Source organism: Mustela nigripes, chromosome 7, assembly GCF_022355385.1.
Source record: "Mustela nigripes isolate SB6536 chromosome 7, MUSNIG.SB6536, whole genome shotgun sequence".
Classification (NCBI taxonomy): Eukaryota; Metazoa; Chordata; class Mammalia; order Carnivora; family Mustelidae; genus Mustela; species Mustela nigripes.
In genome coordinates this window covers 125,818,774-125,869,578 of record NC_081563.1, presented here as the reverse complement: position 1 = coordinate 125,869,578, position 50,805 = coordinate 125,818,774, and the positions used below count along the sequence as shown (strand labels likewise).

Genomic DNA, 50,805 nt, shown 5'->3' with positions numbered 1-50,805 from the left:
TCCAATTCTTTCCTGTTACAAGGAGAACAGATTCTTATTGAACTTATGCAAATGACTGATTGCCATGGAAGAAAGAATACTTAACTGAGACCTTTTGGTTTCAGAGGGTTCAGATAGAGAGAAAAGGTGAATGCTTTGAGCACTTTTACAAATGAGCACTTTTACATCTCTATAAGTTACAGATAACTAGGAGGGAGTATCCCTAGTCTGGAAGAGCAAACGTTAGAGAGAACCAGCAATGTTTAAAGTAAGACAAAACATTAAGAGACACAACACTATAATCTTTTGGTTCATTTAGTCCCATGTTACTAAATCTGGTGAATGCAGCTTTAGTCAGTTTTGGAAATTCTTACCCATTTCAGTTTTAGGATTTTCAAGTATATCAAATACCTGTATTTGTCCTGAAAGTCCTTTATATGAATCTCCTTGAAGATAAAACTCATTAAAATAAGAGAATTAAAACAATTATAAATGACAAAAACTCGGAATGGATATGGTTAGAGCTGAAGAGACGGGAGTTTACAATTTAGCTGCAAGGAAATCAGGTTACTTCTGTGACACATAACATTTCCATAATTACAATATCAAGCGATGATCTCTCAAAACATTAAAACTTTAGGAAGTGTGTAGAATCTCTAGAAGAGTTATAGCATTTTCCCAATTGTAACCCAAGGCTTATCATTGGTTCAGTAGTACTTCATGAGCAACTTCGCATACCAAGGAAAAGCCTGAGTCAAAGAGATTTACAACTTAAATCTTGTCAAGATTTGCTAAAATCTTATAAAGTTTTAAATCACATGCCTAAATATAATTAGGGATGTTAAACACCTGATAAAACAAAACATAGGAACTGAATTTTCTGGGCAGGCAAAGAGAAAACCATTTACATTTTCTTAGCAGCAGATCAATTAATCTAAGAAAAACTTTGTCCTTTGGACAGAGAATTTCAGTCTTGTACCAATGTACCTTTAAAACCCATTCATTTAGTCCATTTCAGTCCGTCCTGACCATAGCTAAAATTCCTTTTCTGAAGATTTCCCTTCACAAACCTTCTACAACTTTTCTTTGCATTCAGGTTTTGTCCCAAGCCATTTCCTTCTAAACAACCATCTCATTTAGGACAAAATTACCTTCCGTTACCTTCAACAAAATGTATTCCCATTCCTTAAATCTTTCTTACATATCTCCTACTTTCCTACATACAGAGTTATTTCCCTTATTTCCATCAGTCTTAGTTACACGAAGCAGAACTTTGTATTCTTAGAAACACCTTTAGTTATTAACCAATGGTGAACTGTTACAACAGAATTCTTCAGGTGGCAAATTTATGAATCAGTTAAGTGGAAAACAAGTTTACCAACAGATTTAAATACTCTTAGTTTCTTTGCAGTTAAGAAATCAAAAGCACAAACCTCTATCCAGTAATTAATGACTTAGCATTTTATCCTGTTTGGTTAAGACCTAGATGTCCACAATTTAATTCCAATTGTCATCCAAGCAAAACTTTAAAACTTTCAGGTTACCAAAGACTTTGAAAGCTACTTCAGCAATTACCCATTAAAACTTTGAGACAGAAAATTAACCATCAGTTTACTCATTTCTTTGCTAACAAATTTTAATAAATAACACAAGTTTATTTGACCTTCAGTAAACTTCGAAGTTTCACATTTACTACTGTTAACTTAAAAGACACGCCTTATCTTAATTAAACCAACAAACTTAACTTCGTTCCAATACTGATTTACGTTCCACCTGGACCCACTCCACTTTGAATGTTTACCTGAGACACAAATGGGAAGATCTGGAGTCGGGGGGGTGTTAGGTCCAGGGGATGCTCTTCTTGTTCCTTGACAGTGGAGAGAGGAGCCATGGTGCATGATCTAGAGGCTAGTCATGCAGGCTGCATGCACGTTGGTGCAGAAACAGGAGAAGAGGGAAACAGAAGAAACAAAGTGCTGCCAGGAGGCAGAGAAAGGATTCCCGGTTTTAGAGCTCATAAGCCCCAACAGAGGAGCAGATGCCATGCTTTCCCACCAGCAAGCGGGGGAGGGGTTAAGCAGTCCAAGTCGGGCCAGAGAAGATAGGGAAACTTCCCCGAAACAAAGGGAGTTTCGGCAGCTGCTTGGGAATATTCCTTATGGTCTCTGTCTCGAGTTAGACTAACCCCAGTTGGCTCCAGGTATAGCCATTAACACGGGAAGTGAGTGAGGGAGAAGCCCCCACATCTATTAGGAGAAACAGAGAGAAATAAAGTCAGAGTCCCCTTTGCTAGGGATGGCCCAGCAACCTGGGTTTACTAGAAGAAGGCTTATTTATGTAATTACCATCCAATATGTCAGGAGAAAGTTTACTAGCTGACTCATTTGGGTACAGGAGCTCAGTCCTTTCCTAAGTTTTGTAATCCAAATTACTTCCAGTGGGTAAAAAGGCACCCCAAGGTAGAGTCCTCGGGAGCTAAAGAAGCCTACAGGCCATGCTTCCAGAAAAGTAAAGAAGGTCCATTACCAAATCCCCCGACTCCTGGGTGGCGTCCCACACAGGGTATGTCAGAGGTTTTAGGTGTCAAAAGTGACTGGAGGCATCCCTCAAGATATCACTATTGATCACTGCCTTCCCAGGGAAGGCATCTCTGCCATAAAAGGCCTTGGAGGGGTGCCGGCGTCCCTCCTCTTCCCCATCACATCCTAGGCTACAGATGGGTGCCTGGTGAATGGACTAGGAAACTGTGCCACCCTACACTCGAAAGGTTGTGCTGTCCTGCCATTTTAACCCATGGAAATACTAGAAAAGTTTGGCAAAGGGAAATCACCCAATTTTATAGCTTTAAGCAGTTTGCAGAAGACACTGACAGGAAACAGTAAAGACTGAAATCCATCATGGTCTATGCGGCATTCCAACACATGTGGTCCTTACAGCCAACTTCCCTAGGAAACGGTCCCGGGTTGCGTTTTAATTCAATCAGGTACTGGTTCCGGCTGGCTCCCAGTGGAGGTCTCTCAGCCAGAAGTGGCTAGACCAGGGATGTGGAGGGGATCATATTAGATCAATCAGGAGGAAACCTCACACGGGAGTCAAGATTGTCAGCCGTCCTGGTGACTTAGGTGGCTGTCCCGTGCCCAAGAAAGACAACTTTCTATAAGAACAGGAATAAAGAGAGGCCATCAAGTTTCTGGGTCTTATTGCCATTCCGGCCAAGGTACTAAATTACAGCCAAAAGGCAGACGCTCTCCTCCCCGTGGAGTAGCCACGGGTTAGAGGATTACAGCCTGAGCAATTGACATGCAAGTGTTCCAATAAGACCATACTCCTTGAAAAGCCCTGAAATGAGATGAAAGGAAACGGAGAGAAAGTACTCACCAATTTTGCACCAAAGCTCAGAGTCTAAATGTAAAGACTCACAGCCCCACGTTGGGCACCATATGATGAAGTTCTGGAACCTTGGTGAGGTTCGGTGGGCTGAGGTCCGGAGCCGATGACCAAGAAAGAATTCTTGAGACATTTTTGGTGCAAAATGGCAGTTTATTAAAGCACGGGGACAGGACCCGTGAGCAGGAAGAGCTGCTGCTGCCCCGGGTTGTGAGGGTAGGCATGTTATTATATACCTTGCGGTTGGGGGAAGGTGAGGAGAAGGGATGGGAGATTTCAACAGAGTTTTCACATGTTAAGGAGGGCCTACAAGGTGCCGGAGGGGAGGCCTTGCCCTTATGGCTTGATCAATGTCATCTTTAGGTCAGGCACTAACATCAAGATAGTTGGGAGGTTCTTGGTGGGGTGTTATGATCCTGCTGTCATTTACAGTCCCTTCTCCCTCAGCCTCCTCCAGTTTATGGTGGGGAGGGAGACATTAGGGCTTCAGGAACCGAGAGTTATTTGCCTCTGGAAATTTGTGCTATTGATAAGGTAACCTCCCTGTTTAGATCTCTAGGACATCTGTAGAGCAAGGGAGATTGCTGTTCTGCAGGACTGCGATCCCTGCAAGTTAACTATTTGTCGTTTTATGGCAGTCAGGGGTGCCTGAGGAATGCCACACATATTACGGAGGGGAGCGGGTGGAGAGGGGGTGCAAGGCGCCAGCTTTTGCTCTGTCCTCAGCCAGCCTCCTGCTCCCTCATCTAGAAGATGGAGCTCAGGACAGGGAGTGGAGCCTGCTTGAGATTCTCTCCGTCCGTCTCTCTCTCTGCCCCTCCCACCCTCTCTTCCCCCTCTCGGTCTCCCTCTCTCTTTCTAAATAAATAAATAACCAACCACCCTCACATTAGGACAAAATTACTTTCTTTTCCCTTAATAAAAATGTATTTCTTTTCTTTTCTTTTCTTTTTTTTTTTTTACCAAAAATACACATCTTACTTTCTCACATAGTTGTTTCCTTTATTAGAATTTTTACCTCTTAGACAACTTAATTTCTACTGAAAGCTGATAAGTAAGCAATTGTGACCTGTTACACCAGCATTCTCAAGACTGGCAAATTGATAAATGTATTTCATAATTTTTAGATGCATACTTTTTCATAGTATAGTATAGTCTTTTAATAAAGCGTGCTTACTAACAGACCCAAATTTATCTGTAGTATCTCTGCAATAAGGAAGCCAAAATTCAGTACGTTCAGTAACTAATGTTGCAGTATTTTATCTTATTTGGAAATGATCTAGATCTTTAATGAATTTAACTTAACTTACACTTAACCTAACTCAGCAAAACTTAAAGGTGTTAGGTTACCAAAAAGGTTAGGGAGTCTTTTTAAAGTTTATCTAAAAATTGTTTTATTTTATTTATGCCTGTTTAATTTACTCATCATTAACAGTTATGCTTAGATTACCCATAAGAACTTTGTAAGACATCAAAGTTAGTCATTCGCCCAAGGTATTAAATTTTTTTTTCTTTTGTAACAGAGATCATATCAGCTTATTTAACTGAAGTAAACCCTGGCAGAATAAAAGTTTTAGTTTTAATACTGATAACTCTGAAGACTATTTTTTTAAGTTTATTTATTTTTTTAATAATCTGTACACCCAGTGTGGGGCTCGAACTCAGGACTCTGGGATGAAGCACACTCTACAGACTGAGTCAGCCAGATGCCCCAAGACATGTCTATTTTCCATAAACAAACAATCGAACGTTTTCCTAGATTAAATGAACTTGAAAAAAAAATGGGGGTTAGTTTCTATCTTTCTGAGAGTTTTAGAAGGCCCAATCCTTACAAGTGCTTACGTTCAAACCTACTAAACAGGGCTCTAATGCAAATTAATGTTAGCCGTGTCACCCAGAAGTAGACCAGGATCTCACATTTACAACAGACGCATAAACACACAGATGTAAAGATCTTATAGTTACTAAGATTCATGAAAAAGAGCTTTGAAATTAGTATTTGTCCCTGGGATTCATCTTAAGGAAGCTACAGAAGAGTTTGGGCACAAGAACCGTTCAAGCGGTTTGTATTTCAAAAAGGCCTGTGCCCACCCCTCCCCGCTTCTTTTCCTCAGTCTCCGCTGACTGTGGGCTGCGCTCACTTTTCAAGGACAAGATAAGATGGATGACTTCAAGGATCCGAGAAAGAATGCAAGTGTTTCTAAGGGCTTTGGTTTCCTAAAGCCAGTAATTTACAAGCTGTTTAACGTACATAGGGAAAGTTGAGGAATTGGTAAAGGGAGAGGAACACTTTAAACTTGCCTCCAGAACTGCATTTCCCATCTTGTCAAGATTTGCAAAATGTGGAAAATTGCTTTCCAATTTCTCAAAGAATCGCTTTGTACCTTCAGTGTTCTCCCAGACTGATCCACCTCTCCAAGCCCCTTATCCTCAGCTTGCTTCTGTCCGTTTGAGTAGGTAGTGGTCATTATAAGTATCTCCGGCAGTGTTGATCATTGTTGAGTAACTCCCCTTGGTCCCCAAAGAGGGTGCAAGGAATATCACCTTCCCCAAAACCCAAATCACTGCCAGTGAGAGCCAAAAGGAAGAATCAGCCACCTGTATGCCCAGGCAGGCAGAAAGCCCAGCCCAGTGCCAAGGACACCATGCAAGAGGACAGTGGTTATCTCTGGCAGAGAAAGGATCAATCACCAGTGGGTCCAGATTAGGACAACATGAGATTGTGTTTTCCTCTCTCCATAGGACACAACAGACAGAGATTCAGAAGAGATTATTCTGTTTAGAATTTTCACCCTTTGGGGGTTTTCCTCTGGTTTTCCCAAGATCCACCCCCCACTCCAGACTCTGGTTTCCCTTTGGCCATTTAAGGAAATAATGTAGCAATTTACCAGAGAATCCCTTCAGTTCTGACAACTCTACAGGTGGGTGGGGGGATAAGAAAGTGGCGGAGGCAGGGATGGTGTCACAGTGGTGGTTCATTGCAAGTCCATTAACTGTAGACTTTTCCTTAGCATAGGTAGTCATTTCAGAGTGGAAAAACCATTCAGAGAGGGGATTGGTAGAATGAGCATTCAAAGGAGGACGGGTGGGGTAGAGGGGGTGCCTGGGTGGCTCAGTCATTAAGGTTTGCCTTTGGCTCAGGTCATGATCCCTGCCTGGGATCAAACCCTGCTTGGGACTCCCTGCTCAGCAGGAAGCCGGCTTCTTTCTCTCCCACTCCCCTGCTTGGGTTCCCTCTCTCACAGTCTTTCTCTTGGTCAAATAAATAAAATGTTAAAAAACAAAAACAAAAACCAAGGAGGACCGAGGGGAACAGGGAGTTACATCAGTCTGACAGACTTTTGTCTTGGGTACTTCTTCCATCTTTACTTCTTTATTAGCCTTTTGCAATGAAACTCCTTTGGAATTGTGAAAGCTTTTGGAGACTTCTGCTTGCCAATTAAAATGGGGTTCCGATTTTAACTTGGGAACCCTTGCTTTCAAGGGCACTTCTTAAATGATCTTACCTAATTGGACATTCTCCATTATGGCCATTGTATTTCTGGGTTGTGGTGTAATTCCCCGAGGACAGGCAGCAGTCTAGTAGGAACCTGACCCCAAGTGAACCAAACCCACATTTCTGCCCGGCCGTATCTAGCTGCAAATAAGGTGCAATTCACATATTTTCTGGCTTTATTTTGGGGCCCCCAACCGGATGGCTACCAAGCCAAATTCCCTTAGGATACAAATAAGCTTTGTAAGATTTTTGCCATTTTTGCTGGATGTCTGTAACTTCCACGGTATAGTTCTTAGACATAAAATAAGCAGGTGTGCTGGAAGATGGCACACTTGACTCTAGAATTTAAGGATCCCATTAGCTAAGACTTTGAGTTTCTCGGAACTGAACTAATACCTAAAAAGGATATGCAGAAGGGTTGTGGATTGTGTGTGCTTTACAATGTACCTCGTTGCCCAGAAATTTTCTTGAGATTGGCGGGTAACCTAGTGGCCACCGAACCCATTCTGTGACCAGCTTACTCCACCATGAAGTCTTCTTGAAGTGGCAAGCCCTCTAATACCCCTTAAATGCTCAATCGGTACTCACCAATTTCTTTTTTCCCCTTTTTTCTTTCTCTTTTCTTCTTTTAGGGCTCTTTGATTTCTGAGATACCCTTTAACAAGAGCCTTTATCTACACAAAACAAGACCAACAAATGTGTACCTGAATATACGAGCAGTAACTAAGAGGTGTTCCTGCCTCCAGGCCTACAAGAAGGCTACTTGTCATTTCTACCAGTCTCACCTGCTCCAAGGATTCGCATGTTGGCCCCCCTTTCATACACTCCACCCATTCTCCACTTGCAACTACATATGGGGGCTCCAGTGGACACCCCCTACCAAGCTTTCAGCCAACAGCCAGCCTCAGATGCCAGGGAACCACTGTGGACTTCTGTCCCAGTCAAGCCTTCCCAGACAGCAGCCTCGGCCACCATCTGACCTCATAAAGAACCCAAGCAAGAACCACTCAGCTGATCCAAGTCAACCTGCATGACCATGAGAAATAATTATAAATTGTTTTAAGCTGCTAAGTTTGGGGGATGTTCCTGACATACCAGTAGGTGATCAGAATAGTGGTAGGCCAGATGAATAGGATATCTGCTCTCATGGAGGCTACTCTCTAGTGGGGAAAAAAAAAAAAAGCAAATAAATTAGTGAATAGAAAATACCCTTCCGATGTGGATCAATGCTATGAAGAGCATAAAGGGAGGTCATGTGTCTATAAGTTGGGGTTGGGGGAAACCAGGGACCGGCTCTCTGACAGGTGATATTTGAAGTGATATCAGAAAGATGTGTGCGATCTATCCATACGATCTTCTGGGGGCCAAGTGTTGAGGAAAAGAAAGAAAAAACTAAAGGTTAAACTCCTGACATAGTCATCTTCGTGTGGAAGACCGTCCTCTTTCGCAGATCTAGATCTTTTCAGAAGTGGTGGAAATGGGCCCCTGGGGTACTTTTGATCTAGACTGATACTCAACACAGCCCAGATAAAATGCAGAATATTATATTGTTGTACTTTATAAATGATGGTTAAATGGAAGGATTCAAGCCATTTTTATAGTTGTGATGCACGATATAAATTCAGGACTCTCTCAAAGTATTCCTTCAGTAAAATACGTATCGTTGACTGTCTGTAATGCACAGAAACTAAGTTATTTGTCACTGGGCGGATTTGAATGCTTAGAGCTGAAATTCAACATTCATATCATACCAGCTCGCTCTCACCAAGGCTGTGTTCCCCCTTGTGGAGTGAGCCACACGCTGGGAACGTGAACATCAGAACCGCTCCCCAGTCCGCCTTACCCTTCACCTGTTCACGGATATTTATTTACCAATGATTTTCTAAGGAGTTATGGAATAGGAAAACGAAGCGTTTGTTCATCATTTACTAAGGGATTGTAAACTCGAGTTTTTCAACAACATAAAATGCCATTGTTAAAAAAAAAAAAAAAAAAAAAACTAAAGCAAGTCCAAAGGCCCTAAGGCAGGAACAAGCCTGACAATTGCCAAGAATAGTAAAACACTAGCACAGCTGGTTGAAAGTCAGAGTTGGAAGAGGCGAAATCCAAGAACTTGGCAGGGACAGGATCGTGCAGGGTCTGCAATATGGGATCCCTTCTCAGCGCGCTGGAAGTCATCGGCTAGTCTCAGCGGGGAGGTAGGGGCGTGAAATCATCTGATTTATTATTCTGGAAAATCACTCCAGCTGCTCTAAAAGAATGGATTGTAAGAGGGCAGCCATGAAAACTGGAGATAGAGTGAAGAGACTTTTTTGCAGCTGACCTAGCAAAGGATCAATGGTAGCAGTCCCTTATATTAGGCAAAAGATCATGAATCACTTGGTGTTGCTCCGTCCATCACATCCAGAAGACTGGGCTGACTTAGTAGGCTTGTCACCCAAAGGAAGATAAAGTCCCAGAGAGGGGCTGTGTGGTTACTGACTCATCATGAAGTTTCTACCTTTTGTTCTGGAAGTTTCTACTGAAACACTAGCTCTTGGAGCTCTGAGCCACCGTGGGTGAGGTTTGACTAGCCTGCTGCCGCCATGCTGTAAGGACCCCCAGGGCACATGGAGAGGCCACAGTGTAGGCAGTCTGGGCCACAGTCCCAACTAACCCAGCCTTTGAGTAATCCCAGCCCAGACAGGAGACTGAAGAAGCCACTAGATGATTCCAACCACAGATGGAGTCCCCTTCAACTGTCTGAGTTTTCCCAGCTGAGGACGGAGGCTTTATGGAACAGAGACAAACCGTTCCAAAACCCTGACCCATGGAATCCATGAGCATAGTAAAGTGACTGCCATTTTACACTAGCTGGAGCGGCGGCCGGGGGGGGGGGGGGGGCAGGGTTTTTTTTATAATCCTGTTGGCCTCTTGAGTGAACTTCGTAGAATGAGAATAGGTTCTCTATCAATTACTGACGTGCCCACAGGAACATTCTGCAGCAGACGTGAAGAAGATACCCCAGCCAGTCGTCCCATTATTTGCAAATGGCGCCTCCTTCCCATCCTACCAGAGTAGTTAAGAGTCAACCATTTGGAGTCCAGAAGATCTGGTTTGAAGCCCAAATCTACCACTTCCTAGTTCTGCGACCTTGGGCGACTGACTTAACCTGTGGGTCTTCAGTTCCTTCATTTCCAGGGTGAAATCATACTTGTAACCTCATAAGGGCAACACGGAGTAAGAGAGTTTTTCACAAAGCCATCAAGAGAGTGCCAATGTGCGGGCAATTAGTTGTTGTTATAATGCCCTGTGGGGGCCCTACGGCCTGATGCACCTGGCCCTGCATCGTCCCAGTGGCCTCCAATGATGTCACCTCCCTTCAGGCTCAGGCAGCCTCGCCTTCTGGACCGAAGATGCTCTGGGCATGTGCTCTACACCAGGTCAAGACACCTAAAGATCGTTTGCCTTTGCAGCATTCACTTTGTGAAGTAGAAAGAGAGGAAGAAGGAAACCCTTTCTCCTTCCGCTCAACTTCCTTTTCTGGGGTTTATCTGACCTTATGCTCTGTGCATTCTTGGGAGGTGGGCAGGGCAATTTTCTCTCTCCCTCTGCACCGGGGAAAGAACTGAAGATAAACAGGCATGTTGTGTTCAGGCAGTCTGTCGGGTCCTGGGGTGGGGGGCAGCCTGCACACACAGCCAGTACCCCAGGAATTGGTGTGGAAGGCTTCCCAGGGTTGTCTCTCCCCCACGAGAGATCTATCAGTAAAGCCCGGCGACAGTCCTTACTACCTCCATCCCTGTCCCCATCTAGCCACCAGGTTCTAAGATGCCCAGGTCCTTCCTCTGGCCTTCAGAGAAAGCTCCAGACTCTTAGCTTGGCTTGCAAGGCTCTTGGGGTCTGGTCCCTGATTTTACACTCACGACTGTCTCACCCTCTCCTCCCACTCATTCTGAGTGTCTTCTTTTCCTTAAGCCGTCTCTAGCTCTCCCACCTACTTACAGCACTCCTCCCCTCCTTCCTCTGAGTAACTTGCTCACCCCTTGGGTCTCAGCTGCAAATTCACCTCCCTAGGGCATCCCTCCCATCTATCACCGCTGCCACCTCCACCCTTGGCCGGGACCCTTGCTAACTTTCCCATCACACCTTGCACTTCCCCTTCACGTAGGGTCACCACATGCATTGTTAAGCCCTTGTTCAATGTCTCATGGCATTTCCTGCTAGAAGGTGAAGTCCATGAGAGCAGAGATTGTGTCTGTCCTGCGTACAGATGCACAATAAGTATTTGATACTAATTATTTCTATTATTTATGATCTGTGAACTTGCTTCTGATACAAAAAAAAAAAAAATTTTTTTTAAAAAGCTAATACCGAAAGAAGTGAGTCTTCCTTGTTATAGGGGAGGAGTGTGCGGGGATTCTGGGGAAGGTGACACTTCCCCTGCTGCCACCAGGGGGCAGGCAGAGCTTTCCTAAAAGGGAGGTTCCCACTGGCTGAAGAAGAGGGGTCCTTGATCTCAAAGAAAACCATCCCTGTCACCCACCACTTGTGCACACTTTTGAGACAAGGAGGGGCAGGACTGGGAATGGACCAAGGTGAGGCTTTGCTCTCAGAAAAGCAAGAGGACTTTAAGTTACTCCTGAGGAAGACTGGGACCCATTTAGAAGAGAGATTGTGACACTCCTTGGGCAGTGGAGGGACTTTCCAGGGACGGACTTCCCGGAGGTGACAACTACACCAAAAAAATGCTGTTTGTTCCTTTCTTTAATGCAGTTGACAGCACATTTTTAAAAAAGCACCCCGGAGCCAAGGAAACAAAGAATCTACGTGCTTTTAGAAAAGTTGCTTTGGTCTCTGGTGTTCAAAGCACTTCCGCACCATAATGGCTGTCGTCGTCAAAACTCCCCACACTTGGGAATTTCTTCAAGCAGATATCATCTCCCTATTTTACCCAGAAACCAACTGTGGCTCCGAGAGGTAACATGACTTGTGTCAGATCACAGAGCAACATCCAGAGCTGCCTCTCATTACTACTAAATCTGTTTTTATTACACTGTTCTAAACCAATAATTAAATAATATATTTATCAAGAGTATTACTATTGCTAACCCTCCTACACTGTTGGTGGGAATGCAAGCTGGTGCAACCACCCTGGAAAACAGCACGGAGGTTCCTCAAAATGTTGAAAATAGAACTACCCTATGACCCAATAATTACACTACTGGGTATTTACCCTAAAGATATAAATGTAGTGATCTGAAGGGGCATGTGCACCCGAATCATTATAGCAGCAATGTCTACAATAGCCAAACTATGGAAAGAGCCTAGATGTCCATCAACAGATGAACGGATCAAGAAGATGTGGTATATATACACAATGGAATACTATGCAGCCATCAAAATAAATGAAATCTTGCCATTTGCGACGACGTGGATGGAACTAGAGGGTATCATGCTTAGTGAAATAAGTCAAGCAGAGAAAGACAACTATCATATGATCTCCCTGATATGAGGAAGTGGAGATGCAACATGGGGGGTTAAGGGGGTAGGAGAAGAATAAATGAAACAAGATGGGATTGGGAGGGAGACAAACCATAAGTGACTCTTAATCTCACAAAAGAAACTGAGGGTTTCTGGGGGGAGGGGGAAGGGAGAGGGTGGTGGGGTTATGGACATTGGTGAGTGCTGTGAGGTGAGTAAACCTGGCAATTCACAGACCTGTACCCCTGGGGATAAAAATATATTATATGTTTATAAAAAATAAAAAAAAATTTATAAAAGTATTACTATTGCTATTGCTGTTTTCAGAGCTGTCATTTGCTGAGGGAGTCTCTCTGCCGGCCACTTGAACAAAGCATTTTACAAATGTCATATCATTTTCATCCTCAACGTAATGCTAGGAGATTGTTATGAGACAGAGAAAAGCAGCCCCGGGCTTCTGGGAGCTGACCCGGCACGCACGGTGGGTCTTTGATGTTCTCCTGCTGAACATAAACAATTTCACAGAACATCAGCTTCAGACAAGGCCATCCTGTGCTTGTGGTGGATCAAGACAAAAACATGACCCTCTGTTGAGCTTGTTTGAACCCAGACAAAACATGAGTATTGCCCAAGCCGCACAAATGAGCCAGCATCTCCTATCTTGGCCAATCTGAGGGACTGCTGACTCTTTACCCATTACAGCTTTAGCCCCTACATGGGGTTCCTTTCTTGTGGTTGAGATTAAGATACCCAATCAGAGAATTGCCCCATTTCCAGAGGGCATCTGATACAGAACAAAGCCAGCTTCCTTAAACCTGTCCCCAAATCACCCCATCAAGCCCAAATCCCCTAAGTCCTTTCTAACATCTTCTTAATGAGAAGCATGTGGTTCCCCAAGGTGTAGGTTCTCCCCTGCTGCAATGAGTAATAATAAATCCAACTCATTCAGGTAGAAACAGGAATGTTTCTGGTGGTATTTGGCTGGAGTTTTTAACAGGTATTTATTACCCTTATTTTATAAATAAATAAAGTGATACTCGGAAAGGTTGAGAAATTTGCCCGACAACAAGGCCACGTGTGACAGAACCAGCTGTGTCTATGTTCTCTTTTGTTTAACAATTCGTGCTATTTGAGTCCAGTCTGTGCCTCCATTTCCTCATCTGTAGTGAGTCAGTTAGAGTGCTCTCCCAAGGTCCCTCCAGCTCACATCTTCCCAGATAAAGAGTGTGAAAGCTTTGTCAAGGTCATCTGCTTGGGAGAGCTGGGAATTCTGGCTGGGGGGGTCTCCCTTTGGCTGCAGAACACCTGGATTCTCAACGAGTCATTCCCACAATGCCTTGTACCTGGGAAGATGTAATGATGAACTGAAGAGTGGTGCATCCTGGGAAATATATCATGAACTTGGACTCCTGCCCATTACTTACCTCCTACCCGCCTCCCTCCAGCGATCCTCTTTCAGTTGTTCCTATTTTCACATTACCTGATTGCTCCTCTCTTGCCCAACTGGGGGTAGCAAGTCAGGAGCGTGGTTCAGGACCTCTTACCTTACAGACCATTCTCCTGTTCTTACATTAACCTCTCTCTCCCAACATAATAAAGGGGCATCCTAGAAGTCTCTGCATAAATTGTAGGGAGCTGAAAAAGAGGAATTCCTCCTACTTTGAGTCCCGAGAATCTGAAAGCTGATGGAGGGGACTTAGCAAAATGTTGCCCAAGAACCTAAAAAATACTTTATGGGAGATGGGAGTACTTCCTTGATGGCCATCTCCTAGTTTCTGTATAATTGTCTTAGGAGGAGGACAGCAGACTTGGTCAGTGAGTTTCTTGGGAGTAGACTCGGGACCAATGAGGAAGGGCAGGGCTGAGGTGATGGAGACACTTTGGGATTCAAAGAGAAAAAGAGAGTGTTGTAAAGATGGGTGTCTCCAGCAAAGGACAATACAATTTAGTCAATATTAATCCTAGCTAGTGTTTCAATTGCACAAATTACGTGCCAGTTTCTTTGGTCTAAGGGCTCAGCATGTTTTAAGTCATTTAGCCTCATAGTGACCCCATGTAGGGAGAGGACAGGTACAAAGCGGTTAAATAACGTGTTCAAAGCCACATATAGTGTAGCAGAAGATACATACCCTACCCTTACCTCTGGGAGCTGCCACGTTCTGTGCTACTGGCTGACTTCCAAGGACCAGTTTCTGTACCTCTTTGCCTAAGGGTTTTCTTGGAAGCCACACAAAGAAAACCTGTGCACAAAGCAAGCCAGAAGTCTTCAACCAATGAGTAACAGGGGATTGGTGGGTAAACACCTTTCCCTTTCTTTGTGGGGGGGAGATCACTGCAGGGAAGGTATTCTCCCCACCTCTGCGTGGGATTAAGTGCCAGCCACCGGCCAAGCCAAGATTGTGGCTTTGATAACTCAGTGTTTATTGGCTACTTTTCCTTCCCCTTCTCACGCATCTCCACCTTACCCAATGAGCTGCTTGCCCTCTGCTTCTTAGGAACCCAAATTAAGACAGACCCAGGTATTTGGCTTCTTGCAGTCTTTCTGGAGAGGCTGGGCCATTAACTTCCACAGTCTTTCTCCTTCCAAGGGGCAAAGGCTTTGGGTCAGGCAGATAGGTCCACATCCCTTCAAAAAATGTGTCATAGTCCTAACCCCAAGTACTCAGAAGGGGGCCTTATTTGGAAACAGGGTCTTCACAGAGGTCAGCAAATTCAGATGAGGTCATTGAGGTAGGCCCTAATCCACTATAACTCGGGCCCTTATAAAAAGGGGAAATCAGGTCTCAGGGAAAATGCTGTGTGAGGACTGGATTTATGCTGCCAAGGGACAAGGAACTAGGAGAGGCCTAGGACACATCCTTCTCCAGTGTCTTCAGAGGGATCGAGGCCCAGCAGACATCCTGCTCTCGGGCTTCTGGCCTCCAGAACGGTGACAGAATAAACAGCTGTTGTGGAAGCCACCTGGTTTGTAGTACTCCATTATAGCAGCCCCAGGAAATGACTTTGCCAGCTACGAGACATCCCCAAGCCTCCCTTTCCTCCCCCATGGGGTTCTTAGGACGATTGCCTCAAAAAATGCATGTAACATTCTACGCACGGAGCCGCTACATGGAATAGGGCTCACTGGATGGATGGTGGTTCTTGTAACAGAAACAAGGAGCCCCTCCCCTGCCACACAGACTATGGCGGGGAAGGGGTTCCTTGGACAAGTGGACAACTGAGCCCTGCGCTTCTTCTGTTCTCCTTCAAAGTCCAGAACAGCCCACTCCCACATCTGACCCAGCCCGAGAATGTAAAGAACTAAAGTTTTCATGTTGAAGCTGCGTGGAAGTCACCCAGGTTTTGGTGTAGCTTGGGGAAGCATTAAAGAGGTCGATGACCCTGTCATGGGTTTGCTTCCCGTACCGGTTCGGCTGGGTCTGGAGACAGGAGGAGAGGAGATGCCACTGCTCTGCTGGGCAGAAGAACATAAAGTACCACCACTCCAAGGGAGTGTAGCAGTTAAGGTTGTCAGTTGCCAACAACAGAATCCACTCCGGTGAGTTCATTTGGAAAGTGAGTTTATTTAAACAGAAGGCCAGAGAGTTTGAAGCCAGATCGGAAAATGTACCATATCACCGAGGGGAAAAGGGGCTTTTTTAGCAAAAGTACTCCTGCCACCATAATGCTTGGAACTGGGTGAAAGGCTACTGCTGTCACTGCGGGATGCAGGTGAGGACATAGTGACAATGAAGTTGGGGAAGAGTCCTGGCTTTGAACTTCTCACTCTGTGGTCACTCCACTAGAGAGGAGATGGGCTCATGCACTCATTCATTCATTCTATGGATATATATGGGCTGTCTCCTTTGTGCCAGGAACCTCACAAAGTGCTAGAGATAAAGTGATGGGAAAAAAACAAAGGTGGGGGTACCTGGTGGGCACAGTCAGTTGAGCATCCAACTCTTGGTTTCAGCTCAGGTCAGGATCTCAGGGTTGTGAGATCCAGTCCCAAGTTGGGGTCATGCTCTACTCGGAGTCTACTTAAGATTCTCTTTCTCTTAGGCGCCTAGGTGGCTCAGTGGGTTAAGCCTCTGCCTTCCGCTCAGGTCATGATCTCAGGATCCTGGGATCGAGCCCGAGTCAGGCTCTCTGCTCAGCGGGGATCCTGCTTCCCCTCTCTCTCTGCCTACTTGTGATCTCTCTCTGTGTCAAAAAAAAAAAAAAAAAGACTCTCTTTCCCTCTCCCCTGGCCTCTCCCGGCCCTTTCTCTCTCTTGAATAAGTAAATAAATCTTTACAAACAAAACCAAAAACAAACAAAAGTGCTTTGAGTCTACTGAGTGAGATGGAACTAAACCAAGCCGGCCCCTGGGAGAAAGAGGCAGGGTTCTGCTGAGGAGGAGTAGGGATGAGGAGGCCCTGCATGGGACGTCCTTGGACTTTAGCATCTCAGGGGAGTTCACTTGCTAGGCTCTCTGCAAGGAGCAAAGAACAGGCTGGCTGTCATCACAGGTGACCCTGACTCTCATAGCTCAGGCACTAACAGGTCCTGGATCATCCCAGAAATAAGCCACCCAGAAATGACTGGGATGACCATCAAGAAGGAAATGAGTTTTCCATGCCCAGGTGGTGTCCACTCATGAGCCCTGCAGATGGCTCTGCGGGGTGTCTGCCTCAGTGTTCCCATCTGAAAAGGGGGCACAGTTGGGCCGGTTAGATTATCTCTAGGCACCACTAGCAGGGACATTCTGCCGAGTCCCTGGAGGCTGTGCTCAGTCTGTGGTTTCATAGGACGACACTGCCACTTCCTTCTCAGGAAGGAGTGAGGGTCACGGGGCCCCTGAGCTCCACCTCCCCTGCACCCCACCTCACTCGTCTGTTTCTGGCTCATTCCTACCACCGCAGGTGCAGATGCAGCCCGGCTCATCCAGGAGGCTGTTCTCCTTCCTTCTGTAGCCTCCGCGAGTGAAGTCTGGGCAGTGGCTGACAGTGATGCTGAAGAACCACTGGATCTTCAGAGCCTTGCAGCAACCCGGGTAGGGAGGCTCCAGGAAGAAGGCAGGCCACAGGCCTGCGGGGGTGCCGCTCTGGGTCAGTGATGAGGTGTCAGCACAGCTCGGTCTGCACGGGGCACAGCTGAAACAGCCAGCATGTCTCCAGATAGAGAGTGGAAGGGGATGGGGAGGGTGAAGTGTACAACCTCCATTCGGTGGCCTGATTTCTAGGGCATTATTACTGATTTTGTTAGATGTCACAATGACATGGTGATCAGTAAAAAATTCGATATCCTTAATGAGGTGTTTATGAATTCATTGGCATGATGCCTGAGATGAGCTTCGAAAAATCTCCAGGGCAAGAAGGACTTACATAAGCAATATTTTCCATATGTTGATATTTGCTGAAGCTGGATAATGGGTATGTGGGCATTTATTATACTATTCTCTGTATTCCTGTGAATGTTTGAAAGCTTTCACTGTTTAAAAAAAAAAAAAAAGTTTTAAAAGAATCATGCTGTCATGAAGAAAAGCATGGAAGAAAGAGTACCAGTGTGTTATCTGTGGCTGCCCCAAGGGGTTTAGGAATAATTGGATATCAAGGGGGAGCGATGTTGTGATTGATAAGAAATAGATATTTGATCATCCTCCTTTTCCTGGCACAAAGCTCCTAAAATCCTCGGAATTCCATAAACGATGGAACCATAAAAGTGTCTTTCGCTACCTCAGTGAGGTGACTTTTGGAAAGCCCCTAGCTAACCAAGAGAGGGATTTCCCTGACAACAGTGTTGGGGGGAACCAATAGTGTGATTTAGGGTTGGAAATGTCAGCCCCTTCCCCTGCCTTAGAGGAGGGGAAAGGGACTGGATACTGGTTTAATCTCCAATGGCCAATGATTTCATCAATTATGCTATTGTGCTGAGATTTCTATTTTAAAAACCCCAAAAGGATGGGATTCTGAGAGCTTGAGGGTTGGTGAACACATGAAGTTTGGGGGAGTGGCATCCTTGAGGAAAGCATGGGAACTTTGCACCCTTTCCCATTACCTTGCCTGATATATCTTTTGTATCTGGCTGTTCCTGAGTTACATCTTTTTATGATAAACCTGTAGGGTACTAAGTAAAATGTTTCTCTGATCCCCTAGCAAATTAATCAAACCCGAAGAGGGGATCATGGGAACCTCCAATCTGTAAGTAAGAACTGGTAAAAAATACAGGCAACAATCTGGACTTGCAATTGGCATCTGAAGTGAGAGAGGAAGGTGTGCAGTTCGATAGGACTGAGACTTTACTGTCACTCTTACCAGGCAGACAGTGTCAGAGCTGTGTTAAATGGTAGTACACCCAGTCAGTATTCACTGAGAAATGGAGAATTATTTGATGGTGTTGGAAAAAACGAACTCTTACCATTGAAGGAGTTCAGAAAACGTCTTCCCAAAATGTGCCACTTTGACATCTGGTCTATTTTAAGCTCAAGGCAGCTGAGACCCTGTGAGGTCAAGAAATTTTTACACCTCCCTTAACTACCTAGAAGAATCTAAATTGGGGATCTTTTACAGAGTAAGAGTTAATTCCAGAGAGAGATTATCTGCCTGACTCATCTGTATGACAGGACAAACATCTAATTACCAAACATCAGCCCTTCTTCATGTTGCCCTGTGACTTGCCCTCCTCCCTCCTGAAGCCCCGGGGTCCCTATCCCATTCCTTAGCCCGGGGGGCCTACAGACCTCGTTTTGCCTTATTATCGTTGAACTGTTCATGGATGTTGGGTTCCTGTAAATACAAAATTAAATTTGATTTTCTCCTATTAATCTATCTCATGTCAATTTAATTCTTTTTTTTTTAAAGATTTTATTTATTTATTTGAGAGAGAGAGATGACAAGCAGGCAGAGAGGCAGGCAGAGAGAGAGGAGGAAGCAGGCTCCCTGCTGAGCAGAGAGCCCCATGCGGGGCTCAATCCCAGGACCCTGAGATCATGACCTGAGCCAAAGGCAGCGGCTTAACCCACTGAGCCACCCAGGCGCCCCTATGTCAATTTAATTCTGAGGCCAGCCAGAAGAACCTTTGAAGGACAGAGGAAAATTTTTCCTCCCCAACACTGGAGTCGGAGTCTTAAAACTTTATTTACACATCTTTATGTCCTTCCACTAGTTATAATAAGCATATATGACTTTTATAATTCAAAAATAAAGACATACTTAAAATAAATATGCCACATTTTTGCAACAAATAAGTAATATTGTAGAAGAATATTGACATTGGGAAATGGCTGCAGGATATTGCAGGGTAAGAAAACATTGCATCCAGCGACATCCTGGTATTTTAAAGAACAGAATATGAACTATGAGGATGAGGATGCCAATTCTTTTTTGTAGCAGATCCCTTCTCTCAAATGAAATATTACTGAAAGTCATCTGTCTGGTAAGTACCTGGGTGTGGGTCTGCAGTCCCATCTTCAGCCCTCTGTCCCCCACCTTCCCACTCCTTCTTACCCCTGTACCCCCAAGGCTCAAGGAGCCTCTTATACAAACTGGACTTCATTTTCTTTAAGCTCAGCGATTCTACTCACTGGCTGTGTGATTTTAGGTTAGAAAATTAACCACTCTGAGGCACAGTAGCTTAGTCAGTGAAGTGAGCAACCTCATAGATTTGTTGAGAAGATTAGAGATGATGTCTATGAAATAAGTAACAACGAATTATATTCAGTAAGTGTTAGTTATTTGAGTAGATATTCGATGAACTTGATAAATTCTAATTTAATGCTCCTTGTTGATATTCAGGCTATAAATAACCCAGGACAAAATTGTCCATGAAAAGCCCTTGAACCTCACCCCAACCCATCAAAGCACAATAGACTCCTCTCCAGCCACCCTCCACCCCAGAGACCAACACAGCCAGATTTTCCAATGGTAGCATAATGGTAGGATGCTTCTCTTTTTTTCTGCATCAGATTAAGTAAATGGCTTCCTTTTAAGGATTGCTATATATAGATTTTATTTTTTTTTAATCCACACATATATTGTATGCCAGCTAAAGTTTTAAGATGTATTATCTATTCAGGAATTAGAAAAATAATTATCATATATTTTACATCTGAGTTGTCAAAATGTATCTTTTTTTTAGATTTTATCAATAGATAAAATCTATTTGAGAGAGAGAGCATGAGAGGGGAGAGGCCAGAGGGAGAAGCAGACTCCCCGCAGAGCAGAGAGCCCAATGGGGGACTCCATCTGGGACTCTGGGATCATGACCTGAGCCAAAGGCAGTCACCCAACCAACTGAGCCACCCAGGTGTCCCCATAATGTAAAATATCTTGATGAATATTAAATCTTAAGTCTGAATTATTCAATGTGTTTATTTAGCGACAGACTTCTTAACCCCTTCAATAAACTATCAAGTCAATAGAGAGAAATTTCCCGTTCAGAGGGCAAAGGGAAAGCTCTCATTTATGAGAAAACATGTACATCAATTTGGAAGTTGTTTCCGTGCACATGAGGGACCACAGTTCTCTATATAAAAGAAATATTTTTCTTTTTGATACTGGAAATCAAAATCTGATAAACATCTGTACTTGAAATCGGAAATGACTCCTATTCAGGTCTGAATGTAAAACTCTTGGGTCTCAGTGGATCAGGGCGGGAACTGGGGTGAGGCAGGATCAAGCAAGTCCAAGGGCGGCTCTTCTGTTTTTTGACAATGTTGATACTTTCTTCATAAAAGGCTTTTGGCATTAATTTTGATTTTCTAAACCATTGTATTCAAATACAACTTATCTGGATTATTAAGCTTTTTGGCTTCTCTTAGATTCTGTGTGAGAGGCAAGTGCCTCCCTCAGCTCACCTCTGGCCCAGCCCTGCTCCTGAAGTGAAGAGTAACTTCTCTCATGGTGGGTTTCATGAGCTGCATATTCTTCTGAGAGTGACTTGATAGGGACCTAGAGGGAAGGTGGTACCAGGTGCTTGGTTGTGGGGGCTGCCCGGCAGAAGAGAAATGAAAGGGAAGGTTGTGGTTCTACAGGACAGCCTTAACCTGCTTTGTGGCTCTGCCTGGCACTGCTACCGTCTCCTCTTCACCTTTTGATGAGTGAATCAATTCAATCACATCCATTAAGAATTCAAAGTAGAATGGTTTCTCTGTGATCTTTAGGTTGTAGGGTTTGGAAATCTTTATTTTTTTATATAATTTTTTATTTTTTATTAACATATAATGTATTATTAGCCCCAGGGTACAGGTCTGTGAATCGCCAGGTTTACACACTTCACAGCACTCACCATAGCCCGCACCTTCCCCAATGTCCATAACCCCACCTCCCTCTTCTGACCCGCCCCCCACCCCACCCCCAGCAACAGTCAGTTTGTTTTGTGAGATTAAGAGTCTCTTATGGTTTGTCTCCCTCCCGATCCCATCTTGTTTCATTTATTCTTTTCTTACCTCCCAAAGCCCCCATGTTGCCTCTCAACTTCCTCATATCAGGGAGATCATATGATAATTGATTGAAAATCTTTTTTTTTTTCACGATTTTCTTTATCTTCTAAGTTTTCTGTAATGAACACTTAACTGCATTTATTATCAGAAAACAGAAAAGGAAAGACGTTTAATTACTCACTTGAGGAACAGAATCATTCCCAACTAAGCAAGATATTTGTTTTATTCAAGAGAACTGGATAGACCGAGGGAGTCACATATGTCCACATTCCATCACTGTTCGCCTGGACTATTGCAGTATCCTGCAATATATGGTCTGCAATATATGGCAATATATCCTGCAATATGGTCCCTCTGTCTCTGCCCTTGGGCCCCCCTAGACTCCACTCTCCACTGCAGTCAGAGGGATCTTGTTATCACTTTAGAACTATTGGATTGCTCCTACATCCAAATGCTTAGCAACTCCCTGTCTCTCCTTAGAGCCAAAGTCTGAGTTCTCATAAGGTCCTACAAGATTCTGCACGACCTGCCCACAGGACCTCTTTGTCCTCATCACAATCACATTCCACTGTCCCACCCCACCCACTCAGTTCCAGCCACCCTGACCTCCTCACTGCTGCTCAAACACACCAGGCAAGTTCTTCCCTCCTAGTCTGCTTCCTGCACTGTTATTCCACCAGCTGGTCACCTGGCACGCTCTCATTTCCCCCCCAGCTCTGCTCAAACATCTTTTCACAGAGGGTTTCCTTGACCCATCTACAGTACGGGCATCGCCTTCTTTATCCCTGTCACTATCAGCAAAGCACTAGCCATGGCCTGCCAACTGACCCTCTTTCTCTATTGTCTGTCTCCCTCCTGCCCGGCAGGCTCTTTGTTGTGTTTGGTTTACAGCTGTGTCCCCACACCAAGAACAATGCCTTGTAGGTACCTGACAAATATTTGTCAGATGAATTCATCTCCCATCCCCTGTTCACACGGGTACACAGCCACTGAACAGAACGAATATAACGAGATTCCTGTTAATAAAATATCTGTTTGATCACGGGGCACCTCTGTATAATTAGGAAGCTAGCTCTAACATTCTGTATCCTCGGAGGATCACAGAATAATATCAGACACGGGCACACAGGGAAGGGCCTTGGGTTATTACTAATTTTCTAACAGTCTGGGAGAAGCACAGCCTTAGCCCTCTGGGCAAAGTCCCCGAGGCGCTGCATTTCTTGCTCTCTGTCTTCTCTTGCCTCAGGCACAGCAGAAGCTCTGTTCAGCTGCTCTAGGCCCTTCTGTTTCATTTCAACAATGGAGAAATAAAATGATTCTTTGACACCTGACTTATTTTTTCCTTGGGGAAAGGAGACAGGTAGACAAAGTCTTTCAAACTAAGACATCGTAGCGGATAATGCACATCATGGGCCATGAAGCCTTACTAAATCTTTGTATTCATGGTTGGTAATCCTTTCAAAGAACCTGTGTGGCAGGTACCCCCATACAAAGTTAAAAAAATCTGAACATAGGTGACTTGCACCAAGTCACATGGCTATTAAAGTGGTAAGGTCAGGACAAGATACTATTCCAAACCAACCCCTATAACAAAACTTGTTAAAATGCAGATAACTAGTAGAAATGCAGATAATAGGACTTTGGGGGCATTGCCCACACCCGTTACTCCCCTGTCCCTGAGCCTCACCCCACCCACCAAAGCACAGGGATTAGTGAGTCTGGGTTTTTTCCCTGGCACCAAAGATGTGCTGTCTCTACCAACATCAGCCAGTTCTCCAACACCAACTGGGCGTCCTACAAGTCTATTCACTTCTGATGCGAAATCTTCAGAGTTAGTACAGACCCCACAGGTTAAGGGCTCAGTCCCACAAGACTGCCCTGTATTCGGGTGCCAGTCACGAGTCCCTGGGACCACCCATACTTCTGACCAGCCAGCTGTAAATTCAGAGCTTCCTTGACCACCACTGGCCCAGGTTCCATAATTCATTAGAACAACTCACAGAACCAGGGAAGCACTTTACTTACCATTACCAGTTGATTATCGAGGATAAAACTCAGGAACAGTCAAATGGAGGGCTGTATACGACAAGAGGGGGCCGCTGGGAGGACTCAGAGGGTCACCCTCAGAGCACCTCCATTTATCACCAACCTAGAAGCTCTCTGAACCCTGATATGTAGGAATTTTTGTCGAGGTTTCATTGCATAGGCAGAGTTGGTTAAATCTTTGGCCATCGGTGACTGAATTCTCTAAGTAGCCTTCTCCTCCTCCTCCCCAGAGGCTGGGTGAGGGTAGGGGCTGAAAGTCCCAACCCCCTAATAACCTGAGCAGTTTTTAGGGACCCTGCACCCTCCAGCAGCCATCCAGAGGCTCCTTCCTGTGGCCATTCATTAGCATCCAAAAGACAGTACCTCCCAAGTGTTTCTAGAGTCTGGGCTGTAAGTGGGACAAAGATCTAAGAGTTATTTGTTTCATTATACTACTGTGGGGTTCAGGGGAGAGGCAGAAACCAGGCACAGGGAATCTCAGAGATGAGGCTCAGGTTCTGGTCGATGAGCATTAGGCAGGATAATGTTTTAAAAGCTGAAAACGTGCTGATCTACTTTTAGAGTCCTGAAAAGTCCCTGCCATTAAAACTTCCTGCCTTCCCTGAAGACATGCAGAGTGGTTTGGCTCCCCTCACAGAACTGCCCTCCTTTCCAGGCCCCAGCCTCCAGAGGACAGGTGAGCAGGACTTACTTGGGGAACAGGTACTGATTTCATCCCCTGGGGGGTGCTGGCTACCAGGGGGCTCAGAAGAAGGAGGAGGACTGCCAGGAGACAGAAGGGGATCGTCTTCAAAGCCTTTGGAAGGGCTCCTATGGAAACCCAAGGTCTGACAGAGCTTTTCACATCCCAGCAGAGGGGTGGGGACAGCCGATGGGGAGGGAGAGGATTGGGGAAGGGGAGAACCTGGGGTCAGTCCTGTGTAACCTCACCACCTCCCCAGGCTTCTGCCTGCAGGGGACAAAATGCTCAGTAAATAGCCTTCTCAAACTTTATCACGCCTGTGAGTCACCTGGGGATCTTGTTCAAATGCGGATTCCTTTCAGCAGGTCTGGGGTGAGGCTGTCCAGGAGAAGCTGCATTCCTTACAGGCTCACTGCTATAGAATGTCCCCAGCTCCAGTTTCTTCCCTCTGAAATGGTCGTCAGAACCACACTTGGGTTCATCAATTAAGAAGTTCTGACTGCTTGGACCAATGGCACATTAAATTCTAAGTAGGCACAAGTCATAAAAAGCCTTTAGGGCAGTTTAAAGAAATCTTCTTGTTGTGCAAGGAATAACAGATCAATAACAGATGGGAATCTCTGAAGCCAAAGCTGGAAAATTGGTGGGCGTGGGCCAAGCACCTTAGAGCTGTGAGAATGAATGCTCCCCACCTAAATCCAAGGTGCCTGTGCTAGGCTGAGTTGGTCCTGCCCATGTGCCTGACCACAGTAAAAACCCCAGACACTTGGTCTTCCGCGAGCTTCACTGATGGGCAACACTTCAAATGTGTTGGGCTGGGGAAATGAAACACATCCTGTATAACTAGGCTGGGGGAGGGAAGCCTCTGCCTGGTTTCCTCCATTCTTCACACCCTATGCTTCTCTCCTTGGTTAATTTTAATTTGTACCCATTTGCTGTAAACTTAACTATAACGACTTCTGAGTCCCGTGAGTCCTTCTCATGAGTGGAATCTGAGTATGGTCTTGGGGACTTCAAACACAGGGAGTTTCCACTGTTATCTCCAAATAGAAACTGAAGTCCAGAAAGGTTAAAGAGATGAGCAGAGGTCGCACAGAATGTGAGTGGAAATGTTGATGTTTAAATTTGTCCGTCTCCAGTGGCCATACTTTTAACAAGTACTAGAGGACAAGTGAGGATAATCTCACACAATTTATGCCTCTTAAGTAGAAAACTCAACAGTAGGGACAGAAAAGTTATTAAAAGCATAACAGAAGAAAATTCCCTGCTCCATCCAAAATCTGTGTGGCACCTGTGTGGCTCAGTGTGTTGAGTGCCCAACTCAATTTCGGCTCAGGTCTTGATCTCAGGGTTGTGAGTTCATTGCCTACAGCAGGCTCCACGCCCAGTGTGGCGTCTACTCGTCTCTCTCCCCCTGCCCCTCCCCCCACCTCGCACTCTTCCCCCCCCCCTCTCTCTCTTTCTCAAATAAATAAAATCCTCTTAAAAATTTGTAGATTTGGGGCACCTGGGTGGTTCAGTGGGTTAAGCCTCTGCCTTCGGCTCAGGTCATGATCTCAGGGTCCTGGGATCGAGCCCTGAGTTGGCGGGGTGGGGGGGGGGGTCGTCTCTGCTCAGCAGGGAGCCTGTATCCCCCTCTCTCTCTGCCTGCCTCTCTGACTACCTATGATTTCTCTCTGTCAAATAAATAGATAAAATATATATTTTTTTAATTTGCAGATTTTTAGCACTCCATATCCCATTAAAAATTTAAAAAGAAAGCCTGGGTGGTTCAGTGGGTTGAGCATCTGTCCTCAGCTCAGATCATGATCCTGACATCCTGGAATCAAGTCCTACATCAGGCTTCTCACTCAACAGGAAGCCTACTTCTCCCTCTGCCTCCTCTCCCCATGTTTGTGCTCACTTTCTCTCTCTGACAAATAAATAAATAAAATCTTAAAAGAAAAAAAAGATGCAGAATGATACCAAAATAACATTGTTAATTTACTGGATCTCAAAGAGAAGCAAAGAAGTCTTTAGACATTCGGGTAGGAAAAGAGTAACCCCTAAGGGAGAAAAACTTTCAGGCAACGTCTTAGCAATGTTCCATGGCAGAACCAGTGGAGCCAGGTATTCCCAGTTCTCAAGTTTTGGGAAAAGAAAACATAACCCAGGAATTTTTTACCCCATCAAATTTTCTTTCAAGTATTAAGGCAATATGCAAAAATTCTCAGAAAATAATACCTGCAAACTCTAATAGTTACTTTATGTGGTGGAAGTTCATTGTCCAATATGGTAGTCACTAGCCACATATGGCTGCTAAGCATGCAACATATGGCCAGTATGAATCATGAGGTGCCACAAATGTGAAATACACACCAGATTTCAAAAGCTTAGTATGAAGAAAAGTAAAATATTGATGGGAATGCAAGTTGGTGCGGCCTCGTTGGAAAACAGTGTGGAGATTCCTCAAGAAATTAAAAATAGAACTTCCCTATGACCCTGCAATTGCACTCCTGGGTATTTACCCCAAAGATACAGATGTAGTGAAAAGAAGGGCCATCTGTACCCCAATGTTTATAGCAGCAATGGCCACGGTCACCAAACGGTGGAAAGAACCAAGATGCCCTTCAATGGACGAATGGATAAGGAAGATGTGGTCCATATACACTATGGAGTATTATGCCTCCATCAGAAAGGATGAATACCCAACTTTTGTAGCAACATGGACAGGACTGGAAGAGATTAGGCAGAGTCAAGCAGAGAGAGTCAATTATCATATGGTTTCACTTATTTGTGGAGCATAACAAATAGCATGGAGGACATGGGGAGATAGAGAGGAGAAGGGAGTTGGGGGAAATTGGAAGGGGGGGTGAACCATGAGAGACTATGGACTCTGAAAAACAATCTGAGGGTTTTGAAGGGGCGGGGGATAGGAGGTCGGGGTACCAGGTGGTGGGTATTATAGAGGGCATGGATTACATGGAGCACTGGGTGTGGTGCAAAAATAATGAATACTGTTATGCTGAAAATAAATAAAAAATAAATTTAAAAATATTGCATTAGTATGTTTATTACATGTTGATTATACATTGCAATGGCAATATTTTGGATATGTTAAGTTAAATTAAGTATTATTATAAGTAGTCTTAGGATGCCTGGGTGGTTCAGTTGGTTGAGTGTCTGACTTATGATTTCGGCTCAGGCTGTGATCTCAGGGTCGTAAGATCAAGTCCCACATCAGGCTCTGTGCTCAGTGAGGAATCTGCTTGAAATTTTCTCTCTCTCTCCCTCTGCCCTTCCCCCTACACACTCTCTCTAAAATAAAAAACGATATTTTTAAAAACTAGTCTTACCTCTTCTTTTTACTTTTTAAAATGCAGATACTAGAAAATTATACTGGAATGTATTTCATTATATTTCTGTTGCACAGGACTATAGTAGAATTTGGGGAGGGATTTGCTTCTTTTTACTATTCACTATAGCTCGATATTTTAAAAATAAGTATGTTGATTTATATAAAACAATAAACTCATTGTTTCTAAATTAAATAAATAAAGCAGTGAACAAAGAGCTATGTTTTCTCTGCTGGGATGTCGAGACAACTAGCTGGAAAGATCTGGATGGGAACCAGTAATAACAGAATGGAAAACAGCTAAGTTGGTTTCTTAGTGACTCTGTTGTCCAACCCACTTATTTTACAAATAGGGAAACTGAGGCCACCTAAAGTCACTTCAGGTGACTGAGACCATCAGTCCAAGGTCACAGGAACTCAAGTCTGGAGTAGATGAGGATAGGGACTGGCATTCCAGATGCTGCAGAAACACTGACTTAGGGCACTTGCCCAGTAGCCTCCAAAAAGCCCTCCAAGCCAAGAGGCGAGGCCTCCAGGTAGACACCCACTTCCTCTGGGCCCACACTCCTTGCCCAAGGTGCTTCCTCTTCCAGGTAATGAGAGGCCAGGTACTTCTCTCAACGCAGAGGAATAGGGCCCTTCTGCTTCAGCTGAAGGTATAGCTTTAGCCTCTGGCCGGACCCTAGGAGACAGCTACTGGCACCATGAAGTTCAGACCGCTTCTTGTCTTCTGCGTCCTCTTCTGCCTGGTGAACATCACCAGCTCAGGTGAGCTGAAAGGTTAAGTAGAGGATCCCTGAGACCCACAGCCTGTGACTGGGGTAGGGGAAATGTAGGGTGGGGAGGATGGCTCCACAGGGCCACCTAGTCACTTCCACCTCGGGTGGAAACCAGGGCCTAGGCTCGGGAAGAGGCTTGTCTATCTGGGGTCAGACCTCACAGATGTCTATTTGATTGAATTCAATCATCACCAAATTTAATTTTTATTACAAAGCAATACATGTGTTGGTCTTAAAAAGACAAACAAGGGGTGCCTGGGTGGCTCAGTGGGTTAAGCCGCTGCCTTCAGCTCAGGTCATGATCTCAGGGTCCTGGGGTCGGGCTCTCTGCTCAGCAGGGAGCCTGCTTCCTCCTCTCTCTCTGCCTGCCTCTCTGCCTACTTGTGATCTCTCTCTGTCAAATAAATAAATAAAATCTAAAAAAAAATAAAAAGACAAACAATATGGAAATGTGTGGTTAAAAGTGGGTCCCCTATTTTACAGAGCCCAAATAATCTTTCTCTTTCTCCTCCTCCTCCTCCTCCTCCTCTTCTTCTTCTTCTTTTCCCCCCAAATAATCCTTCTCCCCCAGAATCCTACTCCATGGATTCTTATGAGAAAAACAAATCTTCATACTGCTTTAAAAAGGAGGTCAGGTTCTGAAACTTGGCTGTACTCTGGAGGCACCTGGGGGCTACCTGGGTCCCACATTCCCAGAATCTGATTTAATTAGTCTTGGGTAAAACCTGGGAATTTAAAGGATTCTAATGTTCCACCAAGATTGAGAATTGCTGCCCTAATGAAAGACCTTGAATTCCCTTCCTAGAATTCTAGCTTAGGGTTCTCCCAGGAAACGCAGCCTGTCCTATCAATTGAAGATTCCCCAAATGGTACCATGGAGCAGAGTTGACCCATGAACTCATTGTCTGAGGGATGCTATCTTTGTCAGGGAGTGTACATATCAAGGCAGAGTATATTGTACCCCATGAAGGGATACATTGGGATCCACATCCAATTAGTAGGGAAGGGTATGTGTGTGTGTGCGTGTGTGTTTCTGTGTCTGTGTGTACACGTGTCAGATAAATCACTTGTGATAACCAGAGCCAGATGTGAAAGGAGTTAAAATAACAGGTGTTTCTGTAAAATCGATCCATTTCTCTATTTTTTCATTATTCACGGATACTGAAGTTTTTTACTGTAAATATCTTTTTCCTAGTTATAAAAATTGATACTTGTTCATTGACATTTAAATGACACTAAAAATAATTAGAACATAAAAATCATTTGAAATTCCACCACCCAGGAAAATTACTACAAATATAATGGTGAACCACCTTCTAGTCATCACTACATGGGTTTATAGATTTATTCTACATCAACAGGACCATTCTAGATCTTGTCTTTTGTTTTTTTTTTTTTTTTAAAGATTTTATTTATTTATTTGACAGAGAGAGATCACAAGTAGGCAGAGAGGCAGGCAGAGAGAGAGAGAAGGAAGCAGACTCCCTGCTGAGCAGAGAGCCCGATGCGGGACTCGATCCCAGGACCCTGAGATCATGACCTGAGCCGAAAGCAGCGGCCTAACCCACTGAGCCACCCAGGCGCCCTAGATCTTGTCTTTTGAAATTTGATTTTTGTTCCACAAAATTATGAACCTCCCTCCATTTGATTAGCACTATGCTTATCAATGACTATATGTAACCTATCAATCCCCCGTTGATGAACGTCGATACCTTTTCCAAATTATATGCTTTTTTGCAATCATAAACAAAGCTACCTCAACTATCTTGAGTCAGGTTATAAGAAAGTGTAGCACGCAGAGCCTGGGACTTGAAATTGGAACTGGGTTTAAACCCCAGGCCTCAACGATTGGTTTTAGGAGCTTTGGAAGATGACCAAACCTCTCTGAAACTGTTTCTTCATTTGTGGGGTAGGGACAGTAATGTCCGCTCCAGAAAGTCATTTAAATCATGCAAAAAAATGGCAAGCACTAGCACAGTGCTTGGTGTAGAAGGTGTGCTTCTAAACAAACAACCAAAAAAAACCGAACAGCTTGTGTTCACTTAGGACACCTAAGTGACAATACCTGTCCTTCCTCACTCCTGCAGCCCATCTCAAGAAAGGGGCTCCCTGGGAGCTGTCCCAAATTCTGCCTGCCCTGTGCCAGCTCCCCCCAGTGAGGGGTCCCTGCAGAGGCCTCTTCTACCGGTACTTCTACAACGACACGTCCAGTGAGTGTGAGCGTTTTACCTACAGTGGCTGTCAGGGCAATGCCAACAATTTTGAGACCACGGAGATCTGCGTGAGGATCTGTAAGCCCCCTGGTGAGTCCTCTTGTAGAAACAGGAGAAGCCACGCTGGTGACTGGGGCAGGGGGTGCTCGCGGGAAGGGAGACGGCGTGGTGGAGGATGGTGGTGATGTCCTGATGATGGTACTGTGCGAGTGATGGGGGCGGAAATAATCAGATGCGCCACCAAGAGGTGCCTGCGTGTTTGGCAACGGGAGTGCTGGGGAGGAGACAGCAAGGATGTGGTTGATGGTGGTTTGGAGGGTGAAGATGAAAGCAGTTTTGGGGAGGAGTGAGGCTTTTCATGTAAGTGGTGGTGTTGGCCACGGGGAAGACAGCTGTGTAAACTTCAAGGGGATGATGGTGTTGACGGAAATGGTGGTGTTGGTGGCGGTGATCAAGGTGGGAAGTGAGAGAGCTGAGGAGGCTCCCGGGTGGTGTTTGTTGAAGGCAGTAGCTGAAGAGTCCGGCTGATGGCTCTGGCCCTAGGTCACCGATATGCCGGCCAAGAAAGAAACTGACTGCCATCTCCATTACAGAGACCAGGTAAAGGACAGCTGAAGACCAAGCCTGCATCCTCCCAGCCTTGTCTGAAAGCTACTGGGCCTCCCTTCCTGGGCTTGGTCCTTGCTCGGAACCCATCCTGTTACCCTCCAGGCCTGGATCAATAAAACATTCAAAGTTGGTGTGGCCTGAAGCTTTCCTATGAGGGCCCTGGGGCTCTCCTCATGAATTGCTCACAACCACCTCAGCTCTTAAGAGTGATCAAACCTGCCTCACCCCCACCCCTACCCCCTCAGGCCTCATTGTCCTGTGCCCTCAGAAGAAGGCTAAGGACTGGGGTGGCTGGGTGGCTCAATTGGTTAAGTGCTCAACTCTTGGTTTTGGCTCAGGTCATGAGTTCAGGGTCCTGAGACCGAGCCCCGCATCGGGCTCTGTGCTCAGCGTGAAGTCAGCTGAGACGAACTCCCTCTCCCTCTGCTCCTTCCCTGCTTCTGCGTGCTCTCGCTTCCTCAATAAAATAAATTTTAATAATATTAGAAGAAGAAGGAGGAGGAGGATGTGGAGGAGGAGGAGAACGAGAAGAAGAAGAGGAGGAAGAGGAAGGGGGAGGGGGTTGAGGACGAAGGACCCGTTTCCTACCACCAGGGACACATGGAAGCCAGACTGGATGCAAATTTGGGGACCTTGCATGTCTGTCTCCAAAGCCCGGCCACCTGTCCCTTGCTGCCTGGGGCTCTGCTGATAGGCCTACTTCCACTCTTCCTGTCCAACAGGAGGTATATCCTAGAGGGTGGAAAGGGCTAGAAAGTCAGGGAATCTTGGTCATTCCGGTGGGAATTTCCCTCCATGCACAGGGATCTTGGAAAAATGAGGATTTTATATATTTATATATAATATATTTAATTGTGGTAAAATATATACAACATAAAATGCACCATTTCAGGGCGGCTGAGTAGCTCAGTCATTAAGCATCTGCCTTTGGCTCAGGTCATGATCCCAGGGTTCTGGGATTGAGCCCTGCACTGGGCTCCCTGCTCGGAGGGAAGCCTGCTTCCTCCTCTCCTGCTCCCCCTGCTTGTGTTCCCTCTCTCGCTGTGTCTCTTTCTGTCAAATACATAAATAAAATCTTCAAAAACAAACAAAGAAAAAAGCACCATTTTGCCCCTTTCTAAGTATACGATGGAGTAGGTCTTAAGTATACTCACATGGTGGTGCAAGCATTGTGACCATCCAGTTCCAGAACATTTTCAGCTTCCTAAACTGAAACTTTGTGCCCATTAGAACGAACTCCCCTTCCCTGTCCCCTTCTCCAGGCCCAGGTCACGGCCATTCTACCTTCTGGGTCAATTAACTGACTACTCCAGGTACCTCACAGGAGAGGGACCATACAGTAGTTGTCCTTTTGTGCCTGGCTTATTCCAGTCAGCGTAATATTTTCAAGGTACATCCCTGTGACATCCTGTCAGGATTTCCAGAATATTCTGGGAAAAAAAAAAAAGAGAATATTCTGTTGTTACATAATTTTTGGAATGCTGGATGGCTTCTGCCCTGACCATCGCTGCCACCTCCCCCCACAACCTTCTCCTGCTGCCCTACGTGTAGTCCAGCCACTTCCCCTTCCTTGAAAGAGACACTGTTGCCCAGGACCTAACAGAAATACTAGAATCCAGAACCTGGAATTCCCAGACTAGACCCCTGTCTTTGGTGATGTCATTCGTGTCCTTGGTGTGCCCGTCCCAAAAATATATCTACTTGAGAGAAAAGGTATGTTTCCCCCATTCTCTTTCGTGTTCTTAAACTGTCTGAGAGATTGAGGTCTGGAAGACTAATTGAGGACAGCCTGTGATTAGTATTTGAAGTTGTGTCTATGCTCTGAAATGTAGGCATTTAAAAAATAGGATTATTACAAATAATTTTAAAGTAAAAAATATAAATACACACGCGACTCAAGAATTTAATCAGTTGCTCAGATCGTCATGAGATGGGACAGTAACTGAGCACCTTTGTGCGAGTCGTAATTAACCATGCATTTCTCTCCCTTCCCTGGGTTTCCTGGATCGCAGCACTTACTCCAAAGTGTTTTAAGTGTGTTTGTCTCTGCCTCCGGGCCGTGAGCAGCACAGGGACTGTGTGGAATGCATGTTTTGTAAAGAACTTAACGTATAGTAAGCAGTTAACCAGCAAGCACTGAATGAATCAATAATTTGTGATTTCATTCTTAACTGCCTGGGTTCGTAGAAACCACATGAAGCCACACCCAATCCAACGGTCTGTCCCAGACTCAACACCTTCTCCCTCTCTGCTGGGATCAGTCCAGTCTGCTCTTCCTGATACTCTCACCTCCTCGCTGGCCTCCCAGTGTCCGTTCTTACCTCCCACAGTCTGTGCTCTTCATAGCAGCCAGAGTGATCCTTTAAACAGTAAAACCTTTGCTACCACATGCTATTTTTCCTGTTGGAGGGTAGGTTCCTGGGTCCTTACTGCACCGACATACATGCATGAGTAGGTAAGTAACACACAAAACGGGCCACACACGGACCCATGATGAGAGAATGATGAAGCAAGAATTATTAACCTAACATGCATCAGAAGGCCAGAAAAGTACATAAGCGAATAAGCAAATGCAAATCTGATAGTGTCCTTGCCTCCAGGGCTCTCTTCCTCCTGCCCCAGCCAACCTGTGCAAACTCACCCCAACCCCACCCCATCCCCAGCTCCAGCTACTGGGACTTCCTTGTTTTGCAGACACACTCAGTGAGCTCTTGCCACACGGTGGTTGCTCTGCTCTTTCATTGGATTTCATGTGATTTTCTCCTTCACTCTGCTTGGATCCCTGACCATTCCTTCTTAGAGGTCTTGACCATCCATTTCCTGTTCCCACTGCTTTCCTTTTCTTCGGGACTATCGTGCTACAAGGACATAGTGGGATTGCGCTATATACCTTTTAGTGCAGCCAAGTTTTTTTGTCTGCCTCCCTAGTTAAACTGTAAACACCACACGGCAGGGATTTCCTTTCTTGTTCACTAGTGCCTAGAGGAGTACTGGGCACAGGACAGATACCTGACACGTATTTGCTGAATGAGTAGACAGATGGATAACAGAAGTGCCAGACAGACAGGTCAGAGGTTAGGTGAGTAAATGGATGAATGAATGAGCATACAGCCTCAGTGAAGAAGTGAGAATGGTCACAAAAGGGTTCCTGGAAGGAGCTCGAGGTCAGGGACAGACGCAGGGGGACATGAAAGGGAAGAACAGGCGCCGAGGCAGAGAAGCCGGAAAAGGCAAGGCTGATTAACTCTGCCTTCTTCTCCCGCTTCCCAGCACCCCTAGCTCAGGACGGGGGACTCCGTCTCTCAACCCAGCTCTCAGTGTGTGAAAAACATGCCTGTCCCACTGTGGGTCCACAAGGCTGAGGCCTCCCTGCCACCTCTCCAGATCCTGGTCACGGGATGGGGAAGGGGGTTGAGATCTGGGTGCCCCACTGCTCCTCCCTGAGCCCTCTGAAGGCACCAGGCAGGCCGGCAGTAAAGCTCCCCGGGCAGCTGTTGCCAAAGCCTGCCTGACCCCCAAGCCGTCTTCCGAGAGGACCGGCCCTGCCGTGTCCCAGGTCTCCTGATACATGTGCAGTGACTGAGTGACAGTAACAGGGAGAGTTGGTCACAAGGAACTGTCCCTGGTGTTGAAGGAAAACTGGGAAAGGAGACTCGTTCTTCTGGGCAGTTCCGCTTGTGCAAATCTCCTTCCTCTACTCAGTCGCTCACTGCTTTCCCCGAGGGAGCCGTCAGAGGACAGAAGTTCCCTTTTCTACCCCCAGTGCTATGCCCACGGCAGTTCTTGTGAGGGGAAAGTGGACCTCACCATGCCCGGGGGGGCCTGACTGGCCTGGCCTTCAGCACCTCTGCCCCCCCCCCCCCTGGAAATGCCCAGGCCCTGAGTGCATGGACTAGGGAAGATGGTCCTGGTGCGGGCACAGCAAGAAGTTCAGGGCTCAGAACCCCGATGTTTGGGTGACCTGGCTTGCTTAGCAGTGAAAGTACTGCGTGATATTGGTGCATTCATGCACTCGTTCCCTCGGCAATTACTGGAATGCAGACCACAAACCAGGCTCTGTTACAGACACTGAAGCCACAAAAAGACAAAAATCCTCGTCCTTATGGAGCTTAATGATGAGTAAACAAGGTAAGTGAGACCCGTGGCACGTTGATGGCAGTGAGAGACATCGAGGCACAGAGAAGGGCAAAGGAGGAGCTCGTAGGGGGCACAGCGGCTTAAACAGGTGTGGCCAGGAAGCCCTCATCCACAGACGGCACAGGAGGGGGTTGGTGGGAGAGGAGCCGGCTTCTGGATTTACTTTGAAGATAGAGCAGAGCTGTCAAAAGAGCAAGCCTGACAGGTGAGCGAAGCATCAAGAATGGCTCTAGGGTTTTTGGCCTGGGCGACCGGGATGGCCGACCACCCGTGTGTGTGTTGGGGAGAGTAGGGGAGAAGGTGCGGACACTTGGCTTGGGAGATACTAAAGCTAGATGTCCGTTAGATGTCCCAGTGCAGCCGGCAGGCAGGCAGTGGGAAAAATGAATCTGGAATTCAGGGAGGGGCACGAGACATGGTGTTGCCAGTGCACAGATTACATATGATGTATATGACCTATGTCGTGGCAGCGGAGGTGGTCCCAGTGCCCGCCCAGCTGGGGGTAGAAGGCACAGCCAGGCCACAACTCCATGCTCTCCGGACGTGGCAGGCATCTTGCTCCGGGCGGGAGCCTCAGCTATCCACCCGCCCACTGCATGCTCCTTATTTACACCCTGCCTATTCGTGCCTGGAAGAAACTCAAGAGAAAAGCATCTTGACCAAGTTGCCTTTGCCTGTGGGCTAGATGAGCTCATCACCTCCTTCCTACACACACGTCCCTCGTATGTCCTGGGAGCTCTTGGAAAACCCTCAGAGGCGACCTACCAATCCCATCTATGCTGGCTGTGAGGACGTTGCCAGTACTATCGTGCTCAAGACTCTGCCCTCGTACTCGTGGGGTTTCTGGGTGCTCCTTGCCCTTCCCATTCCTACCCTTGAACCCCAGACTCCAGGCCAGAATAGCCTATACCCAGTCATACATACATGTCCTGAGCTGGATCCGGTCCAGATGGAAGACAGCCCCTGTGCCTCCGGAGCTTAGAGTTCAATGGAAGTTAAAGAACAAGAACAACGAGGGTGAAAGGAACCTGTAAAGGTTAAGTCCAGGGAGCTCTGGGAACAGAGGGAAGGGGCACCTACAGCAGCTTGGTGTATCAGGGAAGACTTCCTGGAGGAACTAACTCTCTGGTTTTTAAGAGTGGTTTTAAGAGTGAACCAGGCAGTAGAGGACAGTCTCTGGCTGGGGGAACGGGCATTCTAAGCCGGACTCTTATGATGGGAGAGCTGGGAAAGGGATGGGCAGATGGCAAATACTTACTACACTTAATGCCAAGTGTGCCAGAGGCAGAGACAGAAGATGGGGGCGGGGAGGGGCACCTACCTAAGGACCTACCACAGGAATCCAGGGTTTTATAACCAAAACGGGAGGTGGGCAGGGGCAGGCCTTGATCCAGTGGACCTGGCTTCAATGCCTGTGGGAGGTCTAAGGAACCACCCAGAACACAAGCTCATGAAAAGCCTGACGGAAATTCCAAGTCTGGGCTACACTCAGACCAACTGAATTCACAGGCTCTAGACCCCAGAAATCTGCATTATTTTCACAAGCATCTCAGGGAATTCCAGGGCACAACACAGAAAACCAACACATGAAGCTCTTCCCCCTCCCTAGCTCTACCCCTGGTGATAGGGCACTGGTTCCCAGGGCTCCTGAGAGGCAGGAGGATGGTTCACGGTCATGGTCATGGTCATGGATACACTTCTATAAATACTCCCAGCCAAACCCAGGGAGCTCTGGGAATCCCAGTGGGGAGGAAGCAAGAGAGAAGAAGAATTTTTAGCAGTAGGAAGAGGAGATTTATCTGTTGGGGTTTTGGGGGGCAATGTAGGAAGTCTTACGCAGGTACCCAGGAAACAAGCCCTAGCTCCCTCTTCCTGGGCCTCAAGGACAGGAGGCAAAGAACCAAGGAAGCCGCTTTTATTCCACAACCGGTAAGTCCCAGCTACCACAGTGATACAAGTTCTCCACAGCATATCTGGGTCAATCCTGTCCTAGAGCTTTCTGCTGTGATGGAAACGTTTGTCCACACTGTCCAAGAGAGCAGCCACGAACCACTTTGGTTACTGAGCACTTGAAATATGGCTGGAATAGCAGAGGAAATGAATTTTTAAATTACTTTAAATTCAAATGCCACACGTGGCTCAGGGCTACTGAACTAGACAGCACAGCTATGCCCCGGCCTCAGCCAGGGCCAGTTTGGTTTACACGCCAACTCTGGAGAGAGCAAGTGGCAGAAAGAGCCCTTGGGGCCACCAGCAGCCCTCCCCAGGGAGCAAGAGCAGCCCCGCTGTGCAGGGGGCAAATCTCAGAGTGGGGGGACACCACGGGCACGCCGGATGAGGTTGGCCAGCCGCTTGGCCAGGCCGCCCGTGCTGGGCTCCTCAATGTGGAAGGTTCTGGTGAGGAGATTGTAGAAGGAGCCATAGCACACGGCCACCACGGTGCACGTGAGGCAGATGACGTTGTAGGGCATGCTGAAGTCCGGCGTGGGCAGGTTCACCAGCAGCGGCTCCGTGTACAGGCGCACAAAGTAGCTAGAGCTGTCCGAGACCGGGTACCTGGGAGTCAGGAAGGAGAGGTTAGGGAGGCAGGCCTAGGATGCTCCCCTCGCCAGCCCACCCCGTCGCCTCGCCAAGCTACACCGGGCCCATTCCCGGTGGGAAGGGTATGCAAAGCCTTGTCAGCCTCTAAGCCTTTTTGAAAGAAGACATCTCCGGTCGACACAGAAACAAGAGGTAACATGGGAACCTGATCAAAGGCGAGCCGCCTTGTGCTGAATGAAGGGAGGGACGGGCCCTGCCTTTGCTGGCCGCTTCTTCCTTAGCCTCTGGTCTCCACCTCGAGGCTGTCTCCTCAGAGAAGCCCTCCTGAATAAGGCCCTAGATTACTTCCCAGCACCCCTGACCCCATTACCCCAGACCAAAATCTCCCCTCCAGCCTCTTTACACGAGCAGGAGAGGGGCAAAGCTGTCCTGTGTCCTGTTGTACACCCAGTACTCTCTGAAGAACCTGGAATTCAATTAGTGCTCAGTGAAATATTCGTGACGAGAAACAGTGAGTACGTGCAGGCTCTAAGTACAGCTCTTCTTGCCTCTTTCTTCTTCTAGAACTGCTTCAGAATCATTTCCCAGAGTCTGGACAAATATTATAGACCACTAGGATTTTTACTGGGATTGAGTTAACTTAGCACATTGCTTTGGAAGGGGCGACACCCCGCCTTGACCTGGTCACCCACATGGCTGCCCACCCCGAAACCGGCGGCAGAGGTCACACTTACAGGGACCTGAAGAGGGGGCTTTCCTCCCAGTCCACGGGCTTGGCTGCCACCATGCTGGGCACAAGGGCACTGAGGACAGACGGGCTGTGGAAAGGCAGAGGGGCATGGGTGTGTATGGCTCCCTCATCAGGGCGAGCGGCATGGCGGGCGGCCGGGAGGCTGGGGGCAGACTATGAGGGGAGCCCACCTGACATAGAAACCGTGGTTGGGGTCTGGGGTGTACTCGGTCCACTTGAGCAGCGCCCGCTCAAACTGAATGGAGACCTTGGTGGCCGAGTTGGCCGGCAGCTGGATCAGCATCTCCAGGAGGTGTGGCTGTAGCCGGTCCTGCGCAGGCTGGTAGTGGACGTAACCTGGGGACAGACAAGGGTCACCCACCCCTTTCTGCGGCCGTCACACTACCCGCACCCTCGTCCCTACCCCTTGAGGCCCGAGGCTCTGGGTCACAGGAGCCAGGCAGGTTCAGGGAGGGGAAGCAGGGTCTCGGGAAAGGGCAGCTGTCCCAAGGGCACGTTCAACCCATTAATCCTATCATCACAGAAACTGGGGCGCCCAGCATCAGGCGCCTTATGTGGCGCAATGGGAAGTTCACAGAACCACCAGGAAGTTTCCTGGCCAAAATGTGGAACCTGAATCTCATCAAGTTTCTGTATCTAAGCACCAACACCCCAGAAATGCAGGGGAGAGAAGGGCCCGTTAACCACAGGCCCAAGGAGAGATTCAGGGTGTAGAACATTCCATTCCATACAACAAATGACCAAGTTTCTTCACAAATAGATTCAAAAAGAGAGAGAGAGAGAGAGAGCGGGAACTACTATAGATCATGAGACTTAAAAGCAAACAGCCCAGTGCAAGATGTTGTTCTTGGGGAACCTGAGTGGCAGGAGAGGGAGAGGACACAGAACTCTGTGCTTTCTGTTCGGTTTTCTCTAAACCTAAAACCGCCCTAAGAAAATGAAGTCTATTAACAAGATAAGCAAATGCAATGCGAGGACCCTGTTTAGTTCTAACTCAAATAAACTATCAAGCGTTACTGTTCACTGGGGCGAGTGGGCATGATAAGGACGGGCGGCGTTTTGGGGAGGCCCTCTCCCTGTTAGAGACGTAGACCGAAGCACTGAAAGGTGGATCTGACGTCTAGGATCAAAAGAAACTCCACAGAAAAGTAACAAAACCGAGAAAACAAATCAAGGGCAGAGATGACACACGGAGCGGGGGAGCGAGAGACGGAAGCCGGCCGCGTGGGAATGTGTCACGCTCCCCGACGTGGGTGTGTGCTTGACACTTTCCAGAGCCAAAGGTTAAAAAACAAACCAGAAAAGCCTACAAAATACGGGCGTAAATGTTCGAGAAGATTCTGAAGGGGACGCAAACAGTGGTGCTGAAGGTAAGGAGAACAGCCCAGGTTGGAAAGTGCAGGCAACGACAGGGTGGTCATGGACAGTGAGTCTGGGTGTTTGGAATGTGCCAGAATCTCTTCCTGACAAGTCCTCTGGGTTAGGTCTCCCTCCACTCCAAACCACAATGGCTTTGGCGCTATGCCTGCCACCTGACAGAAAGCACGCAGTAAATACTAACTCCTCTCCAGAAAAAGCGTGGCAAATAAAAATAAATTTTTAAAACAACACCTCTTTACCCCTCCCGAAGAGGCAAAAATCCATCTACTCCAGTTTTATCTTTTTGGTTTCCGATACCGTGTTCCTTGCACAGCTAACCCATTCTCCACTGCAGGCCTACCAATCGGCACAAAAGGACGTGCCCGGTGCACCAAGGAAGAAGGGGCAAAGAAATAAAAAAGCCGGGAAATCACTGCTCTCACGAAGTCCCCTTAAGAACCCCCAGTCCTGGGGCGCCTGGGTGGCTCAGTGGGTTAAGCCTCTGCCTTCGGCTCAGGTCATGATCTCAGGGTCCTGGGATCGACCCGCATCGGGCTCTCTGCTCAGCGGGGAGCCTGCTTCCCCCTCTCTCTGTCTGTTGCTCTGCCTACTTGTGATCTCTCTCTGTCAAATGAATAAATAAAATATTTAAAAGAAAAAAAAAATAACTCCCAGTCCTGTGTGTTTTAATTATCTCTGCTTTACAAATTACTTCCAGGTCTGGCACCGTAGGGCTACCCTCCCCACATTTCAAACTCTTCCAAATTCTGCCTATGTGGTTTTTTGAGGTACGTGAGGAATCACTGCCCTGAGAAAGGGGGGTGGGAGATCTGGAGGGAGAACAAGACGGGGCAGGGGAGGGGCGGCAGCTGCGGGCCTTGGCGCTCACTCGGTTTGTTCTCCTTGCCCTTGGAGGTGATGGTGAGAGTGTGCACGTAGAGCCGCAGGTACCAGGGCACGGTGTCCAGCAACAACACGGGGAAGGCCCGGTACGGGTGAGTGTTGTACAGAAGCGTGTTCAGCTCCCCGCTCTGCAGCCCGTAGCCACTCACGTATCGCTGGGCGTGCAGGAATGGCGCCGGAGGGGCCTCTGTGAAGACGAGTCCACGGTTAAGAGCTTCTAAAGGAAAGGGTCACTCCTCAACCCTGCTTCCCTGGTCACATCCAGAGTCTCACAGCCAAGGAGGTGACGGGAGGCCATGGGGAAGAATGTGGCCACCAGAAGTGTGCATCCCGGAATCATTCCTGTCTCCCGCCCCCCACCTCCGACAGCATGACAGAACCACTCTTCTGTACTAAGTACCCATACGTGCCGAGCCCTGTGCCCCTCCAACCCAAACCAGGTGCCTTCATGATAGTCTGCACTTGGCCTCGGGAACACTGAATGCGATAATTGTTCCAGACCTGCCTCAATTGACAGACATTACGTCTCCTGAATGCAGGGTATCCTCAGTCTTCAAAAAATATTTGCTAATAATTAAATGAATGTGTGAATAAACTCTGTGTTTTGCATTAATAATCTCATCCAATCTGCTGGGTAATTATGTCCCCATTTTCTAGATGAGGCAGTGAAGTTAGGAACCTGCCCAAGGTCATAGAGCTTAGAAGATGTGGAGTTGGAATCAAGACATCGACTCAGGACCTAGGTCGAACCACACGCCTCACATCCCAAGGTAGGAGTCTCCCCTGAGACGGAAAGCCCTTAGCCCAGGGCCCTGCCGGCCCATGAGCGCCCACCATGCTCGGGAGGGCTCCGCCACTTGAGCTGGAGGTTGAGGTTACGGGAGTTGTTGATCACGGCTGTGTCAAGCAAGTCGTAGACAGCGTAGGTCTTCCGGGTCCCAAGGGTGACGTCCTGGTATGTGGTGGTTGGGGGCGGGTTCACCTCCAACGTCTCATTGTCCTGGGGGCACAAGGGCAGGGCTGCGAAGTGAGCAGAGGCTCAGACTGGCCTTGGGTGGAGGGGGACGACTGCGACTGGAGGTGCGGGTACCTGGTTGTGGCCAGTGATGTCTACATAGACACGGCTCTCTGACGCCAGGGGACAGGGCTCTGTGAGGGTTCGGGAGAACATCCGGAAGAGGGACCAGTCTGAGGAGCGAAGAGGAGGGTTGAGCAGGGCTGAAGACTAGGCCTGGTTGGCAGACACAGGGCGGGACACAGGGTGGGACCCGTGACGGTGGGTAGCCAGCGAGTTGCCAAGGCAGCCTACCTTTCTTCCCCTGTCCTGTGACGAAGGCATCGTACACCACGGAAAGGGTCTGCCTCAGCTCCCAGGAGATGCTGGTACAGCGCGCGTTCTACCACAGGGGCCAGACAGCAGCAGTCGGGACGCACCCATCCCCTCCCCCAACACACCGCTGCGGGGACTCCTAATGGGCTTGCTCCTGGTCTGTCATGCGCCCTCCCACCCATCCACTTGCTGCCATTCACTGCTGAGCATGCGGCCCTGTGCCAGCAGCGGGACGTGCACCAGCCGGAGAAACCGCCACCGCCACCCACAGGCACTGGCACTCCTGTTATTCTCACTTGACAGATGTCGAAATCAGGCTCAGGGAAATGAAACGAGGTGCTCGAGGTCATGCCTGCGGAGTGACCGGGCTGGCCGCTGCATGCACAGCTCTGTCCTCCACCACGATGCCCCATGACACGGATTTACTGAACGCCTGCCAGGCAGCCACTCCATTTCTACGGTGTGTCCCAATGCCCCAAATAATCGGGATCCCAGCTAACGCTACTGGTGTGGCCCGCAAAACACACCAGGCTACGCGCTTCAATGGCATGTTCCCTCAGAGCCGCCTGAGGGCACCTGCCCCCGCTCCCCATGACTTACTCTGCACACAGGACGGATGTGCACCGCCTGGGAGTGGTAGCTGGTGTGGAACAAGCGGTCAGCCTTCAGCAGCACAGACAGGCCTGCCTGGAGGAAGCAGGAAGAGAGGAAGAGTCAGGGCCCCTCACCGTGGGACACCTGCGCAGGGGCCTGGAGGTCAGGCAGGGAAGTGGCGGGTGCTCAGAGCGCTCTGGCCTCACCTTGGAGCTACAGGGCAAGAGCTTCTTCCAGGGGGTGAGGTTCTCCGTGCAGACGACCTCCCGCGGCAGCACAGCGTAGCGCAGGAAGGAATGGTCAGTGCCTGAGGAGACACAAGTCTGTCTGGGGCGGGCCCTGTGGCCCAATAATTCAGGAGCCACACTCCTAAGACAGTGGGAGAGGACCCCCTCCTGCTCACCATGCAGCTCTCCAGTACCACCACCCTAATGGTGCTGGCTGGGGGTGGGACCCCTCCACCCCTCCCCTCCTTGGGAGAAGGCAAGTTAAGAGACAGCATGGTCTCAGGAAGCCTTCCTCCGGGGTCTGCACACCCAGGGGATTTAGGATCTGGCCCAGCTGAAGGAGGAGGAAGCTGAAGATAAAAGGAGGCAAACGCTCGGGCAAGAGGGAGAAGGAAAGGGCCACGGGGCCATCTCACCATTGGCCAGCCCCAGAGGTTTGAAGGAGGCAGTGGGAGTGACCGTGTTGGTAGAATCGATGAAGTTCAGAGAGGCGCAGAAGATCCCCGAGAGGACATTACTGAGCTCCTTCCAAGATTTATCCACACTGGATGGAGAGACAAACCCACTCACTGGCACTGGGCTCCCTCCCTCCGAGCCTGCATTTAACAGACTGGCTAGCTGATGCAGCTGCCGTGCCCCCCCTGCCCTGCTCAGCTGCCTCCTGGGTCTCGCCCTACCCACCACTTCCTCCTTACTCTCTTCTGGACATCCCGGCATCCCCATAAGTCTCTGCTCAGGTGACTCTTCCTCCTGCCTGGCAATGCAATACTCACCCCTCTTCACTCACAGTTAAAGAGGCTCCCTCCTCTAGAAAGACTCTCCAGCCTTCCACACCCACAGCCTCCTCCTATGCTGTCATCTGACTATCTGAGCCTCTCCTGAGGTCCCTCCTGGGACATGTCGAGGGAGCGGCAGCCTCTTGTTCTAAGCATCTCTTCTCCTCAACTAGGTTATGAGCAACCTGGGGATGGGGAACAAGTCTGGGTCACTTATGTATATCCTACAACACCACGTAAAGTGCCCACATCTTCAGAGGCTTAGATCAGCCCGCTGATCCACTCTGAAGTGTGCCCAGCTAGGCAAAAAAGACAGACTTTCTGGTGCACACACCCTGGCCATGAAAGTAAGTCCTGCCTCTACCCTCAGAGCGGGAAGTCCTACATCCATAAAGGCTCACTGAACAAGGGAAAACAACCATTCTAGTACCCTACAAAAATATCAAATTAAATTAGAAAGAAAAATATCACAAAAGATTTGCTCTCCATATTAAGTACAGAAAGTATAAAATCAAAATTCTAAACACCAGCACCATGTTATAGGAAATTATGAGCTGAGGGGAGACAGTGATAGCCAGGCAGAGGGGGACGTTGGTGGGGAGGGGGACAAAGGAGTTAGAATTCAAGCAAAAAAGAAAGACTCAGCAAATCTAGAAGTCACAGCTTGCACCTCATTTTATATCATCTTAGCATTGTCCTGGGGTTTTCTGATAACCCTCTGTTCAGAACTTTTCAATTGCTCCAATAGTTAAGCCTCATGTAAAGACTGCAGAGTTGAGGCTCGAAAGCTCTATACAAGCTGTAATTATGTTTCACGTGGTGAGGACAACACTGACCCATGCCGCTTTTCTTACATTTTGAAATTACTGACTGATATTTAAGTTTGCCAAGTTTCACCCTAAAATCCAGATTTCTGGCATCTCTTGAAAATGAGATTACCTGATGACAGTAGGCCTCTATTCCCAGATGGCTACAATCCACTGGGGGTGAGTAACAGCTGTCGTGTTAAGCTCTCTAGCCTGCCAGTCCCCACCACTCCCTATTATGTCCCCCTTTTAAAATCATGTTTGTCCTACAGATTTCTCATAGTGGGATTAAGAGCAAATTGTGGTACAACGTGGTACCTAAACCTGTCCCTCTCCCAAACAAAAGTTAGTCCTCCAGTGCCAAGATCTGGAATCCTATAGGTCAATTCTAGCCCACAGATGTTTTGTTTGGCCCTCATGGTACCATCATCTTCATCATCATCATCATCATCATTATGTGAATGTCTTTTAAAAGGTAATCCAGTTTGCCACAGACTTCTACTGCCTTACATCCAAGTAAGCTTCAAATTATCTATCACCTGTCTCTGTAGATACATCCATGTGCTACCTGAGGTCTGGAAGTGTCAGGGAAGTGAAAAACACCAAAGTAAAGAATGCCACTCAGTAATATGGTAGTATCGTTTCTTATTTCCGATGCCGCCTTTACCCCCCAAGGAATTGCTGCCTGCTGGAACTGCTGCCCCCCAAGAGCAGTGGCAGGATGACAACACCGGCCGCAGCCACATTCCCTCCATTGCCTGCAACAGGACTCAGGGTGGGCACTCACTCAGTGACGGTGTCCTGGAACCAGACCCAGAGTTCTGCACCTGATGGGGCCTGCAGGAAAGGTGGCCCCCAGTACCGAGTCCTCCAGAAGCCTTGTGTGAATGACAAGTGCAGCTCTCGAAGAGAATACTTGGAGATCAACTGCCCCAGGGCTTTGGGAAACAGCCTATAATGAGACACTGGAAAAGGGGAGTAGGTGAGTGATGACCCTCGAGGGCGGGGTCCCAGCCACCCCAAAGCAGCAACAGACCCTGAGCTCTGAGGCCAGGGAGATCTGAATGCAGGACCAAACTGCCACTCACTAGCGATGTGATCTTGACCAAGTGCCCTTATCTGTCTACATCTCCAACTTCTTCCTCACAACCTCTTACAGAACTTAGCTCTGTGCCTAGCTTCCAGGCTAGACGGCAACAGCGAACAACATCATCATCCGAGTTGTCGACAAAGGGCTCTAACTAAAGGATGGGAGTGGCAGCCCAGACCTGAGGAAGAGCACCTGGTCTAGAAGTCTGGAGGAGTCAGTGCCCCTCTCCGGGCCTTAGTTTCACCACCAGTACCATGGGGTTCTTCAGTAACTATCCCATGTTCCCCAAAGAGCTAGTTTATCCAGCCCCACGCTCAGGGGCCAGAACTCCCCCCGCCCAGGGACCAGGCTCCGCCCCCGGGATCCTGCCTCCGCGCTCCCTCCCAGCAGGTGCCACAGCTGTCTTTCTCCAGTCTCATCCTCTCACCTTCTTCCCGCTGCAAATCGGAATCCCACCGTGTGCGGAACTGGAATGTGGCGGCTACGTCCCCAGACGGCAGCGGGGTGATAACAAGCTCCTCCCGCAGGGTGTCGCGTGGGGGCTCTGCATGGCCCCTGCCCCCCGGCCCCAGGAGCAGCAGCCCGAGCACGGCGAGCGGCAAGGCCGCCGCCATGCCTGCGGCTGCTTCCGCCTCTCAGCGGTGCCCGCCCCCACGAAGGCCGGCCTCCAATAGGAAGAACGTAAGAGAAACGACTTCCGGTGCTATCCCGGAAACCGGGGCGAGGTTACCAGAGAGGTGGCCGGCCTGGGTCGTTCAGGGCGGGTGGGTTTGAGGGGGCACGAAGGGTGGTGGGCGTCTGGCACTACTGGGGGCTGGATTGAGGACCGCCCCCCACCCCACTTTGGGCTATTCGTGTCCATCAGAATGTGCTTAATAATACAGAGCGCTGCCGCTCTGCCTGTGTGATAGAGTTGAGGAAACAGACTGTCTTTCGCGAGGGTCACGTGGCAGGGCTGGTGTATGCGGCTTTCTCAGCTTCTAGGCGTGTCCATTTGCCCATTCCTAAATGGGGTGCAGAGCTTTCCTGTAAAACCCCCAAATAACTGGCCCCTTTATCATGAAATATGTCAAACATCAGCAAAGTTGGAAGAATGAGCCCCCGTTAATAATGAACACCTATTTATTTCCCCGTCACATAGACTCCTCCATGAACATTTTACTATACTGGCTTTATCACATTTTGGTCTGTAAGTCCCTCAGTTCCTCTTATGTGCTGATACATGCCAAATTGCAGACATAATTACATTTCTCCCCTAAATATTTCGACATGCATGTCACTAAAGAAAGCTTAATGTTTGTTTACATTTTGGTGTAAATTTTACACACGACGAAATGCGCAACTCTAAAGTGCACATTCACGGAGTCTGACAAAAGCATACACCCGTGTAAACCAAACTCCTATCAAGATATAGAACATTCCTAAAACCCCAGAAAGTTGGTTAATGCCCATTGCCAGCCGACCCCTGGCCCCTCCTACCTTCCAGAGGCGATCACTATCGATTTTTCTCCACAAAATAATCTGTTCTAGGGGCGCCTGTGTGGCTCAGTGGGTTAAAGCCTCTGCCTTCGGCTTGGGTCATGCTCCCGGGGTCCTGGGATCCGGCCCGCATTGGGCTTTCTGCTTAGCAGGGAGCCTGCTTCCCCCCTCACTCTCTGCCTGCCTCTCTGCCTGCTTGTGATCTCTGTCAAATAAATAAAATCTTTTAAAAAAATAATAATCTGTTCTAGAGTTTCATGTGAGTGAAACCATCATATAGAACGTGTATTTTCTTGTGTAAGAGTTCTTTCACAGGAATAATGTTTCTGAGAACATCCGTGTTCTGGCTTGTATCAGCAGTTTCTCTTTATTGCTATGTGGTTTTCACATTGTAAGAATATACCTTAGTTTATCCATTCTCCTGATGATCAACACCTGAATTCTTTCAAGTCTTTATTTTGAAGTCGGTTGCTGTATACCTTATTGTCCATTGGGTAAATAGTTAGGAGTGGTTAAAGGTCATAGATAATGTTTAACTTTTTAAGTAACTGCCAGATCTTTTCCCCAAAATGTATCATTTTATACTTGCACCCACCATATATCAGAGTTTTGGTTGAGCCCTATGGTATATGTAGTGGTATCTTACTGTGATTTTATTTTGCATTTCCCTGGTACCTAATGATGTTGAGCATCTTTTCATATGCTTATTGGCCATACATATATTTTCTCTTGTGAAGAGTTGAAATCTTTTTGTATCCCCCACGATTTATATTAGCTTGTTTGTCTTGATACTGAGTTGGTGGAGTTCCGATGTTAAATTCCTTCTTTGGGTTTTCCAGCTGCCCTACGAGGAACACATTCATGAAGTATTTTGCTCATTGTCTCTTGGTAAAACTCACAACCATACTTCTACAAAGAGTCAGATTTGGTTTTGGACAGGTCTGCTGAGATATACCCCAACCAACCAAAGAAGAAGTGTCAAAAAATATCTTCCTGTCATTATGCCCTCATTCTACTTCCAACTAGTGTTCTTCTCCCACTCAACATGGAATAAAGGCCATGAGTTCAGATGTCAGAAAACCCCCCAGACCAGCTTCTAATCCACAGGAGCATGAGCAATCTGAGGATCGCTTTTCTTTTGTAAAATGGATGAACCTCCTTTCAGCGTTGTTGTGAGGACTAGAAATTATGTATATGTAGGACCTAGAATGTAGTAAGTACTTAATAATATTGACCATCATTGACTCAAACAGTTCTTGGAGGTGTTCTCCATTTTGATCTCCATTTTGCAGATGGGAAAACAGCTATAGAAACTCAGATGTTGCCTAAGATCACAGTCCGTCATGAGCCAGGACTAGAGTTTATTCTATCGACCTCAAAAAATAATAATAATAATTAAAAAAAAAAAAGAGGAGCTGCCATCATTATGATTATTTTATATTTTTATGCTTTGTCTTCTTTTGAAATTGCCTGTCCCCATCACTGAAGACCCAGCCGCCTCCAGACTTTGTACTGTTTTGCAGTTTTCTGTGCACTTCTGCTACAGTCCGTGTTCTCTTTCTGTTATCTGTGGCCACATCCACTCCTGGGAGAGCTCCTGGCCACCTTCGTATTCCTGTTGCCTAAGCAAGGAGGCCAGCACAGACCAGGTGCTCAAGAATGTGTGGATGAACAAGTCACAGCACAGTTCATACTGTCCCCACACTGCCATGCTGTTCCCAATGTCAGGTTCTGTGCATTCTTTAGGGACTACAGTGTGCACCTTCCAGGGAATCTTCTCCCAAGCTGTGGTCCCTCCTATTTCCTCCACAGATAGGATTTTAAGGGATGAGTCTGTCTTCTTCCCTCCTCCCCAGAGTCTGTGACAAGCCCACAATAGCCACACTGTGGCTTGGAGACTGAAAGCTGGGCTGCTTGCCTCAGAGCTGGCTCCAGATCATCCTCTCCTCTCCAGGGGCACTGCGTGGCCTCAAGAAACAGTCAGCTGGAGCTGCTGGCTCTGAAGGCTGGCCAAGCCCCTGTGGTTTGGCAGAAGAAGAGATCATTGTCCAAGCAGGAAGTGGTCCTGGGGTCTCCGCTGACCCTAGACTTTTCCAGGCAGGGCTGGGGCTCATGGAAGCTGACCTGGAAGCTCCCCAGAGGCTCACATACAATTTTGCTTCTCCAGACAACTGGAGATCCCTGTCCCCAGGCAGGCACCCTGCCCCAAACCTCACAGATCTTAGCATCATGTGCCTGGAGTACTAAGAGATTTGTTGACATATTGACAGCAACCAAGCTAGTCTAGCTTCCCGTCATTTGCCTTGGAGGGGAATAGGGTGATCCTGGGAGCTGAGAAGCCCGGTAGAGCAGAGATACGGACTTCACAGGCTGCAGCCCAGAGAAGGCTCAGCCACAGTCAGACAGGTGGTTGAGCTTTGCTACTCCAAAGGCAGGGAGAAGGAATAAGGGCAGGGCCATGTCTTTTATGTGCAGCAAAATCAAAAGCAACCCAGAAAAACTGCAAAGTTTCACACGAGACTAAGCCCCGGCCCAGTTTAGTAGATGATCTCAACTTGGACACAGAGGCTTTTAGACAAAAGGAGCACAAAACTCCCACAAGTTTCTCACCAGCGCTAGGAAAAGCACTTCAGAGCTGTCACTTACCATGGCCTCCTACAGGGGTGGAAGCAGGCTGGGACTACGGGAAGACTGCAGGCCCTGTCACTCACTCAGCCTGGGTGGCACAAAGAACTTTGGGATTTAGGCTGAAGGCCACTGATCCCATGGGTTGTGTTTGATGTACAAAGGGAGGTGGAATGGTTTCTTTCTTCTGATGTGAGAAATGACTAGCCGCCCTTCCAGGCTGGGTCCTAGAACTCTCCTTTCTCCTTCCACTCCCCCTCCCTCCCTGGGCACGCACACTCTCTCTCACTTACCACCTACACACTGGTTGCTCCCCTCTATTTATTTTCTCAGCCTAATCCTCTCTAAATCCAACACTCCCAGTGCCTGCCTAACGTGTCTTCCTGCAGGTCTCGGAAGCACCTCAAGCTCACCATGGCCAAAACCAAATGTGCGACCTTCTTCCAAGACCTGGCTCTGCCCTGCACTCCCCATGTGGGAGAACAACTCTCCACATCATCCTGTTGCACAAGGGAGAAACAATGGTGGCACCCTGACCTCTTCCTCTCACCTACCTGTCAAATCTTTTGGAACCTGTCCCCTAAATCTCTCTCTCCGTTCCTTCCACCTTTCTACAACCCGCCCACCTCCGTGCTAGTCCGTTACCCCGCTATGTAGCTGGCTGCCACCCACTCCTGGTTCCCAGGCATCCAGGCTGGTGCTCTCCAGGCAGCACTCCATGAGGAGCCTCCCCCAATCCCCCCTGCCTCCCTCACTCCCCTTCCTTGACTCCTTATCCTTCAGGGCTCAGCTCAGATGC

General features: G+C 47.6%; 2 protein-coding genes across 3 annotated transcripts; one reads left to right on the top strand and one right to left on the bottom strand.

The window, feature by feature from the left end:
- Positions 1–19,702: 19,702 nt before the first annotated feature.
- Positions 19,703–31,479, top strand: SPINT3 (serine peptidase inhibitor, Kunitz type 3). 2 transcript variants are annotated; one of them, XM_059407992.1, is made up of 4 exons: positions 19,703–19,720; positions 28,381–28,555; positions 30,654–30,869; positions 31,373–31,479. In XM_059407992.1, the coding sequence occupies exons 2-4, from the start codon at positions 28,492–28,494 to the stop codon at positions 31,381–31,383; spliced, it is 291 nt and encodes a 96-aa protein (XP_059263975.1). In that variant the 5' UTR covers positions 19,703–19,720; positions 28,381–28,491; the 3' UTR covers positions 31,384–31,479. The 2 variants fall into 2 exon arrangements, with proteins under 2 accessions (XP_059263975.1, XP_059263974.1); XM_059407991.1 differs by lacking the exons at positions 19,703–19,720; positions 28,381–28,555 and adding an exon at positions 24,248–24,447.
- Positions 31,480–37,423: 5,944 nt separating this feature from the next.
- On the bottom strand, positions 37,424–46,554 carry PIGT (phosphatidylinositol glycan anchor biosynthesis class T). The gene is made up of 12 exons (XM_059407093.1): positions 46,330–46,554; positions 45,600–45,777; positions 43,647–43,774; positions 43,210–43,310; positions 43,010–43,096; positions 42,389–42,476; positions 42,170–42,267; positions 41,914–42,079; positions 41,066–41,266; positions 38,988–39,153; positions 38,801–38,884; positions 37,424–38,081 (listed from the first exon to the last, which is right to left on the bottom strand). Exons 1-12 carry the CDS (start codon positions 46,514–46,516, stop codon positions 37,829–37,831), a joined length of 1,737 nt encoding a protein of 578 aa, XP_059263076.1. The 5' UTR covers positions 46,517–46,554; the 3' UTR covers positions 37,424–37,828.
- Between the last annotated feature and the right edge of the window lie 4,251 nt (positions 46,555–50,805).

Coding starts and splice junctions, on each gene's coding strand:
- SPINT3 (XM_059407991.1), top strand. CDS start 24,381: ATGCAGAGTGGTTTGGCTCCCCTCACAGAACTGCCCTCCTTTCCAGGC. Junction 24,448..30,653: donor CCCCAGCCTCCAGAGGACAG/GTGAGCAGGACT, acceptor TCACTCCTGCAG/CCCATCTCAAGAAAGGGGCT.
- PIGT (XM_059407093.1), bottom strand. CDS start 46,516: ATGGCGGCGGCCTTGCCGCTCGCCGTGCTCGGGCTGCTGCTCCTGGGG. Junction 45,778..46,329: donor CGATTTGCAGCGGGAAGAAG/GTGAGAGGATGA, acceptor CCCCTTTTCCAG/TGTCTCATTATAGGCTGTTT. Junction 38,885..38,987: donor AACCACGGTTTCTATGTCAG/GTGGGCTCCCCT, acceptor GCCTTTCCACAG/CCCGTCTGTCCTCAGTGCCC.